Source organism: Oncorhynchus kisutch, linkage group LG18 (genome assembly GCF_002021735.2).
Source record: "Oncorhynchus kisutch isolate 150728-3 linkage group LG18, Okis_V2, whole genome shotgun sequence".
NCBI lineage: Eukaryota > Metazoa > Chordata > Actinopteri > Salmoniformes > Salmonidae > Oncorhynchus > Oncorhynchus kisutch.
In genome coordinates this window covers 28,992,634-29,064,722 of record NC_034191.2, presented here as the reverse complement: position 1 = coordinate 29,064,722, position 72,089 = coordinate 28,992,634, and the positions used below count along the sequence as shown (strand labels likewise).

At 41.8% G+C, this 72,089-nt stretch overlaps 2 protein-coding genes and 2 pseudogenes across 2 annotated transcripts; all 4 read left to right on the top strand.

Annotated features, from left to right (window-relative positions):
* Positions 1 to 23,385: 23,385 nt before the first annotated feature.
* On the top strand, positions 23,386 to 24,411 carry LOC109909423 (odorant receptor 131-2-like). The gene has a single exon (XM_020508467.1). It carries the CDS (start codon positions 23,386 to 23,388, stop codon positions 24,409 to 24,411), a length of 1,026 nt encoding a protein of 341 aa, XP_020364056.1.
* Positions 24,412 to 31,260: 6,849 nt separating this feature from the next.
* Positions 31,261 to 37,723, top strand: LOC109909425 (uncharacterized; annotated as a pseudogene).
* Positions 37,724 to 40,805: 3,082 nt separating this feature from the next.
* Positions 40,806 to 52,384, top strand: LOC109909290 (prolyl 4-hydroxylase subunit alpha-3-like). The gene is made up of 12 exons (XM_020508375.2): positions 40,806 to 41,001; positions 41,149 to 41,378; positions 42,315 to 42,464; positions 42,618 to 42,669; positions 43,106 to 43,269; positions 43,560 to 43,736; positions 46,591 to 46,655; positions 47,108 to 47,267; positions 47,985 to 48,047; positions 48,351 to 48,419; positions 49,248 to 49,344; positions 50,905 to 52,384. The coding sequence occupies exons 1-12, from the start codon at positions 40,905 to 40,907 to the stop codon at positions 50,973 to 50,975; spliced, it is 1,395 nt and encodes a 464-aa protein (XP_020363964.1). The 5' UTR covers positions 40,806 to 40,904; the 3' UTR covers positions 50,976 to 52,384.
* A 9,460-nt stretch (positions 52,385 to 61,844) lies between these two features.
* LOC109909426 (mitochondrial uncoupling protein 2-like) lies at positions 61,845 to 64,840 on the top strand (annotated as a pseudogene).
* Positions 64,841 to 72,089: the final 7,249 nt, after the last annotated feature.

Below are 72,089 nucleotides of genomic sequence, written 5' to 3'. Positions count from 1 at the left end.
TGACTCAAACAAGGTTCAGAATGTACACTCAGTGGGCCTACACGTTACACACCCTTTAGTTTGTCCATTTTCATCTCACATGTTTTTACATTCATTTTTCAAACTTTCACATTTCAATAGCTCCTTTGTCATCGACTTCCCTTCTATATTGCACACACTCTTGTTTGTGTACTGTAAAATCACGCGGTATAACATACATTTTTCATAGGTTTAAATTTCAATAGCTCCTTGGTCATGTCAATTACACACCTAAGCTGTGCTGTGGATATACACCCATATTGCGTAACCTCTAGTCATGTATCTTCTATATTGTTGTACATTAATGTTAGTTTGACAATTAGGGGGTTCAGTCCAGTGTTGTGTTTACCCTTTTCTTTAATATTTATTTGTTTTTTATTTTTCCACAGTATTTAACAATAGGAGACAGACAGATATCTCCTTTCATTGTTAATATCAACCATAAAGGAAAATGACAAAGTACTAGAGTCATGTTAATAATTGTCCAAAGCAGGGATGGAGAGTGAGCTAGTGAGGTAGGCTGCAGTGGGTTTGCTGGGCAAACATACAGTATACTGAACATGTAACCACAGTATTGGTGGCCAGTAAATCAATGAATAAAAATGTAATATTGACAAATTAAACAGAAATTGTAGACCTTTAATCTTTCCCAACATGTCAACAGACACTTTACTTCAAATAAGTATGAAACATTTCACAGTGCTAACTTTCTCTTTATCCCTAGTTGATGTACATGTCAGAGCCTCTTCAGTGTGGGTGGGGTATAGCATACATTTTCAACAACACAGACTGCACTTCCAGTTTGTGTTTACTCTGTTGAACTATTTTGTCTTCATTCCTAGGCACAGCACATGGAACCACCGTTGGCATGCAAAGCATTCAACCTAAAACAAAACGTAACACGTAATAATATCAAATATCAATGCAGTATGACGAATCAGCCATCCATTGTGTTATATCATAAATTGTCTTGCCTGCTGTCACTGTTGTCAAAAGATTATAAACATGTTAAATAAAGTTACTAACCCAGTCAGTCTTTGGGCCACATCCAGGTTCTTTATCAGTGGCACACATGAAGCAGTTGTTGGCTTTGTTGAACTCTGAAATCATAGGCATGAACTGAACATATGGCTGTCCCACAAAACGACATAAAAATAAATAATTTACATTTACTTTGAATTAAATGTCATTACATACCAGACATTTTTAGTATATCCTCAGCCATTTCTTTTCGCAGTTGCTCCATGTGTTTTTGTGAAGTTTCCTTATCAATTTGGGAGTGGATGTTGGGGAAGTTCTGTGCAACTTCCTTGGCCATCTACACCAAAAAATAAAATAGAGTTTTTGACCTAATTGTCACATAACAGCTAATAATTAATTATTGAAAATATAACGATCAAACCTGCATTCCAAAGACCCCGCAGCTGAAGGTGTCCTGCTGCATGGTGGGAGTTATTTCCCCTCCTTTACACTTCCTGTCCACCCAGTCGTCTTTTCCATGGCAGGATCTTCTCATTTTGAAGTATTCTCTTTTTTATGTAAACATAATGGAATTCTGATTAGTTATAGGCAAATGAATACCAAGGCCAAAATTGTATGCTGTTTTCCTTATCACTATAATCTAGTAATTTCCTTTATGCCCCATTCTACACACAGCCTAAATTATAGGCACTGAACCATATACAGGAGAATAATAAAAGTAGCATATAGGATCCAACCCTATCACAGAGTGAATAAATGTAGAGCATTTATAGACTTTAAGAAAAAAATAAGTGACAGTTTCATCAGTACATGCTTAAAGAAAGTCATATCACAAAGATCACAGAGGACAGTGCCCAGCAAATCTATGACAATAGAGAATGTATTGTAAGCACCAAAGTGTGTTAAAGTGTGTTTGTCAAAATAATATCTGAAAATGTCAGTTGAATATAATACTTGAACATAAATGTCAGTTGTTGAACAAATTGCAATAGCAATTTATGATATATGGAGTTGAGGAATATTCCATGTACAAACACTACCTACATGTAGGACAGACATAAGACATTCCCACATAAAGTAAACACATACATAGAGGCATTTTTCAGATATGATTTTACCACCCAGAATCCAGAATGGATATGACAATGTGGCCAGCACAGGATGTAATACACCCTTACAACAATCTACTTTTTTTATCTTCTTGACTTCTTATCTGGTTAACTGCTACTGTTTGTCAAGAAAATAGCCCCAATTAGGGGTTAGTGTACTCTAGTAAAAAAAGGCTGGTTTAGATTAAAAACTATTGCCCTGTGTCCTCATTCATAGGGGCATGAGAGACTAGTCAGTGGTAGAATTGAGTTGGCACCTTATTGGCCCAAACACCCACAGACCCACAAGGTTGAGGTTACTCATGGACAGCAATTCTTTTTTATTTTTTTATTTTTTTTGCATTGATGCACTATCCAAGAATAGGATCCAAGGTGTTAGGAAATACTTGTTCCCATAAATACAAAGGAGGATGTCTCTCCTCATACTCTGGCACTTTAGTCAGACTGCCAGACTAGTCATTGCAAGGCTGGAACATTTGTTAACTTAAAAACATTTTTTTAACACACATGTAAAATGAAGGCCTGCAAAACTCTCTCTCCCTCCACCTTTATTCCACAGATCTGATTCAGAGTTTCTGTGGCCTTTTTTAAATACGTCCCATGTTTTTTCGACTGACGAAAACTAACTAATGAGACATTTTATTTTGTATAAAGATGTTTTCTCATTTGGCAATGTCGTTAAAATCACGTTAGTATCACAATCTAGCTGACAATAGTTTGGGATATATTTGCTAGTGGGCAAATTAACTGTGGTGCATGTCTACTGTCAAGCCTTAAAACTAGTTAGGGCTAGGCTGAATACTGCCCCCTTTGGAGGAATTGCGTGCCCATAGTAAACAGAAAAGAAATCTGTCCAAAATTGCTAAGATATGCATATAATAATTATTATTGAATAGAAAACACTCTAAAGCTTCTAAAACCGTTCAAATTATGTCTGTATGTAAAGCAGAACTCTCAGGGCAGCCATTCTCCCAAACTCTCTCTTGTCATCAGGAAAGTTGGGCCAACTTTGACGTCAACGCCTCCACCCTTCCCAAACACGATACCGGTTTGTCTGTTCGAGTTGAGAATTGTTTTGCACGTTTAGAACATCCTAAAGCTTGATTCTGCACTTAGTTTGACCAGTTTAGTCAACATATAATATGTAATTTTGAAGTTTTGATGCGCAACCCCTTGAATTTTGGCTGCATTTCAGCCGGAATTTGTCGCGTTTGAGAACACAAAGACACAGACTTGAAAACTAAACGCAGTTTTTGGTAAGTATGACTACTTACACGACTAATGATCGAAGACCATCAAAGGTAAGGGAATATTTATGTGGTAAATTTGTGTTTCTGTTGACTCCAACATAGCGGAGAAATATTGCTAATGTCTGAGCGCCGTCTCAGATAATTGAATAGTGAACGATTTCTGTAACGTTAAAAATAAATGTGACAAAGCGATTGCATTAAGAAGGAGTGTATCTTTCTAACTATATGTAGAACATGTATATTTAGTCAAAGTTTATGATGTGTATTTCTGTTATCTTGCGTTATCTGGCAGAGTTATCATAATTTCTCCGGACATTCTAGTAGCATTTTTTGAACATGGCCGTCAATGTAAACAGTGATTTATGGATAGAAATGGCATATTATTGAAAAAAACATAAATGTACTGTATAACATGTCCTATTACTGTCATCTGATGAAGATTTTCAAAAGGTTAGTGAATTATTTTTCTTTTAATCCTGCTTTTGTGATTGCATCTTTTGTTCGACAAATATGGCTATTTAAATTAGCCGTATCTTTGGTGGTGGTTTGACATAAATATGTGCTATGTTTTCGTCGTAAAACATTTTAGAAATCTGACTTGCTGGGTAGATGAACAAGGTGTTTATCTTTCATTTGAGCTATTGGACTTGTTAATGTGTGGAGGTTAAATATTTCTAAGAATATTTTTGCATTCTGTGCGCCACTGTTTCAGTTGAGGGGGGTGGGGGGTGGTACCCCTTGGGGAACCTGTACCCTTAAATACATTGGACTAAAATAAGCAATAAAAGATGTGAAAAAGCTTATTTGTCAATAGGTTGGTAAAGGCGCAGCAGGGTTAAACGGTTGCCAAGTTAGCCCCTGCTATCTAGTTCTAGTTGCTTATTACATATATTCAATTACAAAAACAGATCATCACAATACGAAAAATCCACCATGCACAAGAGCCCATATTTGTAAGAAATTACTATTAATACTTTTTCATTTTCAACCAAAAATGTAATGGGACAGTAAATTAATTACAATGTCGTCTTTGCGATAAGGGCTGTGAAAGGCAGACTGGACTCTTGAGGCAAAGAGATGGGGGGACAAATGCAAATTAAACAAACTTGTAAAAGTATGCTTTAGACTAACAACAACCAGCTTAGTGACAAAATTACAACTAATGTTGTCCTGACTCTCTGAGGTCATTAAAAGATCCCATGGTACTTATCGTAAGAGTAGGGGTGTTAACCCCGGTGTCCTGGCTAAATTCCCAATCTGGCCCTGACCATCACGGTCACCTAATAATCCCCAGTTTACAATTGTCTTATTCATCCCCCTCCTCTCCCCGGTAATTATATATAACTATAACTACAAATGAGAACGTGTTCTCAGTCAACTTACCTGGTAAAATAACGGATAAATAAATAAGAAATATCACAGTACCATGCAGCTGTATGCCAACGACAAAGGACAGTTACACTATTTCCAAACAAATGTGGACAAAAACATCAGGATGACCAGTGTACAAGCAAACATAACTTGATGTACTATTTTAGAGGCCACCCTCAGGCAAATGAGTCCGGTACATCTAGACCAGAACCAGGTTATTCTCCAGTGCTGTGACCCTCATCAAAAGAAAAGTCCTGAAATAGTGATGACTCTACTGTCAGTACAACAGCATCCTCCTCTAGTGGTCATATCCCACAGCTGACTTAACATTTACCATTGCACTGAGCTGTAGGATTTCTTTATTAACATACAGCTGTGTTTTTCAGCTCCCAACAAGATTTTTATGCTGCAAAGTCTAAATAAACAGAACTAGTTAGTCGTATACGTTTATGTGCCAGGGAAAACAAGGCTTTGACTTGAAATGACTTACCGGAGTCACACAAAAAGCTTAGTCTTTGATATTTCAGCATAGTAAGGACAAAAACGTTTTTAGACCTACAAGCTACAAGCTAAGAAGGCTATGGATATGGGAATCTCAGTTGTCATTGATCAGGGGGCGTCTAAACCTAGAGGGCTGTCATGGTGCTTGGAGTGTAGACAAATGGTAGAAGGTGATAGGCTGTTATGAAACGGGAGAGGGGTGGCGTGGTGCTTATAACATAATGATACCTGACTGGAGCTAGACTGAAAAGGCATCATTACCGTCCACTCAGCAAGCAAGAAACTGGAGATAACATATTTATGCCTGACCATAAGACTTCCAAAAATGATAACATTGACTCTGAATTTCAACATTTACACTGTCATCGACTATCCTATTGAAGCTTGAGGACTGTTAGAAAGGAGTCTAGGGACCATCGAATACCCTGCGTTGTGAGATTGTAATGTCCTGGAAGGGTTTGAGGGTACAAGGGGGTCAGACAGATAATAGTAATCATTGTTAACTACTCTGTCAGATACTCTCTTTTTCTCCAAATGACTTCTGAGTGTGGGTGTCCACTGTACAGCAATGTCCACACCTACTGGGTCTCAGGCGTACAGATTTAAGTCTAATAGTATGAGATGAAAGTAGGCAAACATCAGAGTGTGCGATAAGAAGGCATAGTCAGTGGACATTCTGAACCTTGTTTGAGGTCAGTAGGTCATATGACCAAGGAGCTATTGAAATGTTTTATTTTGAAGAATTAATGTAAAATCCTGTGAGATGAAAATTGACAAACTAAAGGGTGTGCAATGTGTAGGCCCACTGAGTGGACATTCTGAACCTATTGAAATTTGAAAATTTGAAAAATTCATGCTAAATCTTGTGAGATGAAAACTAAAGGTTGTGCAATATAGAAGGATAGTCATTGGACATTCTGAACCTTGTTTGAAGTCAGTAGGTCATATGACCAATGACCAATTGAAATTCCAAAATGTAAATAAATAATTTAAAATAGCGCGAGTTGTAAATCGACAAAACAAAAGTGTGCGCAATGTGTGTCTATGCCATCAGGTTAGCTACAACCAGTTCTGAAAGTTTTAGGAGTAATGGTTAAAGAGCAATTGAAATTTGAAAAATTTGATTTGTCACTATGTTGACGGTCCCTAACTGCTGTTGGTGGACGTAAGGAAAACTACAGGCGAATATCCAACCTGAAACTGTCTTTACCTCGGTACAAACAGGTGGAAAATTTAGATTTTAAAAGAGCTCACAGTTTCTGGTTGCAGGGCAGAGGGAAAGCTCTGTCCGATCGTAGCTATGCTAACCCACAACAAAATGAAAATTGCCTCGTTACAACAGGGTAGGCAATTGAAGAACCCCCTATTCTCTATTAATGAACAATTTCCTCATGAAAGAGTGGAGAGACGACGTTCGTCTTGTGGTCGATAAATTATACAGTTGAAGTCGGAAGTTACACCTTAGCCACCTTAGACAAATACATTTAAACTCAGTTTTTCACAATTCCTGACATTTAGTAAAACATTTTAGTAATAATTCCCTGTCTTAGGTCAGTTAGGAACACCACTTTATTTTAAGAATGTGAAATGTCAGAATAATAGCAGAGATAATAATTTATTTCAGCTTTTATTTCTTTCATCACATGCCCAGTGGGTCAGAAGTTTACATACACTCAATTAGTATTTGCTAGCAGTGCCTTTAAATTGGGTCAAACGGTTCGGCCTTCCACAACCTTTCCACAATAAATTGGGTACATTTTGGCCCATTCCTCCTCACAGAGCTGGTGTAACTGAGTCAGGTTTGTAGGCCTCCTTGCTCGCACATGCTTTTTCAGTTCTGCCCACAAATTTTCTATAGGCTTGAGGTCAGGGTTTTGTGATGGCCACTCCAATACCTTGACTTTGTTGTCCTTAAGCCATTTTGCCACACCTTTGGAAGTATGCTTGGGGTCATTGTCCATTTGGAAGACCCATTTGCGACCAAGCTTTAACTTAACTGATGTCTTGAGATGTTGCTTCAATATATCCACATCATTTTCCTACCTCATGATGCCATCTATTTTGTGTTCTTCGGCTGTTCTTTGGCTTGCAAGCCTCCCCATTCTCCTCCAAACATAACGATGGTCATTATGGCCAAACAGTTATATATTTTTTCATCAGACCAGAGGACATTTCTCCAAAAAGTACAATCTTTGTCCCCATGTGCAGTTGCATACCATAGTCTGGCTTTTTTTATGGCGGTTTTGGAGTGGTGGCTTCTTCCATGCTGAGCGGCCTTTCAGGTTATCTCGATATAGGACTTGTTTTACTGTGGATATAGATACTTTTGTACCTGTTTCCTCCAGCATCTTCACAAGGTCCTTTACTGTTGTTCTGGGATTGATTTGCACTTTTCGCACCAAAGTACGTTCATCTCTAGGAGAAAGAACGTGTCTCCTTCCTGAGCGGTATGACAGTTACGTGGTCCCATGGTGTTTATACGTGCGTACTATTGTTTGTACAGATGAACGTGGTACATTCAGGCCTTTGGAATTGCTCCCAAGGATGAACCAGACTTGTGGAGGTCTACAATTGTTTCTGAGGTCTTGGTTGATTTCTTTTGACTTTCCCATGATGTCACGCAGAGGCACTGAGTTTGAAGGTAGGCCTTGAAATACATCCACAGGTACACCTCCAATTGACTGGAAATATGTTAATTAGCCTATCAGAAGCTTCTAAAACAATGACATAATTTTCTGGAATTTTCCAAGCTGTGTAAAGGCACAGTCAACTTAGTGGATGTAAACTTCTGGATCACTGGAATTGTGATACAGTGAATTATAAGTTAAATAATCTGTCTGTAAACAATTGTTGGAAAAATTCATTGTGTCATGCACAAAGTAGATGTCCTAACCGACTTGCCCAGACTATAGTTTGTTAACAATACATTTGTGGAGTGGTTGAAAAATGAGTGTTAATCACACCAACCTAAGTGTACCTAACTTCCGACTTCAACTGTATGTAAACAACCAAATGTTCAAGGACTTAAAGATTACAACGTGGCTGTGAGTGATAGCTACCTCCTGTTGAAGTAGTCCCCAATACATATTTGCACCGCATCACACATTATAAATATGGATTATTTAGTTTTTTACAAAAACCTTTTTCCCCCATTTTTTTTCATGTGGTATGGAACCATGGACTATGTGGACATAAAATAAGGTTGGACTTATATTAATGTAGAATGGGTATGATGAACTGATCCTTTTTCTATTTAGGCAATATGGAACTAATGGACTATATGGACGTAATATCAGGTTTTGATTTAGGGGAAGGAATGGATGGGTAAGGCCGACTTTTTTTTCCTTTATGATTTTTTATATATTTAATTAGAAGATTGTAGATTAGAAATACCAAGGTCATTTTTTTATGTTCAATATGGTAGGGCCTAATTGTAGGGGTCGGGTATATTATGACTTAAAAGCTGTTATATAGTGCAGAAGGATCAGCTTTTAAGATAAAACGTAATAAATATGAATAGATTTAATATAGGGCTAAGATAAAGGATTAAATCATTAAAAACCTGCCTAGGTTCTCTATTGGAATACGCCTATATGATTCTAAAATAAATCTCAATATGAAAAATGTAAAGGATGATTATTCTTCCGATACACACCGGCAAATGGATGGATTAGGTATTGTCAACAGGGTTGTTGTCTCTAGTGTGTGGCAGGCTGGTTAACACTGGGATAAAGTAATTAAAGTTAACGGTAGAACTAATACAATAATTGGCTTATGGAAGCACTTCTTAAAGCGAGAGAAAGGTATAGTATATATTTCTATATAAGCCATTTATTCTACATTATTGATCTTAATGATAAGGCATAGGTGTAAAACAGCCTTGGTGATAGAGCAATGATGATGGAATAAAAAACAAAATGTGTGTGGGTGGAGAGAGGGTTGGTTTTACAGGTTCACTTGCTCTGGATTGTCAGTACTGCATGTATTCTTGGCTGTCGTGCATTGGCTGTGTCGGAATCGATGAGTATGCCTTCCCATAAGTGAGTGCCCGGGGTTGGCTTGCGGCGGCTCTGGCACAGCCATGGCACAAAACAACAGGATTTAATGTGATGCCTAAGACAAAATGTTTGTTAGTCATTAGCGGCCGTTAGAATCTTTCTTCCTTTTTATGTCGGAATACAACAGGATACAATGAGGACTACATGAAATATATCTTGCATGTAATGCGATATACAGTGGGGCAAAAAAGAATTTAGTCAGTCACCAATTGTGCAAGTTCTCCCACTTAAAAATATGAGAGAGGCCTGTAATTGTCATCATAGGTACACTTCAGCTATGACAGACAAAATGAGAGATTTTTTTCAAGAAAATCACATTGTAGGATTTTTTATGATTTTTTTTGCAAATTATGGTGGAAAATAAGTATTTGGTCAATAACAAACAAGCATGATTTCTGGCTCTCACAGACCTGTAACTTCTTCTTTAAGAGGCTCCTCTATCCTCCACTTGTTACCTGTATTAATGGCACCTGTTTGAACTTGTTATCAGTATAAAAGACACCTGTCCACAACCTCAAACAGTCACACTCCAAACTCCACTATGGCCAAGACCAAAGAGCTGTCAAAGGACACCAGAAACAAAATTGTAGACCTGCACCAGGCTGGGAAGACTGAATCTGCAATAGGTAAGCAGCTTGGTTTGAAGAAATCAACTGTGGGAGCAATTATTAGGAAATGGAAGATATACAAGACCACTGATAATCTCCCTCGATCTGGAGCTCCACACAAGATCTCACCCCGTGGGGTCAAAATGATCACAAGAACGGTGAGCAAAAATCCCAGAACCACACGGGGGGACCTAGTAAACAACCTGCAGAGAGCTGGGACCAAAGTAACAAAGCCTGCCATCAGTAAGACACTACGCCACCAGGGACTCAAATCCTGCAGTGCCAGACGTGTCCCCCTGCTTAAGCCAGTACATGTCCAGGCCCGTCTGAAGTTTGCTAGAGAGCATTTAGATGATCCAGAAGAAAATTGGGAGAATGTCATATGGTCAGATGAAACCAAAATATAACTTTTTGGTAAAAACTCAACTCGTCGTATTTGGAGGACAAAGAATGCTGAGTTGCATCCAAAGAACAACATACCTACTGTGAAGCATGGGGGTGGAAACATCATGCTTTGGGGCTGTTTTTCTGCAAAGGGACCAGGACGACTGATCCGTGTAAAGGAAAGAATGAATGGGGCCATGTATCGCGAGATTTTGGGTGAAAACCTCCTTCCATCTGCAAGGGCATTGAAGATGAAACGTGGCTGGGTCTTTCAGCATGACAATGATCCCAAACACACCGCCCGGGCAATGAAGGAGTGGCTTCGTAAGGAGCATTTCAAGGTCCTGGAGTGGCCTAGCCAGTCTCCAGATCTCAGCCCCATAGAAAATCTTTGAAGGGAGTTGAAAGTCCGTGTTGCCCAGCAACAGCCCCAAAACGTCACTGCTCTAGAGGAGATCTGCATGGAGGAATGGGCCAAAATACCAGCAACAGTGTGTGAAAACCTTGTGAATACTTACAGAAAACGTTTGACCTCTGTCATTGCCAACAAAGGGTATATAACAAACTATTGAGATAACCTTTGTTATTGACCAAATACTTATTTTCCACCATAATTTGCAAATAAATTCATTAAAAATCCTACAATGAGATTTTCTGGATTTTTTCCCCCTCATTTTGTCTGTCATAGTTGAAGTGTACCGATGATGAAAATGACAGAACTTGCACAATTGGTGGCTGACTAAATACGTTTTTGCGCCACTGTACATAAACAGTTTAGCCGGAGTTATAACACTATCAGATTAAATACATGGATAAAGGAAAAATACATCATTGGCTGCGTATTACCAAAGGGAGAGGAAATCAAAAACTTCACACTTATTATTCCTGGCATGAATTCACGCTTCATCGTTAGTTATTATAACATTACCATCCTAACATACACACTTCAACCTTTATGAACTACACCCGAAGACATGAAAATTTAGCTAACCCAGCGCGGGATTGCCTTCCCTCCAAAGGTGTGTTGCTACTATAATGATCCCCGTTACAACAGTTATTAGCCACGTAGTCCGCTTGTCTTATCATTTCCCCCACATAGCGAACAAGTAAACAATTCAAACAAAAAAACATCGACATAGATTTACAGGTTAATTGTCAGTTACATTATTCCCCATGGTTTAGAATTACTCCTTTGTTTAATCCAGTTCTGGTGTCCTATGATATAATTAACTATAATGAAGATCAATTTGAATCTGTTTATTCAGCTTAGGTATATTTGTAACGTCTCTCCTCTTTGTCTGATGATGAGGAATAGGAATCATTGGACCAACACGCAGCGTGGTAAGTGTTCATTGTAAATTTAATTGAATAAATTGAACTTGTAATTGAACTGAACACTGAATGACAAAAACCGCGAATGCACGAGACCGAAACGGTTCTGTCTGGTACAGAATACAAAGACAGAAAACAACTACCCACAAACACAGGTGGGAACAGGCTACCTAAGTATGGTTCTCAATCAGAGACAACGATTGACAGCTGACTCTGATTGGGAACTATACCAGGCCAAACACATAGAAATACAACACACAGAACAAAACAGAATGCCCACCCCAACTCACACCCTGACCAAACCAAAAATAGAGACATAAAAAAGGAACTAAGGTCAGGACGTGACAATATGTATGTTATTCTTATTCTTGCCCCTTGATTAAGGGATAAGAATTGTGTGGGGGTTATGACATATTATACCCTGCTTGGATATTCAAAAAAAGTATTTATATGTTATATGGACAAGCCTAATCGTAAATTAAGACAAAAAAACTCCCAGGGCCTGCAGATTGATTTCACTCCTGTAAAATCAAAGTACATTTTTGTTTATTTAGTTTAATTGTTTTTTTCCACTGATATTTGCCCTTCATAATCTCTGCTTACCAGAAATGGTATTTTACACCCCTATTAAACTCCCTCTTGCTGAGTGACAGACGTTTCTTTTAAACTTCAATAATTTCTGTCCTACATTTGTCATGGTTCCTTGATTCTATAAAGTTGTACTGCAAATCTTCAGTAACATATTGTTTCAAACCCTATCTCTGTTGTTTCAGAAGTTGATGTCAGTGGCCATTTTTTCATGATAGAGACCCAGGGAGAACACACTGATTGGACCTGGTCCCAACTTTCTTCATTACTGATGCATGACATTTGTCAAGAGCAGACCAAGCCCTGGTGTGCTACTCTCAATAGAGTCATCTTGTTTGCCAAACAAAATAAAACATACGGTTGCACAATTAGGCTCTACTCAGAAGCGCTCTGTTAATAATCAACCAGTCTGTTAATTACTAATCAGGGAACAGGGGACCCGCTCTCTCCCTAACTGTACTCTGGAGATATCTGGCAACACAGTGAACATGCCTCCCTATTCATCAAATGCAATTCATGCAAGTTCCCTCACAAACAACCCCATCCCAATGTTTCCTTTACGGTTTCATCATTCTCAATGAAAACAATAACAAACGCTGGTTGACGGACATGCCTTTTACTCTAGGCCCTGGTCTGCATGCATTTCACCCAAGGTTGATAGAACACCCTTTAAACATAGAACAAGGTTTTAGACATATAGTTGATACTTTATTACATACACTGATATCACAGTACTGAGAACAATAAACACATTTGAAGAAACTTTGATGCAAATTCATAAATAGCAGGCCTCCTTTTCAGCCTTAAACCATTTTTTCAAGCTGGAAGACGATGGCCAGAGCTTTCCCAATGTTTTGCACAGTGATTTAAGTCGTTGTTTCAGACAAAGTATGATATATTTGGTCTTGAAGTGACAAATCGGAAGTGCCCACTTCATGCAAATCCATGTGAATGTGGTGTATTCTCCTATGATATGACATGGATTGTGTATGTATGCCATTCAGAGGGTGAGTAGGCAAGACAAAAGATTGAAATGCTTTTGAACAGGGTATAGTATAGTGGAGGCTCCTCAGAGGAGGACCATCCTCCAGCGTGAATCTCCTAAAAATATAAATAGTGAAACATTGAAAAAGTTATCCTTTAGATAAAACTAGACTAAATACAGTTGAAGTCGGAAGTTTAGCCAAATACATTAAAACTCAGTTTTTCACAATTCCTGACATTTAATCCTAGTAAAATTCCCTGTCTTAGGTCAGTTAGGAACACCACTTCATTTTAAGAATATGAAATGGTATAGAATAATAGTAGAGAGAATTATTTATTTCAGGTTCCATTTCTTTCATCACATTCCCAGTGGGTCAGAAGTTTACATACACTCAATTAGTATTTGGTAGCATTGCCTTTAAATTGTTTAACTTGGATCAAACGTTTCGGGTAGCTTTCCACAAGCTTCCCACAATAAGTTGGGTGAATTTTGGCCCATTCCTCCTGACAGAGCTGGTGTAACTGAGTCAGGTTTGTAGGACTCCTTGCTCGCACACACTTTTTCAGTTCTGCCCACAAATTTTTGATAGGACTGAGTTCAGGGCTTTGTGATGGCCACTCCAATACCTGGTAGTATGCTTGGGGTCATTGTCCATTTGGAAGACCCATTCGCGACCAAGCTTTAACTTTCTGACGGATGTCTTGAGATGTTGCTTCAATATATCCACATAATTTTCCTGCTTCACAATGCCATCTAATTTGTGAAGTGCACCAGTACCTCCTGCAGCAAAGCACCCCCACACTATGGTGCTGCCACCCCGTGCTTCATGGTTGGGATGATGTTCTTCGGCTTGCAAGCCTCCTCCTTTCTCCTCCAAACATAAGGATGGTCATTATGGCCAAACAGTTCTATTTTTGTTTCATCAGACCAGAGGACATTTCTCCAAAAAGTATGATCTTTGTCCCCGTGTGTAGTTGCAAACCGTAGTCTGGCTTTTATATGGCGGTTTTGGGGCACTGGCTTCTTCCTTGCTAAGCGGCCTTTCAGGTTATGTTGCTGTAGGACTCGTTTTACTGTGGAGATAGATACTTTTGTACCTGTTTCCTCCAGCATCTTCACAAGGTCCTTTGCTGTTGTTCTGGGATTGATTTGCACTTTTCGCACCAAAGTACCTTCATCTCTAGGAGAAAGAACGCGTCTCCTTCCTGAGCGGTATGATGGCTGCGTGGTCCTATGGTGTTTATACTTGCATACTACTGTTTGTACAGATGAACGTGGTACCTTCAGGCGTTTGGAAATTGCTCCCAAGGATGAACCAGACTTGTGGAGGTCTACAATTTCTTTTCTGAGGTCTTGGCTGATTTCTTTTGATTTTCCAATGATGTCAAGCAAAGGGGCACTGAGTTTGAAGGTAGGCCTTGAAATGCATCCACAGGTACACCTCCAATTGACTCAAATTATGTAAATTAGCCTATCAGAATCTTCTAAAGCCATGACATAATTTTGGGGAATTTTCCAAGCTGTTTAAAGGCACAGTCAATTTAGTGTATGTAAACTTCTGACCCACTGGAATTGTGATACCGTGAATTATAAGTGAAATAATCTGTCTGTAAACAATTGTTGGAAAAATGACTTGTGTCACAAAGTAGATAACCGACTTGTCAAAACTATAGTTTGTTAAAAATAAATGTGTGGAGTGGTTGAAAAACGAGTTTTAATGACTCCAACCTAAGTGTATGTAAACTTCCGACTTCAAGTGTATATTCACGTCACCAAATAATGGTTTAAAACACACTGTTGCAATGAATGTCTATAGTAACCTCAACAGCACTCACACCCCATGGTGTCGACAGAGGACAGCAAGCTTCCTTACTCCTCTGGGTACATTGACTTCAATACAAAATCTAGGAGGCTCATGGTTCTCATCCCCTTCCATAGACTTACACAGCCTTCCGTTCTGCTAGCTAATGTTCAATCGCTGGAAAATAAATGGGACGAACTGAAAGCATGTATATCCTACCAACTGGGCATTAAAAACTGTACTATCTTATGTTTCACCGAGTTGTGGTTGAACGACGACAATAAGAACATACAGCTGGCAGGTTATTGACTCTATCGGCAGGATAGAAAAGCAGCCTCTGGTAAGACATGGGGCAGGGGCCTATGCATATTTGTAAACAATAGCTGGTGCACGATATCTAAGGAAGTCTCAAGGTTTTGCTCGCCTGAGGTCGAGTATCTCATGATAAACTGTAGACCACACTATCTACCTAGAGAGTTTTCATCTGTATTATTCATAGCTGTCTACATACCACCACAGACCGAGGCTGGCACTTAAACTGCACTCAATGAGCTGTATTCCGCCATAAGCAAACAGGAAAACGCACATCCAGGGCGCTCCTAGTGGCTGGGGACTTTAATGCAGGGAAACTTAAATCAGTTTTACCTAAATTCTATCAGCACGTTAAATGTGCAACCAGAGGGGAATAAATTCTAGACAACCTTTACTCCACACACAGAGACGCGTACAAAGCTCTCCCTCGCCCTCCATTTTGCAAATCTGACCATAACTCTATCCTCCTGATTCCTGCTTACGAGCAAAAATTTAAGCAGGAAGCACCAATGACTCGGTCTATAAAAGAAAAGTGGTCAGATGAAGCAGATGCTAAACTACAGGACTGTTTTGCAAGCACAGACTGGAATATGTTCCGTGATTCTTCTGATGGCATTGAGGAGTACACCACATCAGTCATTGGCTTTATCAATAAGTGCACCGAGGACATTGTCCCCACGGTGACTGTACGTACATACCCCAAACAGAAGCTATGGATTTCAGGCAACATTCGCACTCAGTTAAAGGGTAGAGCTGCTGCTTTCAAGAAGAGGGACTCTCTCTTGGAAGCTTATAAGAAATCCTGCTGTGCCCTCCGACGAACCATCAAACAGGAAAAGCATCAATACAGAACTAAGATCGAAATGCACTACACTGGCTCTGACACTTGTCGGATGTGGCAGGGCTTGCAAATTATTACAGACTACAAAGGGAAGCACAGCCGAGAACTGCCCAGTGACACGACCCTACCAGACGAGCTAAATAACTTCTATGCTCGCTTCGAGGCAAGAAACACTGAAACATGCATGAGAGCATCAGCTGTTCTGGATGACTGTGTGATCACACTCTCCACAGCCGATGTGAGTAAGACCTTTAAACAGGTCAACATTCACAAGGCCACTGGGCCAGACGGATTAGGACGTGTACTCAGAGCATGCGCTGACCAACTGGCAGGTGTCTTCACGGACATTTTCAATCTCTCCCTGTCTGAGTCTGTAATACCAACATGTTTCAAACAGACCACCATAGTCCCTGTGCCCAAGAACACTAAGGTAACCTGCCTAAATGACTTCAGACCTGTAGCTCTCACGTCTGTAGCAATGAAATGCTTTGAAAGGCTGGTCATGGCCCACATCAACACCATTATCCCAGAAACCCTATACCCACTCCCCAGGTGGTAAGGGTAGGTAACAACACATCCACCATGCTGATCCTCAACACGGGGGCCCCTCAGGGGTGCGTGCTCAGTCCCCTCCTGTACTCCCTGTTGACTCATGACTGCACGGCCAGGCACGACTCCAACACCATCATTAAGTTTGCTGGTCCAAGAGGCTTCTAAACAGCTTATACCCCCAAGCCATAAGACTCCTGAACAGTTAATCAAATGGCTACCCAGGCTATTTGCATTGCCCCCCCCCCCCCCCCCCACGCTGCTGCTACTCTCTGTTATTATCTATGCATAGCCACTATAATAACTCTACCTACATGTACACAATTACCTCAATTGCCTCGACACTGGTGCCCCCACACATTGACACATTGACTTTGTAAAGGTACCCCCTGTATATAGCCCGCAATTGTTATTTACTGCTGCTCTTTAATTATTTGTTTTTCTTATCTCTTACTTTTTGGTATTTTCTTAAAACTGCATTGTTGGTTAAGGTCTTGTAAGTAAGCATTACACTGTAATTTCTACACCTGTTGTATTTGGCAGCATTTGACAAATACAATTCAATTTGATTTGAAGAACTTCCGGAGGACGTCCTTCAACCTATCAACGCTCTTGCAGCATGAACTGACATGTTGTCCACCCAATCAAAGGATCAGAGCATTAATCTAGTAGCATAAGCTACAGCTAGCTAGCACTGCAGTGCATAAAATGTGGTAAGCAGTTGTTTCAAAGGATGAGAAAGACTATGGTTGAACAGTTTTGAACAAATACATTTCTTCAAAAATGAAGGCGAAGCAAGAGAGATATTTAGTCTTTTTTTTCAATTTCTCTGTAATTTGCTTAGCTAGTAAATACAGCTAACTAGTTTATCCTGGCTCAAACTCCTGGCTCGAACAGAGAGATGCTACATTAGCTAGCTGTCTATGACTATCCAACACTGGAACCCTTCCAAGTCAAGTTAAGCTTTTGGTTTTACAAATGTATTTTGCCACCAGGGCCCGCCAGCGTAACTGCTAAAATGCTTACCGACTGTACGCTGTACTGCTTGACTGTAGCGGGTTTACTAACGCGTTAGTTCTATTAGCTATGTTGACTATGAGGTTACTTTAGCTAATCCGATGTAGGCTGTGTGTAGCGGTCAGCAGTTAGGATATAGTTCGGCTTGGAACGTTTTTTTTTCCAGGTCAGAGACGGCTGATGAGTTGTGCATCGAAGTCTACATGAGAAGGGAAAACGTGAGAGAAGGCGAGCGTGTAGATGCGAGAAGGAATACAATATGGCTGCTATGAAAGTGAACTGTGTTTACGTGTAATCAGGGGTGTATTCATTCCGACGATTCTGTTGGAAATGTTTCTTAAACGGAAGCAAACGGAATAAAATGTGGATATACAGTGGGGAGAACAAGTATTTGATACACTGCCGATTTTGCAGGTTTTCCTACTTACAAAGCATGTAGAGGTCTGTAATTTCTATCATAGGTACACTTCAACTGTGAGAGACGGAATCTAAAACAAAAATCCAGAAAATCACATTGTATGCTTTTTAAGTAATTAATTAGCATTTTATTGCATGACATAAGTATTTGATACATCAGAATAGCACAGAAACCTTTGTTTGCAATTACAGAGATCATACGTTTCCTGTAGTTCTTGAGCAGGTTTGCACACACTGCAGCAGGGATTTTGGCCCACTCCTCCATACAGACCTTCTCCAGATCCTTCAGGTTTCGGGGCTGTCGCTGGGCAGTACGGACTTTCAGCTCCCTCCAAAGATTTTCTATTGGGTTCAGGTCTGGAGAATGGCTAGGCCACTCCAGGACCTTGAGATGCTTCTTACGGAGCCACTCCTTAGTTGCCCTGGCTATGTTTTTCGGGTCGTTGTCATGCTGGAAGACCCAGCCACGACCCATATTCAATGCTCTTACTGAGGGAAGGAGGTTGTTGGCCAAGATCTTGCGATACATGGCCCCATCCATCCTCCCCTCAATACGGTGCAGTCGTCCTGTCCCCTTTGCAGAAAAGCATCACCAAAGAATGATGTTTCCATCTCCATTATTCATGGTTTTGATGATGTTCTTGGGGTTGTATTCATCCTTCTTCTTCCTCCAAACACGGCGAGTGGAGTTCAGACCAAAAAGCTCTACTTTTGTCTCATCAGACCACATGACCTTCTCCCATTCCTCCTCTGGATCATCCAGATGGTCATTGGCAAACTTCAGACGGGCATGGACATGCGCTGGCATGAGCAGGGGGACATTGTGTGCACTGCAGGACTTTAATCCATGACGGCATAGTGTGTTACTAAGGGTTTTCTTTGAGATTGTGGTCCCAGCTCTCTTCAGGTCATTGACCAGGTCCTGCGTGTAGTTCTAGGCTGATCCCTCACCTTCCTCATGATCATTGATGCTCCACGAGGTGAGATCTTGCATGGAGCCCCAGACCGAGGGTGATTGACCGTCATCTTGAACTTCTTCCATTTTCTAATTATTGCGCCAACAGTTGTTGCCTTCTCACCAAGCTGCCTGCCTATTGTCCTGTAACCCATCCCAGCCTTGTGCAGGTCTACAATTTTATCCCTGATGTCCTTACACAGCTCTCTGGTCTTGGCAATTGTGGAGAGATTGGAGTCTGTTTGATTGAGTGTGTGGACTGGTGTCTTTTATACAGGTAACTAGTTCAAACAGGTGCAGTTAATACACGTAATGAGTGGAGAACAGGAGGGCTTCTTAAAGAAAAACTAACAGGTCTGTGAGAGACAGAATTCTTACTGGTTGGTAGGTGATCAAATACTTATGTCATGCAATAAAATGCAAATTAATTACTTAAAAATCATACAATATGATTTTCTGGGTTCCGTCTCTCACAGTTGAAGTGTACCTATGATAAAAAATTACAGACCTCTACATGCTTTGTAAGTAGGAAAACCTGCAAAATCGGCAGTGTATCAAATACTTGTTCTCCCCACTGTACGTACCTGAATTTGGCTAGTAGAAACTCTCATTTGTAACTGTTGGACACTGTCTGTCACCTCACAATTTTCAACTGTTGGACACTGTCTGTCACCTCAAAATGTTCTCTCGACCTGTGTGCACCTACATTGTAAACTTTCATTCATAGGCTAGGTTGTAGCAACCTTATGATGGGTATAGGGAAAATCGGAGTATCATGTAGTAGCCTAAACCTATCGATGTTACATTGAACTGGGTGAATGAAATATGAAGGAAAATCATCCAATATGCTGTAATAGAAATAAGGCCATGTTCCCCCCCCCAAAAAATATAATCCTCCCTCATCTTAAACGGCACCGACCACCACTGGTATGGTAGTAGGTGCCAGGCGCACTGATTGATTTGAGTGTGTCAAGAACTGCAACGCTACTGGGGTTATCATGCTCAACAGTTTCCTGTGTGTATCAGGAATGGTCCGCCACCAAAGGACATCCAGCAAACTTGACACAACTGAGGGGAGCATTGGAGTGTCCATTGGCCAGCATCCCTGTGGAATGCTTACAACACCTTGTAGAGTCCATCCCCCTACGAATTGAGGCTGTTCACAGGGCAAAAGGGAGCGCAACTCAATATTAGGAAGGTGTTCCTAATGTGTTGTCCAATCAGTGTATATTTGGCCTTGTGTTTTAGGTTATTGTCCTGCCCAGAAGGTGAATTTGTCTGACAGTTTCTGTTGGAAAGCAGATTGAACCCAATTTTCCTCTATGCATACCAGCAAAGCCACTACACATCACTAAACAATACGTTAATTGCACTATAACAGTGACAAAATGGTGCCCAAAAACTGTTAGGGCCTACATAAAGCTGTCACAACAGCAGTCCCAACACTTTACCACTGCTACACCTGGCTATCAGCAGAGCCCTGCCTGGCCGTGAAATATTAATTCATTTACTGCCTTTAAAAAAAACATAGCTGATATGGCTGACTTGCTTCAACAAATGTGGTTTCTACTGACAGTTGAGATGTACAAACTATGGCATAATGGGACGACAAGCGGATAAGAGGCAATCCGTAATTTCGAATAAGTCATTAATGAACGAGCTAGAACAGACATAGTCAATATCACTATTTGTTCAGCACTTTGAAATGTACAGCAACAGAATTCAGAACATGGTCTGTTCTTTCATTGTTCTTCCTGTACACCAAGTCAGAACCGTATGATAAATAAAGGGGCCATATAAACAGACAAGGAAAGTTCTTACAATGTTTGATGATTACATTGCTCTAAAACAGGCTATAGGCTACATCTACACCACCAAGTCAGAACAGTAGCCTGTAACGCCTGTCGTCGGAAAGAGTGGACCAAAGCGCAGCGTGAAAAGTGTTCATGATTTATTTTAGTATCAAAAAACACTCAAACAAAGTAACAAAACGAAAGCGAACAGTTCTGTCAGGTAACAAAGACAAAACAGAAAATAACTACCCACAAAACACAGGTGGGAAAAAGGCTGCCTAAGTATGATTCCCAATCAGAGACAACGATAGACAGCTGCCTCTGATTGGGAACCACACTCGGCCAAAAACAAAGAAATATAAAACATAGAATGCCCACCCCAAATCACATCCTGACCTAACCAAATAGAGAATTAAAACGTCTCTCTAAGGTCAGGGCGTGACATAGCCGAAATTAAGTGGGGAAAATAGACCAAATTATTAGGGTGAGGCACATTGGCTACTAACAGCTTACTACACAACATACACTTAGCAACAGTATACAGTACATATTTCCCTGGCATATTACATAATTTATGCAGCAGCATACAAGACATTTTTGGACTCACCTTGTTGTGCTGTGCTCACTTGAACAGGAAGGTGGCGCGGCGGTCCTTCGTGGGCACATTTTGTCATCAAACTTTGTCGTTTGTTTAAAACGTATTTTCCCAGTCAGAGCTCGTTTTTTCCCCGAGTTCCCATTTGTCTTGAACTCACAGAAGACAGATTTCCCAGTTCCGAATTAGTTCCCGAATTTTATCTATAATTTCTATTTATCTTCATTTGACAAGGATTTAAAAATATTTTCCAGTAGATTGTCGACTTTATTAATGATGATGACTGCTATCTTGCTAGCTAAGATTTTGAAAGTATGATGTTGACATGATCAGTCCAGTCAAAGCTACTCTACATGTAACGTGATTTGACGTCATTTTATCTGTGGCCAATGACCTTGAGTCTTTTTGAAATGGAACTTCAAATGTAACTCTATGGCAGCACCCAAGGGGCTTGAATTTTTGAGCTCTACCCTTAAATTTGGCAATGATGTAGTGTCCACATGAGTGACAGAACACTGAGCCAATCACGGTGCAACTAGAGAACATTACTAACCCCTACGCTTCGTATTTGGTCCGACCACCACAGAAAGCACTGAGCTAGGCTGAAACACCTGCATTTTGGAGCTGCCTTACTCAAGAAAGCAAAAGAGAGACCATGTTTGTATGGAGGCTTTATTAACTAAATTATTAAAAATCTATTTTATTACATTGTTTGCAAACAAGTATTAATGTCAAAATAACATGCAAAACATTTTTTTATTTGCTTTGCCCCACCTGTCCTGAATGGCAGATCATCACTGTTCAGGACATAACATTTTTTTCTTACCAATTTTTTCAGCAGTTTTACTTACATGAGCATGTTTTGGATAATTTTTTATTCTGTACAGGCTGAGTGTATTGATACACCTTCCAAAGTGTAATTAATAACTTCACCATGCTCAAATTGATATTCAATGTCTTCTTTTAATTTTTGTTTTCACCCATCTAACAATGGTGCCTTTTGCAAGGCATTGGAAAACCTCCCTGGTCTTTGTGGTTAGATCTGTGTTCCCTGCTCAACTGATAATTGTATGTGTAGGGCAAAGAGAAGAGTAAGTCATTAAAAAAACATGTTACACTATTATTGCATACTGAGTGAGTCCATGAAACGTATTATGTGACTTGTTAAGTACATTTTTACTCCTGAACTTATTGAATACTTATTGAATACTTGACTCAAGACATTTCGGCTTTCAATTCTATTTATTTGTAGAAAATGTGAAAATCAGAATTACACTTTGAAATGATGTGGTATTGTGTGTAAACCAGTGACACAAAATCTAAATGGAATAAATGTTTAATTCAGGCTATAACACAACAAAATATCAAAAAAGTCAACCGGTGTAAATACTTTCTGAAGACAATGTATATGATTTTGCACAAATGACTTAAACTGAGTGAAGATGGCTCTGTTAGCTAAGTTGGATGGAGCAAAGTTCTTGCTTCTTGCATGGGCCATATAATTGCTCAAAGCATCAATTTAATGACTATACTATGTTATTATTACTTCTAATGAGTTCCCTAAGTAAAAGTTAAACACGAGACCTTTTTTCTGTTGAGGAATAAGCAATAATTATGAACATTATGACAATGGCATGAAATGAATTTATCCCTTGAGATATTTGGAAAAAGGGAATGCCTCTGTCTTGCATCATGGTGGTGCTATGGAGAAAAATGTATAAAAATCCACAACCCATCCCTCCCAAACCTTTACGTTCTCCATCAGAGGACAAGTTGAGGTTAGTTCATGACTTCTTATTCATCTTTGGGATCCAGTATATTGTCATGAATTGTTGTTCTGTGTGTATATCAAGTCTTTGTTTTCTTCAACATTTCAGATTTGAAAACAATGACCATTCCTCAAGCAGGCCACACTGAAAAATGCAGAATCTGACCGACCTTCCAGGCAATGCCATCAACTCACAGAAGAGTCTGTCTGTGATAATCAAGGTGTGTGTGGTGATCCCTTTCTTCTGCATCTTTCTCTACTGCATTGTGGTCATGGTGCACACCGTCGCCTCCCACAGACAATTCCTGGACAACTCCCGATACATCCTGTTTGCCTACATGCTGATCAATGACACTCTGCAGCTCCTCTCCTCTGTCCTCCTCTTCCTCTTCATTGTTGGCAACGTGAAGTTTGCTATCGTCTACTGTGCCCCTCTACTCTTCTTCTCCACCTCCACCTTCCACAACACCCCTCTGATCCTGGCAGCTATGTCCCTGGAGCGCTACGTGGCCATCTTCTATCCTCTGCAGCGTCCAGCTGCCTGGCATGCTGACCGTATCTGGATCATCATCCTGAGCCTGTGGCTGGTCAGCTGCATCCTGCCCATTGTGGACTTCTCTCTGGGAAAGCCTCAGCCTGGCGTGAATGTCCTCTCCACCCCGGTGGTCTGCAGAACCATGGTCCTCAACTCGTCCCCTGTCCAGACACTGTATAAGATGTCCCTGAATGGGCTGTTCTTCGCGGTGGTATTGGCCATCATCATGTTCACCTACATGAGGATCCTGCTGGAGACCAGGAAGATGCGTCAGGACCGGGCGTCGGTGGCCAAGGCCATGCATACAGTGCTGCTCCACGGCTTTCAGCTACTTCTGTGCATGATCTCCTTCACCCAACCGGTCACAGAGAGCCTCATCAGTGTGTACGCTGGCTTGCTGGCCGAGCACATCTCCTTCTTCATCTACTTCTGCTTCATACTGCTGCCGCGCTTCCTTAGCCCGCTCATCTATGGCCTGAGAGATGAGAGCTTGAGGTGCTACGTGATGAGAGATGTACTGTGCTGCTCACACAAACACAGGTTCAGTGTCAAGGTCAGGGTCAGCCCCAGAGCCCCGGCCACCACACAGACACTGGGTCAGGGTCAGCCCCAGAGCCCCGGCCACCACACAGACACTGGGTAAGGGTCAGCCCCAGAGCCCCGGCCAATCTGTATATTAGTCAATTAAAATATCTCAAAAGAGTAAAACCCTGGCTGGATGAAAGGGGTGTCTTTAAAAAAACATTTTCTTCAAACACAGAAGCTTACTTTGGCATTGAGAAGGTTGCTTTACAGTAAACTGGAACACCAGATGTCATTATTATTCCAAACTTGTCAAGTTGTGGACATGTTGCTGGTGCACAGATACTGTAACTTGAGCCACCGGGCTAGATGAATGTGCGCCCATAGGAAGACTTGCAGTTTCTTTGGCAAAATAAAAAGATTGATATTGAAAGCAATAAGGGTTAGATTATTTGATATTGAGAGTTATTATAAAACCATTTAATGAGACTAATATACGTAGAGTGGAAAGGCGGAGGGACTGAGCACATTAACACATTATAATTCCAAAGTGCAAACTGTTGCTATAAAGTTGGAGCAAAACCAGTTTTCCAAATTACTATACCTACCTACTGTAACATGAATGTTCATTAATCATGCAACTTCATGCATGAGATTGTTATTTATAAATTAACAAGCGTTCTCAAACATTCCTCCTGATGACAGATGATGTGAAGTAATGCCTGCTCATATCTCAGCTGTCAGAGCGGCTCGTGCTCTGCTGAGATAGAACATTGGGGGAGAATCACACAGAATGGCAGGACCGTTCAAGCGCAGCTTTCCTAACGTAGGACAGTTTTGAGTCAATTTAAGAAACTGACATAAATGTCATAATTTTACAGCAAGACCACGATGGCGATTAGAGTCGACCAAAAATCTGCTGCAAGTTTAGGCAACATTTACATTTTAAACTTCATCCAGGACATAATGTGTGTGCAAAATGCCATATTATTTCAAATCCATTTACAAAGTCTGTGTTACAATCAATTCGATTCCATTATCTTTGGTGAGATGTATACGTCCTTATTGAACGTCAAACAAGCCATGAATGTTGAAAGCCAACTTATTGATCATTTAGAAACTTATATCGAACATGATTCGGAGAGACTTTGAAGACATCAAAAGGTGAGTGACAGTTGGATAGATACAGTAGTGTAAAGTACTTAAGTAAAATACTTTAAAGTACTACTTAAGTAGTTTTTGGGGTATCTGTAATTTACTATTTATCTTTTTGATAACTTTTAGTTTTGCTCCACTACATTCCTAGAGCAGACTCACTAAACACAAATGCATTGTTTGTAAATGATGTCTCTGTGTTGGAGTGTGCCCCTCACTATCCGTAAATTAAAATAACAAGGAAATCATACAGTCTGGTTTGCTTAATATAAAGAATGTGAAATGATTGATACTTTTACTTTTTACCTTTATTATATTCCGCTACATACAATTTCATGATACTATTATCTTCTAGGTAACTAGAAGGAACTGGAAGGAACTAGAAGGAACTTAACATTAGTAATTCATTAAATATACTATTAGCCTATCATGAACTCAAAATGCATTCTAGGGGCAGGTTGATTTCCATGGAAAGCCTCATGCATATATCATTGCATGGTTGTCTCCCCCTTGTCCATCTATCATGGTATTACCGTAGAGTGAAGTCTTCTCTCTAACATATAACTGCAAAGGTTGCAGACTTGCACAGTGAGGTGTACAATGGACCATCAGCTGTTATGGCAAACCCTTTGGTGGCATTCACATTTATCAAGCTCTAGCAGTCCGTGTGGCTGAATCTAGTCTACAGTGATGAAGCACAAGAGAACACCAAATGTTATGTCCCTTTTAAAAACACACCTTGTCATTATAACTGATATCCCCACTTGGTGCCTGAGGGGCTACATGAGGGGAGATGTCCTGCGCTGCTCACACAGACACAGGGTCAGGATCAGCCCCAGAGCCCCGGCCACCAAGCCCAGGCTCAAATGAACTGGTACACAAGCAGAGCCACTGGTCAAGTAAATGACTTTATTTGAGTCTGTACAGACTAGTAGCCTAGATATGCTACCTATTGTAATGCACAACCTCAACCTTTTGTATATTAGTCAATTAAAATATATCAAAAGAGGCCAACCCTGGCTGAATGACAAACATTACAGCATTCTAAAGCATGTGTACTTTCATTCTTAGATGTTAAGTCCCCAGTGGAGCTGACTTGAATTGTCACATTTTCTGGCCTATCCAGACAAAGAATCGATTTGCTCTCCCTCTGAGTGATGGAGCCCAGACTGGGAGACGGCAATTGAAATGTGACAGTTCTGCAAATCCAACAATTGTGGTTTAATCTTTCTGTGATATTCCCAGCCGGATTTACGGCTCTTAACATAAAGGAATGCTGAGCAATTTCATAGAATTTAAACAAGACCACTTTCTCTTGGTCACAGAGGAATGAAATCACATTGAGCCTCATTCCGACCTGAGTTTAAATGGAACGTAATTCCGTTTTTATTCCGTTCTCTCTATGAGTATTCTGACCTTGAACTTAAGCATGAGAATAGCATGCCATTCACCTGCTATTCGTTTGGGGTGGAGATCAAATAAATAAAGGTGTGGCCAGGTGTGTCTGATACGCCGTATTCTGACCTTGACTTAATTCCCTAATAAAAGCCTTTATGTTCATCAGTCCACGGTAAGACAAATTGTCTATAAATGGAGAAAGTTCAGTGGGACGTGGACCCCACTTCACCATAGTCCTTGTCCGCCTCTTAGCTCGCCTCCGTGGCCTCTTTAGAGCGGCGATCCTCGCCGCCGACCTCAGACTGGGGACTCTAGCAATGGGTCCCGAATGGACGGGAGATTCCGGCAGCGCCGGAGTGAACGACGACTCCGGCAGCGCCGGACAGGCGGGAGACTCTGGCAGCGCCGGACAGGCAGGAGACTCCGGCAGCGCCGGACAGGCAGGAGACTCCGGTAGCGCTGGGCAGGAGGAAGGCTCTGGCAGCGCTGGACAGGCGGGAGCACCTGTAGGGAGGAGACAGAGAGACAGCCTGGTGCAGGGGGCTGCCACCGGAGGGCTGGTGCGTGGAGGAGGCACCGGATACACAGGGCCGTGGAGGCGCACTGGAGGTCTCGAGCTAATGGCCTGCACAACCCGTCCTGGCTGGATGGTGACTCTAGCCCGGAACGTGCAGGGCGCAGGCACAGGACGCACTGGGCTGTGCAGACACACGGGAGACACAGTGCGCAGCGCCGGCGCAGGATATCCTGGCCCGAGGAGACACACTGGCTGTCTGGAGAGCAGGGCTCGCACTATCCGCCCTGGCTGGATCCTCACCTTAGCCCGGCAGATGCGGGGAGCCGGGATGTAGCGCACCGGGCTAAGCACGCATACTGGGGACACCGTGCGCTCCACCGCATAACATGGTGCCTGACCAGTACGACGCCCGCCACGGTAAGCGTGGCTTGGAGAGCTGTAGCGCTGAGCTGTAGCGCTGAGCACAGGAGGCCTGGTGCATGGGGCTGGCACAGTCTTCTCCAGACGGCTAGCACGCACCTCAGGACGAGTATGGAGAGCTGACTCAGGTGACATCAAATCCCAGACACGCTCCGTCGGGCGGATGTCGTGCCTCATGCACCAACACAGCAACTCCCTCATAACTCTCTCATCCAATCTCCCCATCAACTCCTTCACTGTCTCTGCTTCGCTCCCTTCGCTCACCTCCAATTCCGCCCTGACCGGCTCTGGTTTCATCCTTGGCTCCTTATGGTAAGCACGGGGAGTTGGCTCAGGTCTGACTCCTGACTCTGCCACACTCCCCGTGTGCCCCCCCCCCCAAGAAATTCCTTGGGTTTCCTTGCCAGCCATGTTCCCTGGTATCGCTGGTTCCCTTTTCCTGCTGCCTCCGCTCTCCTTGCTGCCTCCACCTGTTCCCATGGGAGGCGATCCCTTCCAGCCAGGATCTCCTCCCATGTGTAGGATCCCTTGCCGTTCAAGATGTCCTCCCATGTCCATTCCTCCTTTTCACCATGCTGCTTGGTCCTTTGGTGGTGGGTAGTTCTGTAACGATTCTCCTCGTCATCTGAGGAAGATCGGACCAATGCGCAGCGTGGTATGTGTCCATGTTAATATTTAATAAATCAACTGAACACTGAATAACAAAACAACAAAGAGAGTGAACGAAACACTCCTGTAAGGTGCAAACACACAAAACAGAAAACAACTACCCACAACCCTTAGTGGGAAAAAAGGCTGCCTAAGTATGATTCTCAATCAGGGACAACAATTGACAGCTGCCTCTGATTGAGAACCATACTAGGCCGAACTCAAAAACCAACATAGAAAAACAAACACAGACTGCCCACCCAACTCACGCCCTGACCATACTAAAACAAAGATATAATAACAGAACTAAGGTCAGAACGTGACAAGGACAACGACCCAAATCACAGAAGTAAATCAACAACAGAAGAAAATACACCTTCTGGAGTGGCCCAGTCAGAGACCTGACCTCAACCCGATTTAAAATTCTGTGGCATGACCTTGAGAGCAGTTCACACCAGACATCCTAAGAATATTGCTGAATTGAAACAGTTTTGTAAAGATGAACGGTCCAAAATTCTCCCTGACCATTGTGCAGGTCTGATCTGCAACTACAGAAAACGTTTGGTTGAGTTTATTGCTGCCAAAGGAGGGTCAACCAGTTATTAAATCCAAGGCTTCACATACTTAACCACCCTACACTGTGAATGTTTACACGGTGTGTTCAATAAAGACATGAAAACATATAATTGTTTGTGTGTTATTAGTTTAAGCAGACTGTGTTTGTCTGTTGTTGTGACTTAGATGAAGATCAGATAAAATGTTACCAATTTATGCAGAAATCCATACTTTTTTTGCCACTGTATATCATCTAAATGGGTCAAATGTGATCAAAACGTAGGATACTATACGTCTTACAATTTCTATTGTATTGTAAAACCACCATTATATTTAGTATGATTCGTAAAGTAACATCATACTAAATAAAGCTCTGTGACCAGGTTGGTTTCTCCATTTCATCATAGAGTTATCCAGAGGGCACTCCTAACATGAATTTCCTTTCTCCACCTTTATGCCCCAGACTGGGGGAATTCTGAACAGTGCGGCAGCACAATGTTTGAAGTTCACATTTTGCCTTCAATCTAAACATTTGTCTTCTGACATGGGTGCCCAGGCTTGAACTCAATGGGATTCACAAGCTCCTCACTTGACATGTGGAGATGTGGTTGAGTGGGTCACATTACAAATAAATGTGTCCCTCTTTCTGCCCTACAACTCGGGATTCTTATTCCTTTCCCACTTTCACTCCTTCTCTGTATTCTCAGTATAATTCTAATCTGTCTAAATAAAGCATTTACAAATAAAGGTGAAATTCCACACAGGAGAAGGTATAATTCCTATTCCGACTTGAGATAAGTTGATTTAACATAGACTTAAGTAAAATAAATGTCCATGTTTTACTGACTTAAGTCTATATATCTCAAGTCTGAATCGGGCCCCATGTGCTCAGTGTAACATGGGTGGTTCAGCAGAAACATTAAGACTGAAGACTGGCTGAGTGGAGTAAGACAGTGTTTTGAAAAGCAGGAGACCCAGGTTCAAATTCACATAGTCACACAAGTACTAGCTTTATACTATACATGTTACCTCTGCTATGACTTATGTAACTCTAAACATATTGATTGCATCCTAATTTATAATCTCACAATGAGCCTAGCAACTGTAGTAGCCTATAATTGTCATACCTGCTCCCGCTCCAGGCTGCCCTTCATTACGCACACCTGTCGCCATCATTGCGTGCAGCAGTACTCACCTGGACTCCTTCTCTTTGCTGATTGCCTCGTCTATAATTGTCTGCTCACCCGTTTGTTCCCTGTGTCAGCATAGATGTCGTTATTTTGTCCCTTGTCCTGTTTCATGTCCGTTGTCTATTAAATGTTCTCCCTGTACCTGCTTCCTGTCTCCAGTGTCGATCCTCACAGAATGCTGACACCAAAATTGAAAGCATCAGGGTGGGTTTGTTTTTTGTTGGTGACGTCGGGACCGGATGCTGTCACCGATGGAACCGAGGGTGCCTCAGCTAGCTCGTCGGGCTTCCACGCCGGTTCGAGAGGTTTTCTTGCCCCGGGGGGCTCAGCAGGTGCCCACCCCACGTCATGTTGCAGCCAGCCATCAGGCCCCCATGCCTCAGCCAGTTTGTCAGGCTCCCGCGTCGCAGCGGGATCGTCAGGCTTTCGTGCCTCAACTGGATCGTCAGGCTCCCACGCCTCAGCCGGTTCACCAGGCTCCCACGCCTCTGCAGGTTCGTCAGGCTTGTCCAGCACCCATGCCTCGGCTGGCCCGTCAGGCTCGCCCAGGTGGGACGCCGGGTGGCGCCCCTAGAGGGGAGGGTACTTCCCTTTGTTGTCTGCTCCCCCATTTGTTCCCTGTGTCAACATTAATGTCGTTATTTTGTCCCCTGTCCAGACGCTGTTCCTGTCCTGTTTCATGTCCGTTCTCTATTAAATGTTCTCCCTGTACCTGCTTCCTGTCTTCAGCGTTGATCCTCACAATAATAAGTGCCACGTTCTACCCTAGGAACATTATTCAAATAACCTCAATACATAAAAACAAATGGTCAGTGACAGTTTAATGAGAATGTTGTAATAATCCAGGTCGTAATAGTCCAGGTCCTGAATGCCATCTGCTTGATCATCTTCACCGTCTTCAAAAAGGACAAACACACGCTAAATCTTCTTCGCTCACACACTGCTGGCTGACTGCCTGTACTTAATAGTGGCTAACATCTTGCTCCTACTTAGTTTCTTTGCTGTCCCCATGCCAGTTGCAGTGTGTATTATCATCCATGTGTTTATGAGTGTATTGACCTTTGCCATGCCACTGATACTGACAGCTATGAGCCTGGAGCGGTATGTGGCCATCTGCATGCCTCTGCGCCATGGAGAGCTCTCCACTGTACGCAGAGGCATTCACTGCATCCTACTCATCCACAGCATCAGCGCCATACAGTCCATCATAATGGTCTCCATCTTCCTTGCCTCAGTACCTCTGGACTTTTACACTCTGGACAAGCAGTGCTCAGTTGAGATGCTTGTTGTACATAGGTGGCAGGGTCACATTAAATCAGCAGTAAGTCAGTTCTACTTTCTGGTCATGTCCATCACCATTGTGTTTACCGATGCTAGAATAATAGCAGTTGCTAAAGAGGCATCATCAGACAGTATAAAATCTTCCTCTAAAAGTCGTAAAATGGGGATCCTCCACACCATCCAGCTGTTCCTCTGTCTGATCCAGATGTGATGCCCATTCATCTAGGCGGCTGTCTTGCAGATTCATTTCAGAATTTTTATTGATGTAAGGTACTTTGATTACATTGTTTTTATTCTGGACCCACAATGTCTGAGTCCACTTGTCTATGGCCTAATGTCACGACTTCCACCAAAGTCGGTTCCTCTCCTTTTTCGGGCGGCGCTCGGCGTCGCCGGTCTTCTAGCCATCATCGATCCACTTTTCATTTTCCTTTTGTTTTGTCTTGTCTTCCCACACACCTGGTGTCAATTCCCTCGTTACATGTTGTGTATTTAACCCTCTGTCCCCCCCCCCCCCCTCATTTCTTTGTGCAGAATTGTTCATTGTAAGTGCATGTGCACAGTTTTATGAATAAAACTGCTCCGTTGATTACCCAGTTTTGCTCTCCTGCGCCTGACTTCCTCGCCACCAGTTACGTACTCCCTTACACCTACAGTGATGAAAAGTTTTTATGTATTTTGTGGATTGAATAAGATAATATTTGTTGATATTTAAATAGCTGATTATATGAAAAGACATCACTTACTGGAACAGGTTAACAGAGATTTGTTGTTGTATTGCATGATGTACTCATTAATAATGGCTTTACTGTTTCAGATTTGGATATATAAAACATGATTTGCAACAGCATGTAACAACGTATTGGATTTAATTATCACATGATCTTGTGGTATTGAAATGCACTTTTCTTTGTCAAGTCCTCAGACAATGACGTACTGTGTTAATGTCTTGGTACATATGCACAGCTCTGTTAAATGCACTTATGTATGTTTTTAGGTCTACAGCATCGATAATTATATGCATTGCAGTGAAATGTGTTCTTCCCCCCCCCAAAAAAATGTCATAACATAAACCATGTACAGTGCCTTCAGAAAGTATTCAGATCCCTTGTCTTTTTCCACGTTGTTATGTTACAGCCTTATTCTAAAATGTATTCAATTGCTTTTTTCCCTCATCAATCTACACACAATACCTCCTAATGATAAAGCAAAAACAGGTTTTTAGACATTTTTGAAAATGTATTAAAAACAAAGAACTGAAATATCACATTAACATTTAGACCGTTTATGCAGTACTTTGTTGAAGCACCGTTGGCAGCAATTACAGCATTGAGTCTTCTTGGGTATGATGCTACAAGCTTGGCACACCTGTATTTGGGGAGTTTCATCCATTCTTCTCCTCAGATCTTCTCAAGCTCTGTCAGCTTGGTTTGGGAGCATTGCAGCACAGCTATTTTTGGTCTCTCCAGAGATGTTCGATGGGGTTCAAGTCCAGGCTCTGGCTGGGCCCCTCAAGGACATTCAGAGACTTATCCCGAAGCCATTCCTGCATTGTCTTGATTGTGTGCTTAGGGTCGTTGTCCTGTTGGAAGGTGAACCTTCACCCCAGTCTGAGTTCATGAGCGCTCTGGAGCAGGTTTTCATCAAGGATCTCTCTGTTCTTTGCTCCGTTCAACTTTCCCTCGATCCTGACTAGTCTCCAAGTCCATGCCGCTGAAAAACATCCCCACAGCATGATGCTGCCACCACCATGCTTCCCCGTAGGGATGGTGCCAGGTTTCCTCTAGACGTGACGCTTGGCTTTCAGGCCAAAGAGTTCCATCTTGGTTTCATCAGACCAGAGAATCTTGTTTCTCAATGTCTGAGATTCTTTAGCTGCCTTTTGGCAAACTCCAAGCGGCTGTCATCTCCCTTTTACTGAGGAGTGACTTCCGTCTGGCCACTCTACAATAAAGGCCTGATTGGTGGAGTGCTGCAGAGATGGTTGTCCTTCTGGAAGTTTCTCCCATCTCCATAGAGGAACTCTAGAGCTCTGTCAGAGTGACCATCGGGTTCTTGGTCACCTCCCTGACCAAGGCCCTTCTCCCCCCATTTGCTCAGTTTGGCAGGGCGGCCAGCTCTAGGAAGAGTCCTGGTGGTTCCAAACTTCTTTCATCTAAGAATGATGGAGGCCACTGTGTTCTTGGGGACCTTCAATGCTGCAGACATATTTTGGTACCCTTCCCCAGATCTGAGCCTCGACAAAATCCTTTCTCTGAGCTTCTATGTACAATTCCTTCAACCTCATGACTTGGTTTTTGCTGTGACACGCACTGTAATTGCAGGACTTTATATAGACAGGCGTGTGCTTTTCCAAATCAGGTCCAATCAATAGAATTTACCACAGGTTATCGCAACTCAGGATATGACCCAGATCCAGACACGGGAGGCCGATAGTACAGTTCTCAGATGCTTTATTAGAAACACGAGGCAGGAAAGGGCAGGTTGAGGGCAAGCAGAGGTTTGTGATCAGGTCCAAGTCAGGCAGGTAAAGGACAGCAGGCAGGCTCGGGGTCAGGGCTGACAGAATGGTCAAAACCGTGCAAACTAGGAAACAGAACTAGAGAAACAGGAAGGCGGGAGAGAACGCTGGTAAGACCTGACAAGACAAGACAAACTGGCAACAGACAAACAGAGAACACAGGTATAAATACACAGGGGATAATGGGAAGATGGGCGACACCTGGAGGGGGGTGGAGACAGGCACAAAGACAGGTTAAACAGATCAGGGTGTGACACAGGTGGGCTCCAATCAAGTTGTAGAAACATCTCAAGGATGATCAATGGAAACAGGCTGTGCCTGTGCTCAATATTGAGTCTCATAGCAAAGGGTCTCAATACTTATGTAAATAAGGTACTGTATTTCTTAAAAAAAAAAAAAAAAATGCATTTAATGCAGTTTTCACTTTGTCATTATGGGTTATTGTGTGTAGATCGCTCAGTTTTTTTATTTTATCCATTTTAGAATAAGGATGTAACGTAACAAAATGTGGAAAAAGTCTAGAGTTCTGAATTCTTTCCGAAGGCACTGCATGTTATGATGACTTGATCAGGAGAATAATAAAATACCCCAGTTCCTCCCAAGAAAACCTGCAAGGAAATCAAATATTTACTGTACTAGCTTCTCATAAAGTGCACTTGATTTGATCTTTAGGCCAGAAACCCACCCGGCCTCTACAGTGGTAGGGGAAACACTAACATGTCTTAATTAACCTGTTTCCCGGTTAGAGTATAATCAACTGTTATTGGAATGGTTTCATGTCTATAGTCCTACATTATTACTACTCATATAATGTCCTCTTTCTCTACACGTCTGAGTTGGGTTTCTTTTGATATTCAAACTTTTTTATTGATTAATAAGGCAGCCCCAACACTTTTCAGGTGTGTTCCCTTGCAAAAAAGTCACTAACTTTTTTGGGCTGTTATAATTTTCACAAGTCAGACATGGTTTTCAGACACGTATGTGAAGTTTCCCATTTTAATGCTTCACGTTTTTCCCTCATGATTTATTTTCCCTTCACATATGTATTTTTCACTACTTCCAGCTACATCTGGTCTCCCATAGAGGGACCGACCAAAACTGACCGTGCTTAACTTCAGAGGCAATCCAGCTGTGGGATGCAGGGTGAGATCAGTGGCATTTCTAAGATTTTAAGACATTTGGGCTTTGCCCAAAGCCAGTAAGGGATCTGGGGTTATCCTCCCCTGGCATAAAAAAGAAGGAATTTTAACAGCGAAGTGCATGAATTTGATGCGCTTTGATATGAACATTGAGAGATTAGAACATTGAGAGATTATATCTTTTTCAGTTAACTTGTCTCGTGTATCCTCATCTCTCTTCCTGTCCTGTTTGGAAAAAGTGTATAAAGCAAACAATTGTTTTAATAGTAATTTCACAGGCTTTTTCACCTCAACTGCAAATGTTTTGTAAACCATGTTTTACGTTTTCACTGTATTTCACCTGTTATAATTTGGGCAAATAAATCAAACGAATTAGAATCTATAGAGCAGCTCGAAGTGATATAGTCTACTCTGTGCTCATCAAACCCTCCTCATCTCTTCTGTGACTTTCTCGGTGTCTTGTCTTTTGCTGTCTCGGGTTCTTGTTTGTTAGTGTCTCCTTTGTCTATCCTCTTCTGTTAAGGCCTGTTTTGTTCTTCTGGTGTCACTCTCCATCATATCCTACTCTTCTGTTGCTATCAAGGAACTTGAGCAATATTATGAGCATGACGCATTTTGAGAATGGCATGAAATTAATTTATCTCTTGAGAAATCAAGACTATCAAAAACTGTAGAATAAGGAAATGCCTCTTCCCGGAGATGTTTTGTGTCATAGTGGTTTATGGTGAAATATGTATTAAACACCCACAACCCATCCCTCCCAAACCTTTATGTTCTCCATCAGAGGACAAGTTGAGGTTAGTTCATTTTATCTTATTTATCTTAGGGATCATGTACAGTGCATTCGGAAAGTAGTCAGACCCCTTGACGTTTTCCACATTTTGTTACGTTACAGCCTTATTCTAAAATTGATTTAAAAATATATTTTCTCATCAGTCTCCACACAATATCCCATAAGGACAAAGCAAAAACAGGTTTTTAGAAATCTTATCAAATTGATTAAAATATATATATACATATTTACGTAAGTATTCAGACCCTTTGCTATGAGACTTGAAATTGAGCTCTGGTGCATCCTGTTCCCATTGATTGTCCTTGAGATGTTTCTAAAACTTGATTGGAGTTCACCTGCGGTAAATTAAATTGATTGGACATGATTTGGAAAGGCACACACCTATCTATATAAGGTCCCACAGTGCATGTCACAGCAAAAACCAAGTCATGAGATCAAAGGAATTGTCCGTAGAGCTCAGAGACAGGATCGTGTCGAGGCACAGATCTGGGTAAGTGTACCAAAACATTTCAGCAGCATTGAAGGTCCCAAAGAACACAGTGGCCTCCATCATTCATGGAAGAAGTTTGGAAACATCAAGACTTCATAGAGCTGGCCGCCCAGCAAAACTGAGCAAAACTGAGCAATAGGGGGAGAAGGGCCTTGGTCTGGGAGGTGAACAAAAACCTGATGGTCACTCTGATAGAGCTCCAGAGTTCCTCTGTGGAGATGGCAGAACCTTCCAGAAGGTCAACCATCTCTGCAGCACTCCACCAATCAGGCCTTTATGGTAGAGTGGTCAGACAGAAGCCACTCCCCAGTAAAAGGTACATGACAGCCCGCTTACTCTCAGACCAGGAGAAATACTTTCCGAATGCACTGTATATTGTCATGAAATTTTCTGTGTGCATATCAAGGCGTTGTTTTCCTCAACATTTAAGATTTGCAGACATAGACCATTCCTCAAGCAGGCCACACTGAAAAATGCAGAATCTGACAGACCTACCAGGCAATGCCATCAACTCACATAAGAGTTGTCTGTGATAATCAAGGTGTGTGTGGTGTTCCCTTTCTTCTGCATCTTTCTCTACTGCATTGTGGTCATGCTGCACACCTTCGCCTCCCACAGACAATTCCTGGACAACTCCCGATACATCCTGTTTGCCTACATGCTGATCAAGGACACTCTGCAGCTCCTCTCCTCTGTCCTCCTCTTCCTCTTCATTGTGGCAACATGAAGTTTGCTATCATCTACTGTGCCCCTCTACTCTTCTTCTCCACCTCCACCTTCCACAACACCCCTCTGATCCTGGCAGCTATGTCCCTGGAGCGCTGCATGGCCATCTTCTATCCTCTGCAGCGTCCAGCTGCCTGGCATGCTGACCGTATCTGGATCATCATCCTGAGCCTGTGGCTGGTCAGCTGCATCCTGCCCATTGTGGACTTCTCTCTGGGAGAGCCTCAGCCTGGCGTGATCGTCCTCTCCACCCTGGTGCTCTGCAAAACCCTGGTCCCCATCTCATCCCCAATCCAGACGCTGTTCAAGGTGTTGCTCAACGGGCTGTTCTTCGCTGTGTTGGCGGCCATCATCGTGTTCACCTACATGAGGATCCTGCTGGAGACCAGGAAGATGCGTCAGGACCGGGCGTCGGTAACCAAGGCCATGCATACAGTGCTGCTCCAAGGTTTTCAGTTGCTGCTGTGCATGATCGCCTTCACCCACTCGGTCTTAGAGAGCCTCATCAGTATGCACGCTGGCTGGCTGAGCACATCACCTTCAACTACTTCTGCTTCATTTTGCTGCCCCGCTTCCTCAGCCCAATTATCTACAGCCTGAGAGATGGGAGTCTGTCCTGTGCTGCTCACACAAACACAGGATCAGTCCCAGAGGCCCGGCCACCAAGCCCAGGGTCAAAATAACTGCTCACAAAGTGGAACCACTGGTTAAACCAATGTTTTTATTTTAATCTGTACAGACTAGTAGCCTGTTTTATGTTAAAAAGAGTAAAACCCTGGCTGGATGACAGCCATAATGTCATTATAAAGCAGGTGTCTTTTAACACTTATATTTGTTGGTTGCTATCTAACAAAACTGTACATTTTTCTTGAAACAGAGAGACTTGCTTTGGAATAGAGAAGATTTCTTCACAATTTGAAAAGACTTCCAGAAACCGTAAACTCGTACACTAGGTGTCACTGTAATTCCAAATTTATCAAGAGGTGCAGCTTGGGTCACCACACTGGCAGTGGTGAAGAAGGTATTAAATTGTCACGCTTGAGTAAAAGTAAAGATACCTTAATAGAAAATGACTGAAGTAAAAGTAGAGATATCTTAATAGGAAATGACTGAAGTAAAAGTAAAGATACCTTAATAGAAAATGACTGAAGTAAAAGTGAAGTTAATGTAGATTCTATTTGATTAGATAGATTGAAATTGTACGTTAAACATCATAGCATAGTTGAAAGATATGTGTTGCGTAGAAACACGAAGTGGGTGGCCAGCAGAGATAGGCGGGATGGGCTGAGGGAAGCTGAGGGTTGGGATGTGGAATTGGAGACAAGTGGGAGTGGAGTTGCTGTGTGAGAGAGAGAATGATGGTCAAAAGATATAGGTGAAAAAAGTCTAAATTAAACATAATAAAAATATATTTGAATGACACCAAGTGGCAGTGTTTTTACAACTAATGCCAGTTTTCCTGATGCTGTGCAGGTGTTTGTACACATGCATATGCACACACTCTCATTCAAATAAACACATACAAGAACACACACATACGTGTAATAGCATAGTGCCAGACATGCACACAGACATATACAGTTGGCATTGCTGTTATGATTTCAGTTGTCCTTGATGTCCTTTGTTTTAAATGGATTATTCAGTATTTGCTGTTTTCTTCTGTCTTTACCTTTTTTCTCTTTAGTTCATTCTCTTGGTTGTTGGTGCCGCGGGGGGATCTTGGGGGTGGGGAATGGAATTAATTGTATTTGTTTTCTTCCGGGGGGGACTGTAGGATGGGTCTCGAATGGTTGAGGGACAGCTTTTGGGGAACTGCAGGGGGATCTTGGAGGATTCGGGTGTCACAAGATTGTGATCATGAAAAAGGAAACCATGACATATTTTCTATCACTATCATGCACACGCACCCTCACACACAAGGATGGCTCTGTTGCGTAAAGACTGATACATGTTTGATCGTGTCTTGATGCTGTATTGTTTGTCCTTCTAATACTGTTCTAATACTTTAATGTTACCCCTTCCTTGTGTTTTTTTGTAATAAACCATTTTTCTAAAATTAAAAAGTAAATTTACCCAGTGAACTGCTCCTTGAGTAAAAGTCTAAAAGTACATGGTTTTAAATATACTTAACTATCAAAAGTAAATGGAATTACTCAAATGTACTTAAGTATCAAAAGTAAAAGTATAAATAATTTCAAATTCCTTAAATTAAGCAAACCAGAAGGCACAACTAAAAAAAAATATTTTATTGAGAGATGGCCAGGGGCACACTCCAACACTCAGACATGATTTACAAACAAAGCATTTGTTTTTAGTAAATCAGACGGATTAGAGGCAGTAGGGGTGACCAGGGATGTTCTCTTGATAAGTGCATGAATTGGACCATTTTCCTGTCAAAATGTAACGAGTACTTTTGGGTGTCAGGGAAAATGTAGTAAAAAGTACATTATTTTCTTTAGGAATGTAGTGAAGTAAAAGTTGGCAAAAATCTAAATAGTAAAGTACAGATACACAAAATACTACTTAAATAGTACTTTATAGTACTTTTACATAAGTACTTTACACCACTGCGCACTGGATGAATGTGTGCCCATATGAAGGCGTTCAGTTTCTTTGGCGAAATAAAAACACTATCTAATGCAGTAAGGGTTAGATTATTTGATAGTCAGAGTTGTTATAAAATAATTTAATTTGACTAATATATGTTGAGTAGAATGCAGGGACTGGGCACATTTACGCATGACAATTCCAAAGGGAAACTGTTGCAATACATTTTGAGCAAATCCAAATCCTAAAATACCTCATGTAATACGATTGTTCATTAATCATGCAAATTCATATATGAGATTGTTATTGTTGAACCATTCTTCTTGATGACAGATGATGTGAAGTGGTGAAAGCTGATCTCTCAGGTGTGAGCAGCACGCATTGTTGAGAAAGAACATTGCGGAGATTCACACAGAACGGCAGGACCGAGCTAAGCTTTCCCGTAGGGCAGGTTTCAGTGGTTTCAAACAAGAAACTGCGCTGCATTTAATAGATTTAAAGCAAGACCCATTGATAGAGATTAGAGTTGACAAAAAATCTATCGCAAGCATAGGCAACTTTTTAAACGTCATCGAGGGCATCATACGCGCGCAAAATGCAATATTATTTCAAATCCATTTACTCAGTCTGTGTTATAATCAATATGATTTTGATTCCATTATCTTTTGGTGAGATGTATACGTCATTATTGAACGTCAAACAAGCCATCATTGTTGAAAGACAACTTATTGATCATTTAGAAACTTATATTGTTCACGAATCTGAGAGACTTGAAGACATCAAAAGGTGAGTAACAGACAGGGAACGTTGTCATGATGCACGTGTGCTTGATAGTTCATCACTCGTTTATGTTGTAGGCTTAATTTTTAAGGTTTAGAGGGTGTTGTTTTAGAAAGAAAGAGAACAAATAAAGCTAAATAATTGTGTCTAAGAATTAGTAAGCTATATGTTTGGGCTGTGTGTCCTTTATTGTATTTTGTTCCATATAATTTCATGATAGGCTACTATTATCATCATACTTAGGCCTTTGTATTCCTTGCAGCAGAACATATGCCATTGATGAAAACCTCATGCATACATCATTGCATGGTTGTCTCCCCTCTGTCCATCTAACATGGTATCACCTTAGGGTGATATTCTCTCTAAAGCTTTAGCACTTATAGACTCTTTCTGCAGGTTTTATGCAAAGGTGTCAGAATTGCACAGTGAGGTGTACAATGGACCATCAGCTGCTATGGCAAACCCCTTGGTGGCGTTTACTCTTATCAAGCGCTTGCAGTCCGAGTGGATTAATCTGATCTACAGTGATGAAGCACAAGAGAACACCCAAGGTTGTTTCCCTTAATGACTCTCTTTAAAAACAAATCTGGTCCTTACAACTGACATAACCTGGGACATAAGTTTGACAAAGGTCCATCCCCGCTTTTTGTGTTCTGTCGTCACCCCACCCCCACTCACTCCCCCGTGTTGTGTTTCAGTCTTCAGGTCCGGTTACGAGGAGGTAGAGGAGGAGGGAAGCTTGCCAAAACTGGAGGACCTTCAGGGGGCGGCCAAAGGGTTGATGAGACTGCAGGATGTGTATGCCCTTCAAGTGGGGGGACTTGTGAGAGGTCACTTCCAGAGGATCACTAACGGCAACCCCATTGACATCTACAGTCCCACAATATCTGTCCCTCTTTCTGGGGATGACTGCTTCCTGGTTGGGAAGGTAAGCCACCAATAACTCACCCATTTAATCATTGGCTGCACCTGATTCTCCACCCTTCTCCTCTTGCACACTGTCTCGTATGGATCTAACAATGATGAAAGCTCCCTCCAGCCAATGGTTACACAAATCCCACACGTAAGCTGAACAGGCATAAGCACTCTTTCATTCCCATGTCCATCATACCTGAACGTCAATAGTACGCCACTGACTAAGGGAATGTACAATATGTATTACTTACAGTATGTGGCTTTATGAGAAGTGTGTATGATAAGGGTAATGTGCAATGTATGTGTTGTGTGTAATGTACAGTGTCTTTTGGGTCCTGGACAAAAGTAGTGCACAATAAAGGGAATAGGGAGACATTTGGAAGGCGGACGAAGTCTTCCTCATGATGAGTCACTCAATGGATCCTACTGTTTATGTACAGTGGCAGTGCACACGGTGCACTGTGTGGGAGAGACAGTATGGAAAATACATCATATCTGTTTAGGGAAGTCTAAGAATGTGGAGTAAGGGCCTTTGCCTTCACTTGTGCTAACACCAGGATTATCTGACTGTGACCATGTGTAAACAGATGCTCCGTTTGGCATGTTGCATGCAGTAATAGTTCTTCAACTGCACTTTTGTGGTGGCTAAAACCTAGTTGTTAAAACCAGCAGGGTTATCTAAGGGTTTCTCACGTTTCCAGGGCCCGTACAAAGCCTCAGTCATCATTAACAATCATAGTACTACATTTACTTTACGTCGCTCTCTCTTCTCTTCAGCTCTAGATGTGAGAGAATGATATTTACAATGCTAAAAAGGTGTTCACTCTTTCCTTCCAACATATATTTTGAGTATGTTGTATGACTGTTCAGGAAAATAATGTGTCTCAATTTGTCATTATAAAATCTTTCTGTTGTTTTCTAATGCTAACATCCTGTTGTTGTATGGTAGGTTGCCTATGAGCTGGAGGATTACTACCACTCAGTGCAGTGGCTGGAGGAGTCAGTGCGTCTGTTCCGAGGGGCGGGGGGGGGATGGAGTCCAGAGAATGAGGGAACTCTGGAAGATGCTCTGGATCACCTGGCCTTCTCTCACTTCAAGGTGTGTCTATTTTGCACATAGAAATACAAGTCATTCTGATTTTGAATGTGATTCTTTAAAAAATAGACCAACTGGTGGAAAATAGTATTTGTAGAGAGATGTGATTCTTTCAGCATTTTGTTGACCAAATGTAACTTTTTTGTTTTGCTTCAGACAGGAAACATCTCCTATGCACTGAGTCTCTCTCAGGAGTTGTTGAACCATGGTAAGCCTGTCTAGTTAAAACATCTCACTTTAGTGTGGCCTGGGGTGGTCCAGCGGTCTAAACGGCTGCCTCTGGATCTCACATAGTATGTTACGTTGCGAGCATGGGGTTTAATCCGGCCCACTTCCTTTTTCTTTATCCTGTCCAATGAAAATAACATTCTGACTACATATATCATGGTCACCATCTGCTTTGTATATCAGCCTATTTCCCCATACGGTAGCTGAACCCTGAAGTACTGTATACTTACTGTGAATGATGCAGACATGGACCTGGACCTTACAATTCAGGCCTCCTTTTAATAAAACGACATACATTGACCAGGAAAACATCTGTACTGCTCGCTTGTTTCTATTTTACCAACTGGACGCTGTGATTTGTTTCTCCAAACTCATGGTATCATATTGATGGTATTAACATGATTCCCTTCCTGAAGATCCCATGAACAGGAGAGTTTTGAAGAATGTAGGGAAGTATGAGCGACTACTTGTTGACAATCCACCATTACTGAGCGCTGACACTGGGTTGAAGAGGCCTAACACCACCTATCTACGGACAAGGAACACCTACGAGAGACTGTGTCGGACACAGGGCACTCCGGTATACTCATCTATGATATTGTAATCTCCTCCACCCAGCCGGCTATATGCAGAAGTAATTGAGTGATACATTTGCTTTTAGAAATGCTCCAAACAGAACTGAAATCATGCTGTCCTTTTAAATGTACGACACCATATGAGACACCATATGTGGAAAACTGAGACTACATTCTGGAGCTCACAGAGAAAGAAAATCGTTTTTAAAGTTCTGAGGATGAAAAGAAAATACTGCTGCTTTCTTTCCATGTTTCGGATCCAGTAATGACTTCAGATGCCCTTCTCTCCTCACAGCCAATGCGTTATGAAAACCCCCGGCTGTTTTGTGACTATTTCAACAATGACAGTCCTGAGCTACTACTGCAGCCAATCAGACGTGAGGTGCTGAGCCTGCAGCCATATGTGGTCCTCTACCACAGCTTCATCACTGGCTCAGAGGCAGAGCGCATCAAGGACCTCGCCCAGACAGGGGTGAGTGTCTATCTACTGCCATGGTGTCACCCCTTTTACTCAGAAAAGGCCTATCAGGGCAGTATGTATCAAGCATCTCAGATAAGAAGTGCTGATCTAGGATTCAGTCCTCCCTGTCCAGTCTTATTCATTATGATCTTAAAGGCTAAATGGATCCTAAATCAGCCATCCAACTCCGATGCATATGGCCCCAGATTCCATTGTCATGACATTGATTCTGATTACCACATTCACTTTCCAAGTCCATTCAAAATGATGAGTGTCTTGTAAATAACATAACATAAATAAAAACAAACCGACCAAAACAAAACTGGACCGGCACAGACCTAAAAACAAAAGTACTATAATTTGATAGTTAATTTGACAGTTATGTGAGACCCTTCTGTGTCATGATTCGTTTTTGCGTTACATGTCAACGGCCTATTTTATGACTCCAGTAAAGATTGAGCAGGAGAGTGACTCTACACACAGAACACTGTTTGTTTTAGCTCTGCTGGGATAACGGTTATTTTAGGAAATTTCCAATCTTCTTTTTTCCCCCTGTGGTCTGGCTGCTTAGACTGCCACTGAGGTGCTAGTTTTTCACCCGAGTAATAGTTACAGCTTAGATTACAATGGCAGGTATGATAGGATTGATAGGTATGATAGGATTGATAGGTATGATAGGATTGATAGGTATGATAGGATTGATAGGTATGATAGGATTGATAGGTATGATAGGATTGATAGGTATGATAGGATTGATAGGTATGATAGGATTGATAGGTATGATAGGATTGATAGGTATGATAGGATTGATAGGTATGATAGGATTGATAGGTATGATAGGTATGATAGGATTGATAGGTATGATAGGATTGATAGGTATGATAGGATTGATAGGTATGATAGGATTGATAGGTATGATAGGATTGATAGGTATGATAGTATTGTCATTTCTATTCTTGCATGTTTGTGATCTCAAATACTTAATCTATCAAGGGCTTTAGAAAGGCTCAGTCTCTGTTCTGTGACCTGGTTGCAATATTTACAATATTAACAAATATTAACAAATAAGTGATAATGCCTGAGAAGCCGATGTTTATTGGATATATTGGCACGGGTGTTAAGCCCGAGAACAAGCCGAGGGCCGGCAAACCGTGCCAATATATCCAACAAACACCGGCTTTGAATGTATAATCACTTTTATACAACGGGTTACCAGCATATTCAAATAATGATTGACATATTTTCATTAAAAAACATAATTTTGATGAATTTATTCGTACTATTTCATCTTTCCGCAAGATATAGTCCTGACACAAATCTAGGGTTGCTAGAGACGCGACCCTTTCGTGAGTTCTTTTTGTTCTGTATCTATGGACGCGACCCAGTTGTTCGTTCTAACTGTTCAATTGCCATACAGAATAACAACAGTAGCTGCATTTGTTTAAGCTGTTTTCTAGTGACATTTATGTGGATACATCCATAACAATGAGCTAATGAGCCATGATTTCGCCTGGCATAGACAATGTGCTCTCTCGTTAGGACACTGTTGTTCAGAGGAGCTAGCCAACAACACAGCTAATACAATAACTTCAAACTGAAGCTGGAAACACTGTAAACTAGTTGCACTTCGTTTCGTTTGACCTTTTTCAATTGCTTCTTCTTTGTATACATCTATAAAAACGATGCTAGCTGATTCATGATTTCGACTGGCTGAGAAAGCTGCCTGCTTCTCTCTCTCGTCTTGACTCCCGACCCCTACACGTTCATTACATTACTGTGGGACAGTTGGAGATCGAATTTGAATATTGAAACAATGACAGTGAGGTTTATACAAATCTCCGCTGTTGAAAACTAAATATTAGTCTAAAAGAAATGTGAGATAATGTCTAGATTATTTTTGTAGTGGAAATCAAGTTTATAACTTCCCTGCCTGGGCGGATGAGACAGTGGATTGCGCAGTCAGATGGAACAGAGTAAATGGGCATTTAAACATCATAGATTTAGCCCGCTAAAATATGTCCAAGCTGGTTTGGAAGAAGAATGTCTGCGTTGTACTGATGGGCTCATTTTAATGACTGGAATGGAATTAATGGAACGGTATCAAACACAAACATATGGAAACCAAGTTTGACTTCGCTCCATTTATTCAATTTCAGCCATTACAATGAAAGCGTCCTCCTACAACTCCTCCAACCAGCGTCCATTGACTGACTTAGTTTTTCTGGCGAGATGCTGTAACCCAAATGATCTCCTAGATTTTGGGATGTTTTGGCATTGTTCAACAGGTTTTCCACCCTTCTTCAAATTAAAATCCATCAACTCATTATGTCAACATTTCATGGCGCTCTGGTGGGTTGATTAAAACCAGGCCTGGCATGTGTCTCAAATGGCACCCTATTCCCTATATAGTGCACTACAAAAGTAGCACACTATATAGGGAATAGGGTGCCATTTGGGACTCGCACTGGAGTATTAGTCATTTGTAGCCTGGAGCACATGCAGTACTCCTTGCCCTGAGCACATAGACACATACATCATTGCCTGAGCATTGGTATTCAGGTGTTCATGCTTGGCTCCAAGGGTTTACTATTAGCTGTCTAGTTCAAAGTATTTAGAGAGGGTGTAGATAGAAATGGTAGTCAAATATTTCCGTCAGACACAGCTTCATTGGAAAATTACTGCGGTTGTTGAGTTTTGACGTTCATTTTTGTATGTTATTTACTGTGCTCTTTCAGATGTTCTCTTCTCTATCCTCACATCATTCATGTTTCTCTTGTCAGACAGAGCCCTGCAATTTGATCCTAAAAAGTTACTGCTGTATAAAATGATTGAGTATTGAAAGTCTTCTCTCTTTTTGTGCCATAAGTTAAGGAGATCTGTGGTGGCATCTGGAGAGGAACAGGCTACTGCAGAGTATCGCATCAGCAAGAGGTACTATCAGAAACATGTCACTATTCAATGTATAGTTTACAGCTCCTTTTCATAACACTGGAAGCAGTAATAAAAGCACCAGCAGAACAATGCACCCTCACAGCAACCAGTGAATATACCGTATGACACTATAACATGCTTGGGCTAATTTTATGGTGCACATGTGATTTTCAGGCTTATTAGTTATAACATGTAATGTATGATAGTTAACTGTGGGATAAACTTTAACTGTTGAATGGAACGTAGCTGAACACCTCTGGAACCTACAGTATCACATTATTGTTTTACATCAGGTAGAGCGACGAGTCAATCTGCATTGATCGGTTGAGGACTGCACATCAAGTAGGAATGACGCCACCTGTCAGAAGACAGAGTGTACATAACATCAGGTCGAGCTCAAACCAAGACAGTGACAGGATCTGTATTATGAGAGTGTGTGTTTTGTTTTTCAGTGCATGGCTAAAGGACACAGCCCACCCTATCATTGGCAGGCTGGACCAGAGAATCACCTTGCTCACAAGTCTCAATGTGCAGCCTCCATATGCAGAGTACCTCCAAGTGGTGAACTATGGGATTGGAGGACACTATGAACCTCATTTTGACCATGCAACTGTGAGTGTTTACTAAACACTTATTACTAAATCAATAAACACTTAATGCAATAGTGAACCCTCATTTTGTGTGTTAGTGTTGAGTGATGGTCTGTGCATGCCACGTCTATTTCTATGGGCACAAGCCCTGTTCATTGCACAAACTGCTCACACCCCTCTTGCTGGCGGAGAGAACATTTTGCAGGTTTAAAGCTTATTTCCTGTAATTATACACATCTTGTCATGGCTGTAGAGAAAATGTTGCCGTTTTAAAGGACATTTTCTGGCAATTCTGTAGATTTTGCCATGTCTAATGTGTATTCGTTTGATATTTGAGTGACTCGAACATTAATCCAAAATCTATGGACTAAAAAATCTAGCTACAAAACGTTAGCTGACATGGGCTAGTTGATCTGGACATTTCTGACAGGATATAAATAGCTCTCTATGGTCTGCAATAACTGACATGACAAGAGGAAAACTACCCAATTTCGAAATTGCACCTTTTGCATTCTAGTATTACAACTTATTTTGGGGAGGGGGACCCGCGCTCCCCGCCCCCCCTCTCCCCCGCCCCCCACTGTTTGGGAACCACTGCCCTAGTATACTACTTTTGACCAGGGCTCATAGTTCTCTGGTTGAAAGTAGTGCTCTGTATAGGGGAATAGGTTGCCGTTTGAGATGTTGCCATGGTAAGGACATGATATATTTATGTGTACTATTTCCTACATGTAACCAGTCAGCATCAAGCCCCCTTTTTAGGCTCAACACTGGGAATCGAGTGGCAACCTTCATGATATACGTAAGTGTTTTATCTTGTTATCCTGTTATGTGCATGCTTGTCTCATTTGTGGATATACAGTAAAGGCATCTTTGGAGATACTGTACGCTATATCGCTTCAATCAGAATTAGAATTCAGTATTTTCTTATTGAAAATGCAATGAGATGTCAAACTTCAAGTTAAGGTGGTATGAAAAAGAATGCCTGCTTGTGAGATTTGGACAAACTCCACACTCCTTATTCCGGCATGGATGGCTTTTTTTTGACGTGTGCACAGTGGCTAGACTAGACACAACTCAGTGAGAATGTTGTCATCCTCCACAGCTCAGCTCTGTGGATGCAGGTGGGTCCACAGCCTTCATCCACGCTAACTTTAGCGTTCCTGTTGTGGAGGTAAATGCACTGCTCACATCAGCTACTGGCTAAACGTGTGCTATGTCCCAAATGGCACCCTATTCCCTACAGAGTGCACTACTTGTTACCAGTGTTTGTCAAAAGTAGTGCACTCTATAGGTAATAGGATTCTATTTTGGACATGGGCTTTACCTTCTTGTTTATCCATCAAAATTGCTTCAAGCCAGAACACATACCCTCCTAAACATTCACTCTGTGCAGGTGTTAAAATGCCATCAAGAATAATAAGAGATTCTTTCCTCAGAAAGGTCACATCATTTCTTAATATGTTTTGAGTAGGACTGTTCTTATGACAGAAGGCCTGATGAGTAAGGAGGAGCCATAGGCAGTGTCCCAAATGGCACCCAATTCTCTTTATAGTGTACTACTTTTGACCAGGGCCCTGTACATAATATTGGGGATCTGATGCCATTTGGGATGCATCCACAGTGTAGTGTTTGGTTTAATAAATGAGCTGCTGTTGAAAAGACACAGGACCTCACCAGGTTTTAACCTATCAACCTGGATTTTATTGAGGTTTCACTTCCTTTCCTCAAGTGTTAGAAAAAATCTCTCTCACTGGGCACCCTTTCCCTCATATCAATATCAAATATGTTGTACTTGGAGCACAGCTATGCACGTGGGATTTTAACATACATATATACAACATTTGATTTTCATTGAGGTACAATGGCTTAGGATTGTCAAGTAGAGGAGGAGACCATACACATTCCAGGCACGATAGTGGCCCATAAAATCCAGGCACGATTTGAAATGTTTTGTTCCAATGTTTTTAGTGACACATTTCCAATGTCTCTTGTGTTCCAGAATGCTGCCCTATTCTGGTGGAACCTCCATAGGAACGGCCAAGGAGATGGGGACACTCTGCATGCTGGCTGCCCTGTGCTTGTTGGGGACAAATGGGGTAAGAGGCTTTAATGAGACAACCGGGAACGCCACATAGTTCCTATAGAAAAACACACAGGTACAGTGAGCAGTGTCAGATGTGGAATGCTAAGGACCCTACGTCTATTCCAGTAGCCCCTGCCTGTCATACTGAAGTCACAGCTGGAGCCTGGGGCCACATCTGCACTGCATTATACAGATAGAGTTGGGGACAATATAGAGAAGAGGTCAGGCACTGAGCACTGCTCTGGGATGCTAAACATGTGGGCCTCCATTCCACATCATTTAACTCCATCTTGGATCCCACAGTCAGTGACTAGGCTAAAGGAAACACAGAGGGGTATCAGTAATTAATGTGAGTGGCTGCTTCTGAGAGACACTTAAAGGAGAAAGTATATACTTTTTATTTTTTATTTTACTGTGTGTTCATGTATTTGAACTAAGATTATAACAAGGAAATAAGGCCCCATTTCCCATTATTGACTGCCTTGTCTGGTTCACGAACTACTTCTCAGATAGAGTTCAGTGTGTCAAATCGGAGGGCCTGTTGTCCGGACCTCTATGGGGGTGCCACAGGGTTCAATTCTCGGGCCGACTCTTTTCTCTGAATATATCAATGATGTCGCTCTTCCTGCAGGTGATTCTTTGATCCACCTCTACGTAGACGACACCATTCTGTATACATCTGGCCCTTCTTTGGACACTGTGTTAACAAACCTCCAAACGAGCTTCAACGACATATAACACTCTTTCCGTGGCCTCCAACTGCTCTTAAATGCTAGTAAAACTAAATGTATGCTCTTCAACCGTTCGCTGCCCGCACCTGCCCGCTACGGCTTGCATCACCACTCTGGACGGTTCTGACTTAGAATATGTGGACTATAACTATAAATACCTAGGTGTCTGTCTAGACAGTAAACTCTACTTCCAGACTCACATTAAGCATCTCCAATTCAAAGTTAAATCTAAAATCGGCTTCCTATTTTGCAACAAAGCCTCCTTCACTCATGCTGCCAGACATACCCTCATAAAAAGGACTATCTTACCAATCCTTGACTTCGACGATATAATTTACAAAATAGCCTCCAACACTCTACTCAAAGCCCCATATACAGTGCCTTGCGAAAGTATTCGGCCCCCTTGAACTTTGCGACCTTTTTCCACATTTCAGGCTTCAAACATAAAGATATAAAACTGTATTTTTTTGTGAAGAATCAACAACAAGTGGGACACAATCATGAAGTGGAACGACATTTATTGGATATTTCAAACTTTTTTAACAAATCAAAAACTGAAAAATTGGGCGTGCAATGTGGCAAAAGGTCGCAAAGTTCAAGGGGGCTGAATACTTTCGCAAGGCACTGTATATATATATATATATATATATAGTTAAAAAATTGATGGCTCCATACAAGGGATCTATATAAAAATGTGTGTCTACACTTTTTGGTGATTTTAATGTCAGTGAATATTTAACAACTCTTTTGTACACACCTGTATATGATATTTTATGTTTGTTTGACTACTCTGTGACATAAACTACTAACACATACTATCTGTTGTCCATGCCCTGTTCCAGTGGCTAACAAATGGATCCATGAGTACGGCCAGGAGTTCCAGAGACGCTGCAGCCCCAATCCTGAGGAGTGAGAAGAGAGAAAGCAGCTGCTGGGACCGCTTGGAGTACAAGAACCAGCCTCCACAATGGAGCCGTGCGCACCACGCAGGCAGAGAGGGAGGGAACGAGAGAGGGAGCAAGAGAGGGCATGCGAGAGCGCTTGAGGCTGGGGGAGAGGGAGAGGAAGGCAGCCAAAGAGCAGCCTGCATCTGTGATTGGAGCTTCAGGCCCAAGGGAACGAGGAGCACAGACACTGTTGGAGGGGGCTGGAATGGCAGGGGGCTGACTTGGTTTTGGGAAGGAGGAGGTGGTGGGGGTGGAGGAGGGCATTTGGCAATCAGCCCCAAAAGCAGAGTGGCCTCTTGCTCCCACACCCCAGTCAGTCCCTGCTGGAGCAGAGCTCTCTCTGAGAGAGGCCTCTACACTCACACACTGGGCTGGTATTAGTTAACGCTGCTAGGCTGTTTGGCTCCGGTGTCAGTTTGTTTGAAAACCTTTTTTTTTAAAGTATAATGCAGCCTTTTGAAAACTGATGTACTCAATCTGACGTTTCACACGGACTGATCTCATTAGCACAGCGCTAATCTTTACCATCACAATTTATTTTGAATTATATTTCTCTAACCATCTCACACCTTAAGAATGTAATTAAGAGCGGCGCTGTGATTCAGAGGAAAAAGGTTATTGTGACTTTTTCCCATTCATGCTGTCAGTTCAGGAGATGAGGTAGTCATCTCTCCCACTGAGGGGCTTGCTGACATTTGGTGTGCTCTCTATTGCTCATCTCCTTGTAGCTAATGGGGTGCATATGAGTCAAACCTGTTTAGTCTTCTAGCTCCCATTCAGAGGCATAATTAATTAGTCATGGTCTGTAAACCAGATAATTGGATGAATGCATCTGCTTTAGCACAGAGTCTCTGACCTCACTACAAATCCTAGGTATCTAGCTGCATACCAGCAGGCCAAAATATGTGTTTGTATGTAGGTCAAAACACCTCTGAAAAGAGTGCATACAGGCTTTCACACCTAGTCTATGAGGGAGTGAGGAGTGAAATGTACTGTAGGCTCCCAGGGGCTTCACTGTCAGTATGATTCTTTGGGCTGGCTGCTGCCTTTTGAGTGACAGGGAGTGTTGAAGGGAGAGGGGTTCAACAAGGATAATATCTCTGCCTGCTGGGATGTAAGGAAGTATTCCCTCCAGTGCACAACCCCGTACCACCCCTACCCTTTAGACACACACCACACACAGATACAAACACAGAGGTCGTATACTACAGGAATGCTACATGCTCCCAGCTGCATTCCTTAACAGTAGACCTTGATTGTTCCCCCTGGAGTGGATTGACAGGAGGCCCATGTTTGATAAAATGCATGGAGGATGGAGGTCATACCTTTGGAGTTTCTCCAACCAAGAACATTTCTATTCTATGGAATTCTCAAACTTTATATGATTTCAAAATAAATAGCTTCAACAAAAATATGTATGTCTGCCTCATTACTAAGCAGTTAAAACAAAACATACACAAAATAATATTTACTCTGCGTACATTCCGCAGACTATTTATAGTTGACCTGTCTAATATGTGAGCACAAGACACGTACAGTTGAAGTCGGAAGTTTACATACACCTTAGCCAAAAACATTTAAACTCCATTTTTTTTTTACATTTCCTGACATTTAAAAATTCCCTGTTTTAGGTCAGTTAGGATCACCACTTTACTTTAAGAATGTGAAATGTCAGAATAATAGCAGAGAGAATGGTTTATTTCAGCTTTTATTTCTTTCATCACTTCCCAGTGGGTCAGAGGTTTACATACACTCAATTAATATTTGATAGCATTGCCTTTAAATTGTTTAACTTGGGTCAAACGTTTCAGGTCGCCTTCCACAAGCTTCCCACAATAAGTTGGGTGAATTTTGGCCCATTCCTCCTGACAGAGCTGGTGTAACTGAGTCAGGTTTGTAGGCCTCCTTGTTAGCACACACTTTTTCAGTTCTGCCCACAAATGTTCTATAGGATTGAGGTTAGTGCTTTGTGATGGCCACTCCAATACCTTGACTTTGCTGTCTTTAAGACATTTTGCCACAACTTTGGTAGTATGCTTGGGGTCATTGTCCACTTCGAAGACCCATTTGCTACCAAACGTTAACTTCCTGATTGATGTCTTTAGATGTTTCTTCAATATATCCACATCATTTTCCTACCTCATGATGCCATCTCTATTGTGAAGTGCACTAGTCCCTCCTGCAGCAAAGCACCCCCACAACATGATGCTGCCACCCCCGTGCTTCACGGTTGGGATGGTGTTCTTCAGCTTGAAAGCCCCCCCCTCCAAACATAACGATGGTCATTGTGGCCAAACAGTTCTATTTTTGTTTCATCAGACCAGAGGACATTTCTCCAAAAAGTACGATCTTTGGAAATTGCTCCCAAGGATGAACCAGACTTGTGGAGGTGTACAATTTTTTGGGGCTTTGGTTTTGGCTGATTTCTTTGGATTTTCCCATGATGTCACGCAAAGAGGCACTGAGTTTGAAGGTAGGCCTTGAAATACATCCACAGGTACACCTCCAATTGACTCAACTGATGTCAATTAGCCTATCAGAAGGTTCTAAAAGCCATGACATCATTTTCTGGAATTTTCCAAGCTGTTGAAAGGCACAGTCAACTTAGTGTATGTAAACTTCTGCCCCACTGGAATTGTGATACAGTGAATTATAAGTGAAATAACCTGTCTGTAAACAATTGTTGGAAAAATCACTTGTGTCATGCACAAAGTAGATGTCCACACCGACTTGCCAAAACTATAGTTGTAAACAAGAAATGTGTGGAGTGGTTGAAAAACGAGTTTTAATGAATCCAACCTAAGTGTATGTAAACTTCCGACTTCAACTGTATGGTGTTCTTGTATTTCAACCAAGTTACAAGTGTCCCCTCGGGCTGTGGAAAATTGTTCTTATGCACACACATACAGTCGGTGCCAAAAATTGTTTTGACAATGACACATATATGAATTTTCACAAAATCTCCTGCCTCAGTTTGTATGAAGACAGTTTGCATATACTCCATAATGTTATGAAGAGTGATCAGATGAATTGCAATTAATTGAAAAGTCCCTCTTTGCCATGCAAATTAACTGAATCCCCCAAAAACATTTCTACTGCATTTCAGCCCTGCCACAAAAGGATCAGCTGACATGTCAGTGATTCTCTCATTAACACAGGTGTGAGTGTTGACGAGGACAAAGCTGGAGATCGCTCTGTCATGCTGATTGAGTTCGAATAACAGACTGGAAGCTTGAAAAGGAGGGTGGTGCTTGGAATCATTGTTCTTCCTCTGTCAACCATGGTTTCCTGCAAGGACACACGTACCGTCATCATTGCTTTGCACAAAAAGGGCTTCACAGGCAAGGATATTGCTGCCTGTAAGATTGCACCTAAATCAACCATTTATCGGATCATCAAGAACTTCAAGGAGAGCAGTTCAATTGTTGTGAAGAAGGCTTCAGGGCGCCCAAGAAAGTCCAGCATGCACCAAAACCGTCTCCTAAAGTTGATTCAGCTGCGGGATGGGGGCACCACCACTACAGAGCTTGCTCAGGAATGGCAGCAGGCAGGTGTGAGTGCATCTGCATGCACAGTGAGGCAAAGACTTTTGGAGGATGTCCTGGTGTCAAGAAGGGCAGCAAAGAAGCCCCTTCTCTCCAGGAACAACATCAAGGAGAGACTGATATTCTGTAAAAGGTACAGGGATTGGACTGCTGAGGACTGGGGTAAAGTCATTTTCTCTGATGAATCCCCTTTCCCATTGTTTGGGGCATCCGGAAAAAAGCTTGTCCGGAGAAGACAAGGTGAGCTCTACCATCAGTCCTGTGTCATGCCAACAGTAAAGCATCCTGAGACCATTCATCCAGGAACATCCAGGAACAGTTGCCTTTTCCAGCATGATGGAGCACCTTGCCATAAGGAAAAAGTGATAACTAAGTGGCTCACAAAACATCAATATTTTGGGTCCGTGGCCAGGAAACTCCCCAGACCTTAAAACCTCTTGATGCACCCATCCCGTTAGTGGGATCATTTTCATCAACATCCGCTGAATTGCAGAGCGCCAAATTCAAATTAAATTACTAAAAATATTTAATTTTCATGAAATCACAAGTGCAATATAGCAAAACACAGCTGAGCTTGTTGTTAATCCACCTGGCGTGTCAGATTTCAAAAAAGCTTTTCGGCGAAAGCATACCAAGCGTTTATGTAAGGACATCTCTCTCAGTAGACAAAACATTACAAACAGCTAGCAGCCAAGTAGATTGGTCACGAAAGTCAGAAAAGCAATAAAATGAATCGCTTACCTTTGATGATCTTCGGATGTTTGCACTCACGAGACTCCCAGTTACACAATAAATGGTCCTTTTTTTTCCATAAAGATTATTTTTATATCCAAAATACCTCCATTTGGTTGGCGCGTTATGTTCAGAAATCCACAGGCTCGAGCGGTCACGACATCGCAGACTAAATTTCCAAATAGTATCCCTAAAGTTCTTAGAAACATGTCAAACGTTTTTTATAATCAATCCTCAGGTTGTTTTTACAATATATAATCAATAATACTTGGGACTGTAGCTTCTTCAATAGGAGAGAGAAATGTCTGCTCCAAGCTGTTGCGCATGCAAAACGCTGCTGGCACCCAGTCATACAATGGCTACAATGGCAATCTTTCTCGCTCGTTTTTCAAAATAAAAGCCTGAAACTATGTCTAAAGACTGTTCACACCATGGGGAAGCCATAGGAAAAGGAATCTGGTTGATATCCTTTTAAATGGAGCGAAGGCAGGCAATGGAACAGAGAGCTTTCAGGAAAAACAGCACTTCCGGGTTGGATTTTCATCAGGTTTTCGCCTGCAATATCAGTTTTGTTATACTCACAGACAATATTTTGACCGTTTTGGAAACGTTAGAGTGTTTTCTATCCTAATCTAACAATTATATTAATATTATAGATTCTGGGCCTGAGAAATAGGTAGTTTCATTTGGGTATGTTTTTCATCCAAACATCAAAATACTGCCCCCTACACTCAAGAGGTTAATCCCATTGAGAACTTGTGGTCAATACTCAAGAGGCGGGTGGACAAACAAAAACCAACAAATTCTGACAAACTCCAAGCACTGATTATTTAAGAATGGGCTGTCACCAGTCAGGGATGTGGCCCAGAAGTTAATTGACAGTATGCCAGTGCAGATTGCAGAGTCTTGAAAAAGAATGGTCAACACTGCAAATATTGAATATTTGCATCAACTTCATGTAATTGTCAAGAAAAGCCTTTGACACTTGTGAAATGCTTGTAATTATACTTTACTATTCCATAGTAACATCTGACAAAAATATCTAAAGACACTGAGGCAGCAGACTTTGTGGAAATTAATATTTGTGTCATTCTCAAAACCTTTGGCTACGACTGTACACAACGGATCTGAAGATTCAGAGGTGAATAAATCTCTTGATGTTAACCATTGTTTCCATATTTATTTCCATAATCGGGTTTTATTGACCTATGCTGGGACATCCACCTAGTCACAATATAAAACCCTGCTTTTTAACTTGCTCATCAGCTCAGTGTTCCACATAATATAAACAGGTTAAGGGTTTAGATTACCTTACCCTCAACTTAAAAGAAAGCAACCTTCAATTTATCTGTTTCACCATCCTCTGGAGGAATTGAAAACAAAATAGCTGCTGAAATCTTATCAGCCAGAGAGGCACATCGCCTTACAGCATGTTAATAATGTTTCACACCAATCTGGCTAATTATGAGATTGTAGCTTGGGCTAACCTTGCAAAAATCTAGTGTCTCTCCTCAAGTTTTTAGGGCACAGTTCTGTCTCTAGAAGCCTTGCCTTTCCATATCACAATTATAACTATAAATTATCTAACCCAAATTTAGAATGACAGTTCTTAGCAGTCCATGTTGGTTCTATCACTTTAATTTAAGACCCTCACTTTTCTCATCACTTGTGGTAATGACAGATTGGTATTTCAATGCATTCTTAGTCTAAATTACTTTGTTATGCAGTGTGCAGACCTCCACAATCAACCTAATACCCCAAGTAAACCATTTTGGATAAGCTTAAATCAATTACGGGCAAAGTTAACCACCCCCCTTCACGACACTCATTCTTCCTGACGTTTGTTCATGTTCTTCTTCAGATAATGTTTCAGTTCGTCCTTTTAATGGCACATGTTCAAAGTGGATGGCCCTTGATAATGTCTCTCACCTAAGCCGCCACTGTCCTTTACCGTCATTATGTCATGTTCTTTTTCATACCAGTACACCAGCAGCATGAGAGAAGTTTGGACTGTCGTTCTGAGCAAAGCAGTTAGCCCACTGTTCACCGGGGGCCGAAGATGTGGATGTCGATTATGGCAGCCCCCTGCACCGCTCTGATTCAGAGAGGTTGGGTTAAATGCGGAAGACACATTTCAATTGAATGCATTCAGTTGCACAGCTGACTAGGTATCCCCCTTTCCCTTATTTGACTGTATTGTATTGTCCAATTGTTGAGCCCTACCAAACCCTGGCTAAACGGCCCAGTACGTCACTGGGGCCAAGCTTCCTGCCACTCAGGACCTATATACTAGGCGGTGTCAGAGAAAGACTCCAGTCATCCAAGTCATAGACTGTTTTCTCTGCTACCAAGTCTAGGTTCAAAAGGCTCTTTAATAGCTTCTACCCTCGTGCCATAAGACTACTGACAAGTTAATCAAACGGCCACCCAGACTATTTACATTGACCCCCCCCCCCCCCCTTTGTTTTTACACTGCTGCTACTCACTGTTTATCATCTATGCATAGTCACTTTACGCCTACCTACATGTACAAATGACCTCAACTAACCTGTACACCCGCACATTGACTTGGTACCGGTACCCTCAATCAGTCCTGATTAGAGTGGAAGCATGAAACAAAGCAATAGAACTGACTTTGAGGTCCAGATTTTAATTTGAGGGCTCAAGCAAATCTGGATTTATGTATAAACTGCCCATCAGGACCTTGATTTGCTGAAGTAGGTGTGTTAGAACAGGTTTTGGAACAAAAGCCTGCAACCCAGTAGTTCTCCAGGAGGCGATTCCACATATAATTGATGACTAGGATTTGTGAACGTTGATTTTAGTTTCACCCTCTATGACGATGGTGGATCTAAAAATTACTGTATTGTACAGAACAGTGCTGCACTGCTGCTCTCTGGTGGTAACTGGTGCTGGTAATGAGTTGGGGTGGAGCAGGGTTGCCATGTCTGCTGTTTTCTGACAAAATTGTGTACTTTGAAAACAACGTCGTGGGTGAAAATGTATTGGTCGCGGGTTACAGTTTTTTGAGCTACTTCTAAATTGCTCCGCGGCCGCCATGGCATTATTTTCACTTTGACTTGCTGCTGTTGACTATCAGTAAGAGGCAGTGATGCAGCCTGTTACTGAGTGGAGGGGTGTGTGTGCGCGCGTTGAGACTGAGTGCAGCAAGAGGTAGCCGAGTTACGTGACAACTTTTTACCAGACATCGGTCAAAACAAATCGTATTTGTCACATGCTCTAAGACAACACGTGTAGACATTTCTTTTAACCTTTATTTAACCAGGCAAGTCAGTTAAGAACAAATTCTTATTTTCAATGACGGCCTAGTAACAGTGGGTTAACTGACTGTTCAGGGCCAGAACGACAGATTTGTACCTTGTCAGCTCGGGGGTTTGAACTTGCAACCTTCCGGTTACTAGTCCAACGCTCCACTAGGCTACCCTGCCGCCCCTAGGTTCTTCCTAAAGCATCTTAGCATTTAGTAAGTAGCCTTGTCTGAGCCAGAACGGCTCATAATAATCACAAAAGGATTTGAGTGCATCAGTATTTTGTTCTACTTGAAGATCTGTGTGGGTTTAACAGCTGTGGTGTGTGTGTTTATTTGTCAGGCTCTGTTCCAGACCCTCCTCCTCTAGTACCACACCACAGCCACCCACATACAGCAGCTTCCCCTCCCACATCAGCCACTACACAGAGCAGAGGATCAACTCCACACCCCAACAATCTCGACAGGCTGCTGTCAGAAAGGTACTGTAGGGCTCGTCTCTCTAGCTCTGTCCCTCACAATTCTTTCTTTAACATGTAAGAAATGCTTTTCAATGGGAAGCAATATAAAGTGTATGGTATCATACACACCTGCCTGAAATTCACTTTGGAGAACCACTTTAACAAATGTAATGGTTACATTGGGGGGGTAGTGGGCCGTCCCACCAGTGCTGCTGCGAGGGACACCCATCCCTCCAGCTCAGTTCTGTTCTCAGCACTCAAATACTGTACCTCCTTCCACACCTCACAGGTTTTGTCCCAAATGTAATCATATTCCCTATGTAGTGCACTACATTTGACCAGGGCCCACAGGGCAGGACTGTGTTTACTGTATACCCACACAGAAAGTTTCACCAATGTAACTTTTCAGTCAGGAATGTGCTTGTTGTGTTTTTGGATGACATCCAGAGGTACTTCAGCTGTGAGTTGTCCACCCCTACCGTCCTCTCTCCAGACTGGATGAGCACAGGGACAGACTCCTCTCAGCTCCTCCTCAAGTCCACCCACCTGGTTGGGGATGTTAATAACCTCATCAGTGGTGAGATGCTTTCACATCTCCTAGATGGCACCTTATTCCCATAGGGCTCTGTTCAAAAGTAGTGCACTATATAGGGACTAGGGTGTGATTTGGGACATAAACCTTGTGGCGAAATCCTGCACGGAACCTTCACTATGCGCTGCCACTTTAAGAGCGCATCAGCAGTAAGGAAGGAGGAATTAAAGACAACTCTTTCAGCGCTCTGGGAGGGAGCTCTTGGTTGGCGCGACAGTTTGATTGGGTGTGCTATGCTGCAGATGTCCTTGTTCATTTTCAGCGTGTGTAGTTTATGAAGTATTTAACTCAATCATCGGTGTGACCGCTCTAGGTCGTGGTTGTTATCGTTTGGGACCGCAGCCTGTTATGGATCGCATGGATTAGTAGCAACTTTGTTGCGAAGCTTTGACATACAAACCGTCAGACAGTCAGACGGTCAGACAGTACACCGGCACGCCTGAAGACCACAGCTAAGATCTCTTGTTCTTCCCTCTATCGTTCCAGTGCTTTACCCTGCAACAGACTTTCTATTTTTCAAATGCACTTCCCATTGAAGTTCATTAAAGCTGGACTATTATTGCCCTGCCAGAAGTATTTGGGTGGACATTTTAGTTAAAAGGGAGGTTGCTTGCAAGTTGTGTATTGTATTTGAACTGGATTGAGGTGGTGTGTACTAATGACATGTGGCAGAGAAGATTGTGGACATTTTAAGGCCTTTGTTTTGTCTATGGACACCCCCCACATTCATACCTTCTGCACTCCTCCACTGGAAGGTAATACAGATTATTGTAAATCCTCTGTTGATGACAGGGTTCTTGTAAATTGTTTCTAATGAAGTTGCCGTTCAATTGGTCTGCCATTATTATTGTATGAGGCATCATTGATGGGGTTACCCTGTGCTGTGAAGTGTCTTCTATTTTCTCTCCACTGGCTATCTGGCAAACAGGCTACACTTTAGGCAGTCTCTTCTGCTGATGTGTGTGGGTCTGATAGTGGTACTCTATTCTACTCTTTTCCTTTCGGCATGGTTAATACCTGCCTGGCGCTCGAACAAAATCTTTATATTTACCCCTCTCTAATAAATACTGCTACAACCTATCCAAAGGGTGTCCAAAATATGTTACTTAATGTGTAAGTCTTGGGGATTTCCTTGTTGATTACATTATTATTACAGTCAGGCCACTCAACACTTCCCTCTCCTTTCTAAAAGGTCTACAGGAACATAATTGCATGGAGACGATACTGTAACGTCTGCTTCCAACTCACACTGTCAAACACATAGATCCCCTGAACACAGCTCACTTTCCAGCTCACAATGTCAAACACATAGATCCCCTGAATGCAGCTCACTCTCCAGATCCCAATCCCCTGAATTCTGATCACCTGTTCACACACCTGTATGTCATCACACACTATTTAGTTCAGTTCTTTGCACCCTTTTATTGTGAGGTATTGTTTGTTTTGTGAGCTCTGTTTTTCACGTAATTTAATCCTCCTGTGTATGATAGTTTTTGCCTGCCTCACTAACGAAGCCTTTTGCCTATTCCCTGCCTGTACTTTAGCCTATCGGATGAATGTTATCAACCTATTGCCTGATCTCCCGGACTACGTTACTAGCCATTTCCCTGCCTGTACTGTTACCCTTTTGGACCCCCTGTATGATCTTCTGCCTGCTCCTGGACCCAGCTACCTGCCTCCTCCTGTGGTTCTTTACAATTAACACCTGGTGCACCCTGCACTTGAAACCAGCTCGTGTTCATTACAGATGAGGAGGCAGTGGTGTAGCCCAGGCCTCTGAATGAGGTTACATCTCTTAACAGACAGAATCAGCCCCTTGTCCAGCCTGCTGTCAGACCCAGACCTGGCCTCTCTGGATAGGCTGGAGGCACCAGAGCAGCACCAAGCCTTAGACTACTCCTACCACCCCAGCCTCACCCAACAGGGGGGGAGAGGGAGAAGTTTGGTCTACAGACTGACACCCTGGAAGCTTGGAGCTCTGGTGAGCCCATAGGCAGTACACTAGAGGAGAGGGAGCAAAATGTTTTATTTCCGTAACTTACCTTATTTGCACTCACTGTATATAGACTTTTTGTTTTCCTTTGTTCTACTGTATTATTGACTGTATGTTTTGTTTATTCCATGTGTAACTCTGTGTTGTTGTATGTGTCGAATTGCTACGCTTTATCTTGGCCAGGTCGCAGTTGCAAATGAGAACTTGTTCTCAACTAACCTACCTGGTTAAATAAAGGTGAAATACATTTTTTAAATTAACACATTGGTTAACATTTAAATATTTGCATTATCATGTTTTTTTATCTTCCGGTATTCACATTTAAAGCTTAATGATGAATGCTGTTTGCTTACAAAACTAAGAACAATAGGCCAGGTTCGATGCTAAACAATTGATTGAATCTCTTTTCTTTTTCCCCCAGATATAGAGCTCTCTTAGACATGAGATTCTCTCCCGGCGTGTTCCTCATCCCAGGCCAAATATACCACCATCGTCCGTGAAGACAGAAGAGACCAAGAGAGCAGCAAAGATTTGCATCTCATTTTAAGGATGAACATTAGCACTTTCTCTAAATACTATTTGATATTGTGTGTCGTGATGTATATACGGTTGGGTGTATGTTTTCTAAAGGTTTATGAATGTCCACACATCTTGATTACATAAGTGGCTGCTCATGTACAGTGCTTTCTAATTATGTAAAGAATATGTGAATTTAATTTAAATATTGGTTTTATTAATTAAATGGTTTGCCAGTGTTTTTTATTGCAAATCGGCAAATCGGTTTGTTCAGTATTACTGAAGGTTACCAATGACATGACGTATCTGAACTTTTTGACAGATATAACTAAATGCATGTTTTTAAGTTTCAACATAACATTGACTGTTATGATCTGTGAAACTGACATTTAGCATAATGTATTCTGCCTTAGACCGCTGCGCCATTCAGGTATGCTAGTATGGTCATTGCAATGTAGCCATGCTTTACATAATGATTGCGTAAAGGTATTCTGTCTTGATTGAATAGTCACTAGGATTACTTTCAAGACAGATGAATTAACACTCGTGTTTGTCTTTCTTAGATCCAAGGCGAGTCCAAGTCCTCTGAAGGGAAGATGGTGAAGTACAGAGGTGTGGATTGGCACCATCAACACCATGGTGAAGACGGAGGGGCCCAGGAGCCTCTACAACGGCCTGGTGGCGGGTCTCCGGAGACGGATGAGCTTTGCCTCGGTCCGCATCGGTCTCTGACCCCATGAAGTAGTTCTACACCCAGGGAGCAGACAGTACGAAACAGACATTTTCAGTATAAAATACCAGTTTATTGATCTCTCAATCACATTTTTATTTGAGTTGGTGGAAGTAGAAGATAAGGAATGTGGCTGAAAGAATATGGCTTGGTGTTTTATGACTGCATCTCTCATCCTCGCTACTCCTCTCTACTCTCGTAGATGCAGGCATTGGGAGTCGGCTGGTGGCAGGCTGTACGACCGGGGCCATGGCAGTAGCCTTTGCTCAGCCAACAGACATGGTGAAAGTGCAGTTCCAGGCTCAAGTAAGGGGAGCCGAAGGGGTAAAGAGATATAGTGGCATCATGGATCCCTACAGAACCATCGCCAGGACTGAGAGCATCAGAGGACTCTGGAAAGGTAGGCCTACTGCAATTAGAAACACTACTTTTGATTTACATGCATAAAAAACTGATTCTGAAGTTATAATTGACAGTTTCATTAAAAATGTATCTTCCAGGTTGTGGCCCAAACATAACTCGTAACGACATAGTGAACTGTTCAGAGCTGGTGACTTATGACATCATCAAGGAACTTATCCTTTAGTATAACATCGTGACTGGTAGGCAGGCATGTCATTTGTTTTACACGTTTACATTTGAATAGTTACAATTACTTCAAAGGGTATATTAAGTAATATAATTTTTATGTTTTATATATTTTTTTACAGATAACCTGCCCTGCCATTTCACGGCAGCCTTCAGTTCTGGACTCATCACCACTATTGTGGCATCTCCTGTAGATGTAGTAAAGACCCGGTTTGTGAACTGTTCAGCTGGAAAATACAACAGTACTATTAACTGCGCTGTTACAATGATGAGAAACGAGGGACCCAAAGCCTTCTATAAAGGGTGTGTAGTGATCAGTCAAAAGCCAAATTGCTTTCAAATCATCTTTAGCTGAATCAAGACAATTCCAAGATATGAACAGTGAATTAAGCAAATCGTTCTGCTTGGTTATATAATCTGATTCTCCTTCCCCTTCAGGTTCATGCCTTCTTTCCTTCACGTTGGCTCCTGGAACATTGTAATGTTTGTCACATATGAGCAAATCAAGATGCATGTGATGAGATCTCAGCAGTCTCTTTATCTAACCTGTATCATCCTGACGGACTGCTGTGTGGATTTCTCCTACTGACTATGATGTTCAAAACTATGACCGCTTGTACAGGCAGAGCACATCTTCATTTAAAGGAGGAACCACACAAGTATTAGCCTGGTCCCAAATCTGTTTGTGCTCTTGCCAACTCCATTGATGTCCTTGTCAAGCCTTGGCAATGATTGACAAGGAGTTGGCATGATGGCACAAACAGACTGGCACTCAGGCTACGAGTCTGACTTCTGTACAGGAACATACACCCCCTGCAGGGATGTGTGACCCCACGTGTATCCATGATGCCTTGTACCAGAGACTATGGAACACACACACACTATTGATACAACTTTATGACTCGATAATGGAATGAATGGCCCGACAGACTAGCGGCGGTTTATGTAGCTTGTGTTTACAGTAGGTTAGGGATGATATATTATGCTTCCTCGCTGGTCTATAAGGTTCATAATGTGACCATCAAATGTTATTTAAGTTGTGTTATGTATTATGCCTATTTGTAACAGGATAACGTTTCCTCAAAACATCCATGATCATTTATTTTTTGTTTAATGCCTAATCCTGGTGTTTTTTAAATAATCCAACATTCTAGTAAGCCATCCAATGCCATAACCATGAACCTTTAGATAAGGAGGTGGTACTGTTCATATTACCACTGCATGTGAAGTTGTTTCATATTACTTTATTACTGCTGGTATACAGTAACTGCCATTTTGGAACAAGTCTTGAAGAGTCCAAAATAATTATGATTGTTGGATGTCCTAAATATGTTATTTATTATGTCATGTTGTGCTATTTTAGGAGTAAAATATTATTTATTATTAGTAAAATAACTACATGGTTATTTGGTTGTCTGTGGTAGCCTTTTTCTGCTTAGTGTTCAGAGTTGAGTGCCAAATGACTCTGTATTCCCTATTGAAATCACATGTATTTGTCCCATACTTAGTAAACAACAGGTGTAGACTAACAGTGAAACGCTTACTTATGGGGCCTTTTCCAACAATGCATAGTTAAAGATAAAATATAAATGTAAAAAAAATTAAATAGTGACACGAGGAATAAATACACAGTGAATAACTAAGTAAAAAGAAATGACGCTAATTACAGGGAGTACCTGTACTGACTCGATGTGCAGGGGTGCACTACTTTTGACAGGGCCCATGGGGAATAGTGTGCCATTTGGAATGCAGAACACAGGTGCTTGTTAGTTAGAGAACATTCACAGAACTAGGTCAGCCAAAGCTGCCCCACATGTATTCTTACACTATTAAACCCCTCTAAGAGTCACCCAATACCTACTATACCAACGGATAGTGACACAGATACCCCATAATCCCTATACACATAGCTAGTTGTTCTAGGAGGGAAATATAAACACCCTCATGAAGATGTATTCCTGAGTGATAGCCTTATTTGGTACTGCTGTGCATTGAAGAGGTTCCTTACAGATACTTTTCAATGATGGGATAGTGTCATTAAATCTAAACTCCTTTAGTAATTGTGATCCTTTGTAGCATCATTTGTGGCATGCAAATTGGATCTAGTACTTGAGCCCATGAACTTCAACCAAGAAAGGAGAGACACAGAGATGTGGAGTTGACAGGCGCATGACGATTAGATGACAGATGAGAAAATTGCCCAATTTGAGCCGCTTAGGACAATAGGGGCTGCTGACATAGTTGTAACAGAAGTAAGCTGTCTGACAAAGGCCTTCACATCCTCCGCATCACTAATCAGCCCCTGTAAACTCACTGGCCTCTCTCTGACAGCTAATTAGTGCAGTGAGCTTGATTAGGCTAGATGGCAGTCTGGCTAACCCTATGGCTGATCAGGCGAATCCTTGGTCTGGTGATCCACATAACTGGGGGAACAAATGACAGCCACTCAGTACTGTAGACAGTGTTAGTCATTCAATGGAATCAGGCAACTGTGCTTTCATAAAAAAAATGTCAAAGACTCCACTCACCCAAGTCATAGACTGTTCTCTCTGTTACCGCACAGTCCTAGCGCCAAGTCTAGGACCAAAAGGCTCCTTAACAGCTTCTACCCCCAAGCCCTAAGGCTGCGGAACATCTAATCAAATGGCTAACCTGGATTTTCAGAACAATGATTCAACATTAGGTTTGGATGTAATAAAAAGTATAGTGAACATGTGTAATTTTGAGGCTTGAAGAAACTGTCATTTTGACAGATGTGGTCCTTGGCTGACCTTAGCTAGAGTCTCTGTGGAGAGAGGATGATCTGAGCTATCAAGTATAGCTAGGTGAAGCGTTCAAGTTCACCTTGTGACCCACTGCACTGAGGCACAGTGAGTTCAGGGTTTTCCTAACCCAAGAAAGCATTGATGCCTACAGTATGATGTTCCAATGACATGAGGGGAGCCTGGATATAAAACAAAACCCACAATGTGTTTATTCAATGCTCTTAATCAACTTGTTAATTTTGTCAATCAATTCTCAATTAACTTGTTTCACATGTGGGGTGCTGTTTTACAGACACAATCATAAAGTACACAAATTCATTTTAGTCCAGAGAGTAACAGTTGATGCCTTTTTTTACCCAACAGTGTCAATGTGGTGGTGGGTCCTGCTGAAGATGTCCGGACTGTATGTTGTTGAGTCGCTGCAGACGTACAGGTCTGGCTGGCCACCTGGGAGCATGTCCCTTTCCATACACTCTAATGCCCACAGGTTGACATGTGTCAAAAGGTGAGGCTACAGGCCTCATAAGTTGAGCACTGTTGATGATGTGGTCACTCAGGGGTGGTAGATATGGACCCATCCGGAAGTGGACCGGAGCAGAGCTGACAGAGTGGTAGACGTTAGGCAGAATAATAGCAGGGTTGAGGCCATAGAAAACATGGCAGATATTGGAATGGGGGCTCAGGGGGAAGTCAACTGATGGCTCCCTACTATTGTGATTCTCAGTGGGCCTTTGGGGTTTGTGTTCAGGCTTGATAAACTCTTGGATTTTCTCTGCCTGAACCAGACGAATATGGTAGAGCTTACAAGATCTTTGACATGACTCCACAAAATGCTCCAGGGATATTTTCCCATCTGTGAATTTCTGTGAGAGAGCCTATAAGATAGAAAGACACAATGTTTGGTATAGTCTACTATTACACTCGAATAGGATATTAATATGATTGTTTAATTGATCATTTCTGTTACACAATTAGTCCAGCCTTACATCACATTCTTCTTCAGAGTGGGCCAGCTTGTTCAGGAGAAGCCACTGGACCATGTGAAGGCTACGTTTCTCCAGTAAAACTACCAGAAAGGCAACAGTAGATTTGTATAATGAAAGGGGCATAAACACAGTTGTGACTAACTGACAAAATTGCAGAAGTAGTTAGTGAAAATGGCAAGTATTCTGAAACTTTGATGTTCCCAAAAATAATACAAAACAATTTGACTCACCAAGTTGGTTCTGTTTGGCTTGGATGATATTGGTGAATTTCTCCAGTTCCTGGTACTTCTTGGTTAACCATAGCTTACCAGTATTGAGCTCTGGCTCATGAGAGAGACTGGTCTCTGCCAATCTACTGTTGGAGACCAACACAGTCTCCTTTGCTCCCTGAAGACCCTGAAACTGGACAGGATAATGACATTCAAAAAACCTACAGTACATTCAGAAAATATTCAGACCCCTTCACTTTTTCCACATTTTATTCTAAAATGGATTAAATAAAACATGTTCCTCATCAATCTACACACAATACCCCATTATGACAAAGCGAAAACAGGTTTTTAGATTTGTTTGCAAAATTATAAAAAATTAAAAACAGAAATACCTTATTTACATAACTATTTGGATCTTTGCTATGAGACTCAAAATTGAGCTGAGGTGCATCCTGTTTCCATTGATCATCCTTGAGAAGTTTCTACAACTTGATTGGAGTCCACCTGTGGTAAATTAAATTGATTGGACATGATTTGGAAAGGCATAAGGTCCCACAGTTGAAAGGGCATGTCAGAGCAAAAACCAAGTCATGAGGTTGAAGGAATTGTCCATAGAGCTCTGAGACAGGATTGTGTCGAGGTACAGGGGAAGGGTACAACAAATGTAATTGAAGGTCCCCCAGAACACAGTGGCCTCCATCATTCTTAAATGGAAAAAGTCTGGAACCACCAAGACTCTTCCTATAGCTGGCCAAACTGAGCTATTGGGGGAGGGCCTTGGTCAGGGAGTTGACCAAGAACCCGATGGTCACTCTGACAGAGCTCCAGAGTTCCTCTGTGGAGATGGGAGAACTATCCAGAAGGACAACCATTTCTGCAGCACTCCACCAATCAGGCCTTTATGGTAGTGGCCAGATGGGAGCCACTCCTCAGTACCAGGCACATGACAGTCCACTTGGAGTTTGCATAAAGGCACCTAAAGGACTCTCAGACCATGAGAAACAAGATTCTCTGGTCTGATGAAACCAAGATTGAACGATTTGGCCTGAATGCCAAGCGGCATGTCTGGAGGAAATCTGGCACCTTCCTTACGGTGAACATGGTGGTGGCAGCATCATGCTGTGGGGACGTTTTTCAGTGGCAGGGACTGGGAGACTAGTCAAGATCGAGGGAAATATGAAAGGAGCAAAGTATAGAGTATAAAGTATCCTTGATGAAAACCTGCTCCAGAGAGCTCAGGACCTCCGACTGGGGTGAAGGTTCACCTTCCAACAGGACAATGACCCTAAGCACACAGCCAAGACAATGCGTGGCTTCGGGATAAGTCTCTGAATGTTCTTGAGGGGCCCAGCCAGAGCCCAGACTTGAACCTGATCGAACATCTCTGGAGAGACCTGAAAATAGCGGTGCAGGGACACTCCCCAACCAAGCTGACAGAGCTTGAGAGGATCTGCAGAGACAAATGGGAGAAACTACCCAAATACAGGTGTGCCTAGCTTTGTAGCGTCATACCCAAGAAGACTAATCGCTGCCAAACGTGCTTCAACAAAGTACTGAGTTAAGGATCTGAATACTTATGTAAATGTAAAATTTCTACAAACCTGTTTTTGCTTTGTCATTATGGTGTATTTTTGTTAACATTGATGAGGGGTAAGAAAAACAATTTAATCTATTTTACAATAAGGCTGTAATGTAACAAAAACATTTGGAAAAAGTCAAGGGGTCACAATACTTTCCCGAATGCACTGTATATTTTGTCATATCTTACTAATGATACTAATTATATCCTGTATTTGGTCATATTTTACAGGAGCGAATAACTATATTGCAATATTTGCTGACCTTAAAAAAGATGTCCATTCTAATGTAAATAAAAAGTTTCATCATTAAAAAACAAAAGAGAAAACACTCTTCATACACACACAGTAACCACATCAAACTGTGTGTAAGATTTTCGGTAAATAAACGGGAAATACCTTTTGGCTGAATCTGATGATCTGGCTAATTTTTTCTTCATCCCGCAGAAGCTCCCGCAATTCAACAGTCCTCAAAACCCTTAATTGGTCAGTTACTGACTTTGAGTCGAAATGCCAAGGCATCATGTCCAAGCAACAGACCTTTGATATGGAAATGTGCCTTTATTTGGACCCCATGATGCGCACCAGATGCTTAATTACGCACGAGCATCACCCAAGTAACCCGTAATGTCATGACAGTGACATTATCTTCACCATCAAACTGCAGTTTACCCGTCCAATGAAGAGCAACATAGAACGCGCTCTAAAATAAAGATGTAAAGTGTCGTCCTCTGCTGTAGGTTTTGAGAAGCACACGCGTTTCTGAGATGAGTACTGTATTACCAGTACATCGCGGGAGGGTCGTAACTAGTTAGCCCAGCCACAAAGTCATAAACCCCGCCTATTTGTAGGGGTAGCGTTCAGGCTCACTCGAAAAACATCAGGGCCAAACAGAACACTCCGTTTCCTGTACGGTCATTGCTATCACGTATCCTTGGGACGTCACTACATTGAAGTTAGTACCTGCTCCCACTGCTGGCTTACTTCTGAAGCAAAACAGGGTGGGTCCTGGTCGTTCCCTGGATGGGAGACCAGATGCTGCTGGAAGTGGAGTTGGAATGCCAGTGGGATGCACTTTTTCCAGTTTTTTTTATTTTTATATCCCATCGCCCCAGGGCAGTGAGTGGGGACATTGCTTTGTGTACGGTCTTTCAGAGGGGACACTGAACAGGTGTCCTCTGTGGACACGAATATCCCATTGCATTTATCGTAAGAGTAGGGTTGTTAACCCTGGTGTTCAGGCCAAATTCCCAATCTGACCATCATGGCCACCTAATCATCCACAGCTTCCAATTGGCTCATTCCCCAGGTCTTTGCTGTAAAGGAGAATGTGTTCTCAGTCAATTTACCAAAATAAAATGTAAATGGTTAGGGTTTGGGGTAGCTGTGTGAAGCTAGCCACAATAAGGATTAGCCACATTAGTGAAATTTGCAGTTTGCCTTTAAAATAAAAGTCCCCCATTGAAAGTGATACAAATAGTGGAATATTGCCATATTTGAACTAGATAACGCTAATCAAGGTTGGAATCAATTTTGAGACTCAGAAATATCAGCCTACAGAGAGAAGGATGAGATTGGTCACCCACCGGTTGATCGTGATTCAACATCGATTAATTATTGAAATAATGAAACCGTCGACCGCATAAGTTGTGTTGCCGAGAGCTTAACTGATAATGAAAAAACAGAGATCTGATATAGACCCTAAACACTTAGTCAGTCATTTTTACCGTTCCCATAAGCCACCATGGTCCATCTCCTGGTTATCTGCACAGGATGTTGTTTTACTTCCAACTCCGCTTAGTTTCCCAGATGCCAGGATGATGAGACAATGAGGCATTGTTCTAAACTCTTCCAGGCTCTCTCTATATCTCACATACACCACATCTTGTCTATAGAATGACAGCTTTTAGGTTTTTATCACCAAGTCATTGTCAGCTCAAGCTATCCCTAGCAAACCCCATTTCCTTAATCAGATGCCCAGACTAACTGCAGGAAGCTAGAGTGGAAACCATCTCTTTAACACAGCATTAGCAGAACATAAATATCTTACTGTTTGTTAAGTAAATAGTTGTTAAATATCCACCAGGTAAATATGTATTTTTTCTGTCACACCACTCAGCGCTACAACAAGCACTGCAGCATTAATGAATGAGTAGGAAAGTGTATCTATAGGCTTGCATTGTTGTTGTTGTTATTTTTAGCAGCTTGTTTCTTTTTTAATATCAAGGAATATTTATCTTTTTCTGTTCATAGGAGTAACAACATGAATGTGTGGATGAGGCAAAAATAATGTGGTGCGACTCGAGATTCGCCATCAGTTGGAAGATGGTGCCCCTTTTTGGTCAGTGTCAGTGGAGGAAAGGGAGAGGGGAGGGATGTTGAGAGGCAGACCCTCAATCTGCTGCTCTCTCCCTCTGCTGAGACTGACCATCAGATACAAGCACCATCAGCCCAGTAAAATAAAATATTTAAATGTGTGCTCACTCAGCTGTGCCTCACAAGTACTGTAATACAACAATGGATCTACTACCAGTGTGATCATATAGCGTACCTAAATTTGGAAATATAATGTAAAAAAATGGCCCGAACAACAATGCATTGGCAGGGCAATTCAAGCAAAGCTAATATGCAGTGATAATGTATTGGGCCTATAGCTTACTGCAGAAAACTAATCTCTACAGTACTGTTTTTAATTGGTTAATGTTGCATAGGCTTACGTCATGTTAAAAAAATAATTTGTGGTAGGTCTCAGGTTGCATTTTGTCTCAGAAAGTGATCTTGACTCAGTGATCTTAACACTATCAATGTTTCCCTTTACTGTGGCAATTGTGATCAAATCAATGCAATAATATTTTGTTGTAGGCGGAACTCATCTGAGTAGGATTCTATTACATTGACACGCATGACTCAGCCCACACTCTACACAGGCCGGTGTGGCATAAACAATCAGAGCTGAATTAGACCTATATGCAAATAAACCATTGCCATATATGGATTTGTGCCATTTACTTTCAACTGTATTGTGTTTACAGCATGAGTGGTCATGAGTAGATGCACTTGTTTTAAGATCAAAGCGAGAGCTGCATGTAGCCACGTGCACATTTTGTTCATATCC

Excerpts from the sequence above, each read along its gene's own strand:
- LOC109909290 (XM_020508375.2), top strand. The coding sequence starts at position 40,905 with ATGGCAAACCCCTTGGTGGCGTTTACTCTTATCAAGCGCTTGCAGTCC. Across the intron at positions 46,656-47,107 it reads GAGTATCGCATCAGCAAGAG|TGCATGGCTAAAGGACACAG; the intron begins GTACTATCAGAA and ends TTTGTTTTTCAG. Across the intron at positions 47,268-47,984 it reads CTCATTTTGACCATGCAACT|TCAGCATCAAGCCCCCTTTT; the intron begins GTGAGTGTTTAC and ends ACATGTAACCAG.
- LOC109909423 (XM_020508467.1), top strand. The coding sequence starts at position 23,386 with ATGCAGAATCTGACCGACCTTCCAGGCAATGCCATCAACTCACAGAAG.